Consider the following 62,050-nt stretch of genomic DNA (forward strand, 5'->3'; position numbering starts at 1 on the left):
TTTTTGGATGGTTTTCTTTGGCAACTCCTACTGCACACCCTGGATTGTTCTGAAGTTCACCAAACCGCACCCCACGTCAGCCAAGTATTTCTCTTGAAAACAATCATGTCACGTGTGTGCATTTGCTTGAGGGCTTGCTTAAGATGTTGTTTCAGTTACATAATCAATGTATTATGTTGCTCTCTCTCTTTCCTCCACAAAAATACTTTAAAACCTACAGGAGGTGCATTAACACGTTTAGTGTTACTTGCTTTCTATTATAGACTGTAAGTGATTTTTTTTTTTGTTGCAATATTTGTCAAAATTCTCCTTACATTAAGGCAGTGACTTGAATCTCTGTCAGTATTCTGGTTAAAAAATGACCTCCTCTATTCCAAACAACCAGATCAAGTACTTGCTTACTAATAATAATGTGTTCAAGTAAAGGCAGCACAAGTGTAGGGGGTTGAACTGTGGAAAGAGAGCATTGAAGGATAAGGGTGCATTTGCATTGATTTTGAAATAACCTCCTGTTACCCTTACCAACTTAATGTAAAGTTCAACTAAGCTGAGGAACTTAATCGGAGGGCCCTTCAATACAGGCTCCATGATCATCACTAAACAACACATTATCTAATGAAAATTAGATCTGTTTCCAGACAAGATGAGGGCAATGTCTGTGTGTGTGTGTGTCTGTGTGTGTGTGTGTGTGTGTGTGTGTGTGTGTGTGTGTGTGTGTGTGTGTGTGTGTGTGAACTGGGAAAGTCATTATCATAAAAATAATGGTATAGACGACTGCAGAACATTCAGACATAAAACATTAAGTGTGTGTGTGCGTCTGTGTATGTGTACGCACAAATGCATGTGTGATTGTGTGTGTTTGTGATATCACTCCTTTATTGCTATCTCCACTAACCCCCAGTAGAGTTCCTCCCCCTCATGACCCTTGCCTCTCTGGCCTCTGCATGTCACAACTGGCACTCGCCCTCTCCCCTTGCTCACTGTCCCACACGCACACACACACACACACACACACACACACACACACACACACACACACACACACACACACACACACACACACACACACACACACAAACACACACACACACACACACACACACTCACTTCACAGCACGCCAGGCTTACAAAACACTCCACCAGGGTGGCCCCCCTGCAAAGCCACCCACCAGGAGGAGAACAGCCCTCTGCACAGCAACCCCACTCACCCCCCTCACGGCCTGACCACCCGCCTCTCAGCCCCTCCAGTTCCATCCCTTCTGTTCTTTTCCCAGCCCAAATCAGCCCTCCTCCTCCCTGCCTCCCAGGCCCTCGGTTCCACAGGGGGTCCACTGGGTCGGCTCTCATTTCAGCACTGTCAGAGAGTGTCTTCCACACGTGGCCAAGTGGCTACAGCCAACAGAACTGTCCCTCGACAGAGAAGGTGGAGGTGTGTGTGTGCACATGTGTGTGTGTGTATGTGTGTGTGTGTGCTGGAACACCTCCATGCTGGCAAATGCTCTTGTCTGTTGAGGTTCAGCGTAACACTGGGGAGGTGTGCGTGAGTGTTTGGGGGTGGGGGTGTAGGGGTTCGAGAGTGGATGTGAAAGGTGTGATTGGGTGCGTAGGGGGAATGGAATGATTTGGTGTGTGCACCTCGGTTGCTGGTGTCCTGTCTGCCATGTGCTTGGTGATGTATTGGGTGTATGTGACAGATGTTCCTCCTTGGGCCATCGCCCCCTTACCATCTTCATCTCCGTCCCCACATGCACGTGTACACTGAGGTGAACTCAGTTATCTCTCACCCTGAAGCATATGTTTCACCTGACAGCTCCTGGCTCCCTAACTCCAGCCAGAAACCCGCACTTATTCATCCACTCTCATTGTTTTTGCAATCAGTAGGGGGGTGGTCTGCTTATTGTAAATGTTTCATGTAAGACAAGCTCCCTGCGAGCTCCCTTTGTGATCCTTTTGGAGGTGAACTCTCCATCTCTGAGGCAGCAAGCAACATTTCAGCTCCACTGGAAAAAACAGATGAAGCGAGGTTCATGGCCTTTTGAAGACCCAAACAGATCGTCTTTAGTCTTATTCAGCATTTAAAAGGCATGCATTATTTCAACGTGTCATGTCTAACGTGAAACTGTTTTTTATTTTAAAGCTCACCAACTGATTTTGACTTCTCAATATGTAATTTCCTAAGAGGAGCCAAAGGAATGAAAATAGCTAAACTGCTGTGGCCCTTGTCATGAAATCATCTCAGCAGACTATATATCTGAGCCAGCACGTGTTGCATTGCACTGTGGTCTGTTGTGATGTTTTTTATATAACCTCATTGTTACTGTGACAGTGCTTCAGTCTTATCGAGTGTTGGGGCAGCTGTTGCTGCAGTGGGAAAGTTCCCTGTACTGTACAGTGGGGATTGCTTGGATTATGTCCTTTCACACTTTGTTGGATTACACATTTCTCTAGTAAAACCAAAGCGTGTCTCAACACCGTCTCCACCCACAACCCGCTGAACTCAATACTCTCATCCACGGCCACTTCCAGCGCATAACTTTATTTAAAGAGAAATATGGTTCCAAAGAAGTTTGCAAAAAGAGAGGGGGAGGAAAAAAATCTCCCCCAAACCTCTCCTCATCAATGAGCTTGAGCCTCAGCAGTATCATTGTGTAAGTTAAAACAGGTGGTTTGAGCTGTGCCTAAGGCTTGTTTGACAAAGCCGCCTGGAAATGGATACTTGTGCCAGATCAAACAATGATCTACTACCACTGTAAGTGTGCAACAATACCCACACAGGGGGGACGAGGAAAGCAGGAGTTGGGACAAGATAAGAGTGAGAGAAAAAAAGAGAAAGAGAAATAGAAAACAAAGGATGGGGGTGTAACGGAGAAGGGAGAATGGTAAGTAATGAAATGATCACCAGTGATAGAATGATGAAGTAAGTATCATGCCTTTTGCAAAGTGTGTGCTTAAACTAGCCCTTACTGGTCGCGTAACATAATGTAAAGCAACACTCTCTCTTTCTCTCAATCTGCTTTGTTCCGTCTCTTTCTCTCTTTTCTCACCGCTTCTTTCTTTCTTTCTCTCTCACACAAACACATGAAACACAGGACCCTCTCTCACTCCCTATCAATCTCAAACACATCTCTGCTTATATAACATGTCGATCACAGAAGCATTACTACTAAAACGCTTACCGGTATGTATTCATATTCTTAAGTGTTTATGATCAAACATTCAGTTAATAAACATAAAGGTATAATCTTCAAAAACTGTAATGATCAGAAAGATGGAAAGGTTCCAATATGTCCATTAAAGGCTTTGTTTCATGAGTCTTTGAGGAAAACAGGAATGTGTGTAAGAGAGAGCCAGGCCAGAGAGGCCTTCTGACAGCTCTAATAAATGCTCTGAGTGTTGTATGACCACTAACATACCTCACTACAAATCAACTTGCTTTCATGGGGCAAGAGGAGGTGTTGTGTAATCAATTCTTTTTTTAAACGGCTGAGACCACCACTACGTATGTCCACAAACCTATTGTATATATTATGTATGTTGTAAGGGCATTCTTTTGCTCTCAAAAGCATTGATTACAATCAGCTATGTCCATGGCGTACAGTTCTTTGGTTTACATACTAACATTAGTATAATTAAAAAGGATTATGAATGTCTTACTAGCTGTCCCATTAGTTGGCTGTGTGCTGAGTGATCATATGACCCGAGGGAAGGGCAGACAAGGGTTAAACCTCACACCCATACTGTGAGAAGTTTTACTGGGGCAAAGTGGACAGGAAGTCTGCCAGCTTCGTATAGGAAGTGTGTTTATAGTTAAAGCTTATGTAATTTTCTCTGTGTGACCGGGGTCAGATGGGTATTCAGCATTCTGAGTGATTGATGGACTCACAAGAAAACTTTATGGAGGGAATACTGTAGGTGCCAGAATCAGTACGTTTTTATCGAGAATTTTAATGCTTATTTTGTGTGTCCATGTGTACTATATGTACACCCATACATTTTAAATGGCAGTTTGCTGTAATCCCTGTCAGCTGTCTTAAATCAGCAGATGATCCCTGTGTACAGACATGGGTTAACAGGATGGGTTTGTGATGGCCAAATGCTTTTCTGCACTGACACAGAGGATGATTGAGGGTACTTAGGCTGGATCAGTTTGCATCGTAATGGCCGCTGTTCTGCAGAATGATAGGTCTGGGTTTCTTAAATAAGTAGAATTCCCTCCACTAACTGTCATAATGGTTGTGTGTGTGTGTGTGTGTGTGTGTGTGTGTGTGTGTGTGTGTGTGTGTGTGTGTGTGTGTGTGTGTACGTGTATACGCACGCGAGTTTGCGTGTGTGTGTGTGTTTGTGTATATGTGTGTGTGTGTGTGTGTGTAGAACGGAAAAGAGAGAAATACAGAGAGATGCTTATCCTAAGAATCTGTCATATTTTTTATATCCAGTGTTTGCCCATTGCATTTTATTTTCTAAAGATAGAGCTAAAGAAAGAAAAAAAACTAAGCACAGCTTTCATTACAGTAATTACACCTAGCCTTCAGCGTTTGGAGATGGCTAATGTTAGACTGATGAAGTTGATGGGTAGGGTCTAGCAGTAACCCCTCCATTCTCCCTTTCAACACATGCAGAATCACTTCCCAATAAGCTACAGCCAATGACTGCAAGCCACCTAGCCATAACCAAAGAAGAACTAGCAGAGTTTGTAATCAGAGATTAGTATAAAATAAATGGTAATAAGCCACATCATCACAAGACACATCAATCCAGTCCTTTTGTAAACATGAAGAGCGATAAGCTCAGGATAATGATGTAAGGCCTGGATCTGACACTTGTGCAATGTCCCACAGCGGTTGCTCTACAGATTCAACATTGTGTATACATTCTGTAAGGCCTCTCTCTGATAAATGTGGGTATGTGCGTATGTGCATGTGTATATGTGTGTATGTGTATGTATGTGTGTGAGTGTGTGTGCATACACACAGAGCAGAAATCATGTGCCTATCCCATAATGATAAACAGGACAGGGAGATGTCCATGTGTGGAGTAAGATGTTCCTAATATTGCCTTTGGCCCTGTGTCCAAAACGAAAGCCATCCTCAGAATCTGACCATGGTTTTAAAACAAAGTGTTTCAGTGTTTTCATGCCAGCTAACACACTTACTCTCACACACGCACGCATGCAAACACACACATGGACAGACACACACACACACACACACACACACACACAACTCCCCTGGGCAGTCACTGGTCAAATAGACCCCATATGACATATCTGCTTCAGGTCTCACTTTTCAGCATGGTCCATCTGAGGCAAATATTTACATTCGATAATAGAGTAATCGCCTCCAGGACACATGGGGTTGTGTGCGTGAGCAAAAGCTGAAGGAGGCATACCTTCTTCTGAGTGTATCTTAGCCTATGTGTGTCTATGTTGAAGATAATGCTATCAGCACTGCCCTGAAACATCCCTGGCAACAGCAGCAATTGTTCTGCGTCAATGTCAGTATCAGAAGTCAAACTTGATACCTCCTGTTTGATGTGTGTGTGTGTGTGTAGTGTGTGAGTGGTGTGTTTGATGTGTAGCATCAAAGATAAAGACAAGTTTTGTTGGTTTTGTTTTGGTGGAGCAACTATTAGTTTCAGGTTTGAAATTTCATAACCCTCTCTCTCTCACCGTCCCCTAGAGACTATCTTTGGCACATGAATGGTAGGTGATTCAAGTTTACCATTTTCAGGTTTTGAAATATGGTGTTAATGAATGTGTTAACCTTTTAAGTGTAAGACCAACACTCTGAACTGCCAGAGAATCACATAACTAGACTAATAAGGAAACCTTGACTACTTTCCTTAAAACCGACCATACCTCATGCAAGGCCATTGTGTTGTACATCTTGAAAGTATTGTCCAGAAATACAAGTCAGACACACAATGTCAACGCTTTTTAGAGTTGGCACTTGTCTGAGCGTTCTCTCTGAGGGGGTCTTACAGCAAACAAACTTCTCCAAAGTAAACATTTTAGGCGTCCTCAAAACAGGCCTTCACCAACCCCATGTTTTATTTGTAAAGCAAAGAAAGATGATTTTCAGCTGAACTGCGTCTCATTGTCTCAAAGTCTGGCATGGGTTCTACAGCTCAAGAACGGCAGATCCTAGGTATGTGCTCCTTTTAGATGTCATCATGTCACTGGGCTTGTGTGTTTGCATGTTGACCCTGCACTTGTCTTGTCAAGAATAGTGCTTCCTGAAAAGGCCTGAAAGTGATGAATGACTCTCAGGCTGCTCCAAGCATTGCTTTTTAAAAGGTACGTTAACTGCAAGACTGATGGATACTTGCCTTCATTGTTGTCAGCCATGCCTTAAACATCCCAATAGGCCATGCTTCCAATAGACCGCTTCAGATATGGCTGAACAATCAGTTCCAGAAGGTTCTTTTACTCACAGCTGGAACTAGATTATGGTGGCAGTGTCATACACTAACAGTAATGGTTAATGCATCGTTGCACCACTACTGACAACATTGCAAGGTTCTATACATACACAAACCTCCAATAAGACAGTTAAAATACAATGCTGTCATAGACATTAAAGATAAGTTCATGACAAGAGAAGTCAAAATAAGGCCAAAGTTCATGACAGTGAAGGCTTGCTCCCACTAATATCGTAGAGTTTGACTACCACCTGCTGGCGATTTTCTCTCCCTTGCATACAGAGACACCCAGGTTATCATTTAGTTTTTAATTCATGTTAGTTTTACAATTGTTTTCATTTATTTTTAAAGCACCAAACAAAAACAGAAAAACAGTTCTGAAAAGGTAATTTGTCTGTGATCGTCCAATGTCCTAAAGGTTTCAAACCTTCTAATGTTAGTTGAATGTTATGCAAGCCTGCTATTTACATGTAATTTATTTGTACACAAAAGAAATAAGACCATGTAGAAAACAACAACGTTTAGGCCCAGTGTCACCAACTTTTGAAATCACTTACCAACAAGCAAAATAAAAGAGAGGCACATGAAATCCTGAATGCTAAATGTCTACAGGACCAGGAGATTTACTTTAAGGTGGACATCCCTCCAGACACAACTATCATCTTGGTTAGCAGGTGAACACCACTGCTCATTTATACTGGGTACAAAGCCCCACCTAAATTACAAGTTTCAAAAATGTGGTATATTAAAGCATGTCAAGCCCCTGGAACAGGGGATCCAAACAAGCTCAGGAGGGGATGTGCTTTCATGCAGGCTGAATGTATACAGCTTTGGAGCAGGAATACATCAAAGAGAGCCAAAGCTGTTAAGAGACACTGCCGATTTTCTCAGGACACGCATGTCAAGAAACGCAACCTATTTTCTTGCATAACTCTCAAGTGATTTTGTGGAATGCATATCCAACTTTAACAATGACACAGTTGGAAGATACTTAAGTTACATTTCACTTCCTTGACGAGATGCAGCATATTTGGACGTCTCCTTCCATAAGGGTAGTTGTGGGTGCAGAATCAGAGGACTGATATGGGCTTCATGATATAGGTTTCATCCCACACTCCTCATTGTTGAGGCATTCAGACAGAGTGCATTAATGGCAGAGAGAGAGAGGGAGGCAGGGTAAGCAATTCCCACGGCAAACCGATGTCCCTAGCTCTAGATGCAGGCTAACAGCAACAGACCCCACCCTACACTTGCTCATGGGGTTCTCATAGTCCAACAGAGCCCTCCATCCTCTTCTCAACGCTTCTCCAGCTTTTTGAACTTTGCCTCTGTAAGGACATTAAGACATTGTTAGTAAGCATGAGACACCTCTCAACATTTTTAAAAAGGTAAAAAAAAAAACTCTGGTGTATATATTGTATATCTGGTGTATATATTCTGAAGTAAAGGCACGGACAACTAAACAAAGAGGTCTTCCTGAAACTCATGGGTAACATCAAAACCACAGGGTTTAGAATACGAATGAGCTATCCACATTTTCAGGAAAGTGAAGTATCCAGGTAGTGGTCTTTTTGCATAACCTGTGAGCAAAAACCATCAGTGTACTTCACAGGTTTGCCTTCACACCCCCTACTTTGGAACCTCAAAACCCAACACTCTACAGAGCAACATCCTTGATATATGGGTGGACAGCACCACCTGGTGGTGGAGTTTCTGGAGGTAATCTGAGATGGGAAGAATGTCTAACTAATAATAGTACACATGAAATAGATACACATATAAATATCTGATATTTGTCAACTAAGCAAAATGAGATTACAAAGTACAGGCTGTCCTTGAAATCAGTAACTGCAACATACAGATATTGTGAAAAACGCTTAGGCTAACTGGTCTTATTAATTATTCACTACTGTTAAGCTCTTTGGGACCACCCTAGGAAACGGTGTGTGTAAATGTTTTTTTTTGGCATGCCTTTTCTGATGTAGGAATATAAAGAAAACAAGATGTAAATCTTCCAACATAGCATGACTAGAATCCTGACAATCCTGACTCATGCAAGGCCCTCACAGTATAGTGGAAAATGCTCACCTAGCTTTTTGGAGTAGGTGTCCATTTTGTAGGCTGCCTGTTCAAGCGCCGTCACTTGTTCCTCGATCTGGTTGATCTGGTCGAGATAGGGTTGCAGACTGGCATCTGAAAGAAAAAGAACAAGCTGTTATCAGGAGGGCTGAACAACCTCTTCATCCAGCCGCAAGCAATATGACCATTCCATTATCTCACAGCAGAGCAGGATTTTGTTAATAAACCGCACACAAATATTTAACCAATAACTATGCTAACTACTTAAGTGTCTCACATTTCTGATTGAGATCCTGCAGGTTGCGGCTGATGTTTATCGATATGTCCTTCATCTCCATGTACTTCAAGCTGGTGAGTTTGTTCATGTTTTCCAAGAGTTTGTAATCTTCACAGGTAGCTTTTGGATTTTCATATACAAACAATAGTGAATTAATATAAAACAACCAATAACACATCATACACCATGCAGCTTTAAGGGATTTGACTTGTGTGGCACTTCAAGCACCATATTTCATAACAAACCATTGATCTAAAAAACATGAAGAAAGTTGAGGTAAGAAGTCTCAATGAAAATTGATAAAATAATGTGAAAAGGAAAAAAAATGTGTGTGTAATGACAAGAAAGCTGCTGCAATGATCAGTGAGTTTGAATTGAAACCTCAATACAATTCAATTTCAGATCAATGCTGATCTTAGTGCAACATAAGTTTGTATTTTTGGAATCTAGATAATTTAAAATCAAATTTAAAACCACAGCAACACAAAACATTCAATGAAAAAATCTGAGAAATACATTATGCCTGTAGACCCAGCAGAGCAACTAAATCCACCATGGTATATTCTTCTTATTAAAAAGTTCTACTCCAGGTAGAGCTAAAGTAGACTATTTAAAGAATCAAAGCATCCCCACAAACGTTCAGCTAAAGACCACGCTGTTTATTTAAATCATGTTAAAACTAAGACAATGAGTACCTGTTAGCTCGCCTTGTAAAAAGACGGCCATTTTATCAAACATATCGGTGCAGAGCTCGTCGATGTCAGGCTCTGCTGGTTCAACAGCTTCCTCTGCAGTTTCCACACTCCCATCATCTGGAAGACATAATAAGTGCTGTCCTGTTCATTCAAGGAACGCATGTGTTCAAAGCGCATGATGCAGGGGAATTTACATAGATAGCGACTGACATCATAAATACCGAACAACTTAAACACCCCCAATAAACTGACAAACCCCACGGATCAAGACCCAATCATTTGCAATACGCACTCAACTTTTGATTTCAGTATGTTGTTAACACTTGATTGCTCAGGGTGAAATTGTAGCTTCCCATAAGCTAGCTAGCAAATTAATGTCTAACACAAGAAAAACAAGACTTTGGTGAAGCAGGGGTCCTGTCCAATAGACTGATGTATAGCAGCATGACTGTTACAGAATTACTTAACTGGATCCTGGATTGTATTGTGCTAATTAGCAATTATATTGTGCTAATTTCTAACTGCCTGGCTTTTACCTAACGCCTGGACTAGGCAATGAATCAAGAAGCAGGCATGACACTTACTGTTGCTGCTGCTCTTTTTGGAGACAGAAGACTGATTTTCAGTGACCCCTTCAACGTTTGCATTTTCTAAACGAGAATCTGTGTCCGTTTTTAAACTCAATGCAGTGGGAGGAATAGGGGCTGTGGATATGCTATCCATCGCAGCTGCCTCCTCTCCTGTGGCGGCCATTTTCCATGTAAACAATCACATGATCAGAAATTTCACGTGACGCATTTCTCCCTTTGTGGTCACATCTTATGGTATTTCCGGTTATTTCACGCCCGTTAAAGTGTGAATTTACTCACAGTTTCCAAATATTCACTTTAGCATATTTCATTTTTGGACTTACGAGTAGAATACATTATTTCAGTATCATAAATGCATTTTCCCGTAGAGAGTTTCTCTAAATTAATTAAATGCAAGTGTCCTCTCAGAAATGTAATTTAGGATTGTATCAAAGCGGTATTTGCAAAACTTTAAGACAAATGTGTGTTTGGTAGCTTGCGACTCTGTTGGATTGGTTACATGGGTGGGTCGAGGTGACGCTTTTTGAAGCCACGAATACGTCGCAAAGAGACCCGCCCGCTTTCTAGTCTGTTATGGGCATCCGTCGTGACAGAATACCATCGGACTGTAAACATGGCGGCGTGCACAGTTAGAAGTCTGTGCAATATACCACCCTACTAAGTCTATAGGATAAAACAATCAATTATGGAGACTGAAGAGGAGCAACATATGACAACGCTTCTCTGCATGGGCTTTCCGGACCCTGTTGCTATTAGGAAAGCCCTGCGTTTAGCCAAAAATGACATAAACGAAGCTGTTGCGCTCCTCACTAACGAAAGCCCCGGGCTCGGGTATGGATATGAGCCGATGGAAAGTGGGCCTGCGCCCGGGTCGGGGCCCAGTGGAGACAGCGAGACTACAGGTCGAACTGGGACTGGGGGATTTGATCCTCCACCTGCGTATCATGATGTCGTTGAGAGTGAGGTATGACAAAACTCGCTTGTTTTACATGTAGGATAACGTTAGATAGGTTAGAGAGTAGTTTTTTCACACGATAGTCAGCAAGCTAGCCGGCTAGGTTTCATACAGAGTGGAGTCGGGCTGTCATGGATAGGCGAATAGGGAGGGAGGGAAAACCACGGTATGTTGCAGCCAAGACAGCTGAACTACTTCACATGGCGGTTAAGCTTGCCGTATAACTTTAAGTGAGCGAAACATGTCCTGTCATACTAAAATGTGGTTGTGCACATTGTCTATATATTTGGTTTTAGCTTATGGCTTCTGTATAACGGTAGTTTATTAGCCTAGCAGGCATCCGCCTGGTTAGCTAGCTAGCCAACTAGCTCTCGGTTTGGGGGAGGGGAAATAGCTGGCTAGCGTTTAAATGTGTTAGCTGCAGCTTGCTAACTTAGCCACTGCTGAATGCACCTTTAATAGTATCTGGACCGTTTGTCTTCATCTTTTCCATACAGACAGCCACTGACGTGATTTAGCTCTGGCGATAACATAAAGCTAATTAAAGCACACCTAGTAGTATTGATGCTATCGCTAGTTATAGTCTATGCAGCTAGCTGGGTGGTGTTAACTAGCAGAGCACGGAAACTAGCCTATCACTAGGCTATCAAGCTAGCTTTAACTGTGACTTAACTACCTGCATCTGTCAACCGATAACCTGGCTTGATAGCTAGAAATACCAACCACTGTCATGACACACACCAGATTTATAAGTACTTGATTGCCGCATGCATGCGTTTGCTAAGTTAGCCAATGCATCATAGCTTGCCGCCTGTTTGACAACCGCAGCTAATAGTCCGCTAACCCTTTGCAGGTTATGCAAGGTGTACACTGATTTAGCAATTTTCCAGTCTGGTCACTATATACTCACCTACTGTGTAATATAGGTAACATTATCAGGGATCAATTGAACGCATGGCCTTCTATGTTAAACATGCACGTAAAGAGCAACGTTAGGATTCGTCTCTAGAAACCAGGGAAGACATTACTTAAACCATAATTGGTGACCATAATGATCTGAAATTAAATTGAATATTTAAGACATTTGTCACGGTTATTCCGATGTCTGATAAGTGTGTAACATACGTGCTGTAAACGTCATCTCCCCTCTCAATTTCTCAATCAGTTAATGTTCAGTCCTCACAATACTATCATTGCGTGTTCAGTCAGATATTTGAATATACACCCAAATCTGTCTTGTGTGGGAGAGTGCAGAAGGGAGTATCCAGTGCTGACCTGTCCTTCGTGTTGTCTTCGCTTCATATTCATGGGTTTGATTGGCATTTTATCACAGATTTGGTTTTTCATGCTAAAATGTCATGGCCATATAATTTGGCATGGCAAGGGGCATTGCCTACACGGCACAATGTGACGATACTGATCTTAACTTCAGGCCCATTCCTGGGATGCAGTATGAGTAGTTGTGCCCACTGTACCTTAAAGTATTTGAACCTGTTGATGATTTTTTTAATGACAGTATCCAGTGCTACTAATAATGTTCTGTGCACCTGTACAGCTGCAGAGATCAATTTGAGAGAACACCTTTTAAGGCCTTTTTGACTCAAATAGGCAACCCTTAACTGTTCAACCTTTCAGAACAGTGTTGTCTTTTATTCAGGAGCCACCCACTTGCACAAGCACTGGTTCGTTACTCCATTTACAGTTTGAGTGAAGTTGGTGTCATTCTGTGCTGGCTAATCATTTATATCAGTGTATTGCATGCCTAAGCCTTCTTCCCACTACTAGTTATGGACATAGGGTAGCTGATGTATACATGACGTAAAGTAACTCCAAAGATGCTCTTATGCTTTTGCGATGTTTACACATGACTGCTGCGTAATTTTTTACCTTATGGTCAGAATAAGACTTGTTTGGGCTTCCATTGTTTCCGAATACATTTCTGCTCTTCTTCCCTCTTGTCTGATATCCTGTCTCCACCCACAGCCACACACACGTACACACACACACACACACTAGATGCTACCTATCAATGGGTGTGGGCCTTCAAGCTCTTAACCAAAACCACATCTGTAGCACTGACACATGGGAATGTCATAGTGGAAGCCAAAACCAGCGTAGTCAAGGAACTGGCCAGGCTGGCTTTCTGTTTTTGCATGTCAGCACTGGGATGACTGCTTTTTCCCTCTAAATGAAAGCGAGTTGTGCCTGCGCTGAAAAACGAAATTGAAAGCATCCCCACACAGTTAAGATATCTCTCGTTGTGATTTTTTGCGTTGAGCAATGTTTGCTGCCGTAGATTTCTCTGTAATCGCGAGGGCCCCATGTGGTGACACTGGTTCACCAGTGACAGCCGGCGTGGCTGTTTTGTCAGCATCTGCTTCTGTTTGTGCCAGCGATGCATGTCACAGGTCGTCCAGCCGCATGTTCCTGCCCTAAATATAGCCCAAGGAGTCACAGTGAGCCTGCAGACTGGCCCTCGGGTGGGTAGGTATGCATGGTAACAGACTGGAGATCCTGTTACCGAACAGCACATCAGAGACACTGCACAGCACAGGGAACGGCCTTTAACACACACACACACACACACACACACACACACACACATGAACACACATTCCTACTAAGGTTTCATAAGCACGCACACAGCATACCTCAGAGACGGAAGCATTCCTGGAACCGTAGTCATTAAGACAGGGGTCGTCTCCCAAGGCATTGTTGTTTTGGTACACACAGTTGCTTTATTGCCAGTGCCTTTCAGGCCACTGTTTTGTCACTGTCTTTTAGAGTAGGCAACATAATGAGGATCCTAATATTTCATCTTTAATCCTAATATTGCACCATTTCCGAGCTACTTTTTATGTTATTATTTTTCTCTGTGATCTGTTAAGTAGCAAGATGGAATCCCAGTTACTGTTATCTCTTGGGCAACCTTTTGACCCTGCTTGGCCCTCTGATGGGCCTGAGGGGGCTCTTCCACATGTGTGGTGCAGAGGATCAGTTGAGGAATGTGCCACTGCCCTCAGAGCACCCTTTGGCGGCTTGTTGTTTTACCCTCTTCTTAGGAAAGGTGCTTTGGTACTCCGAGGCTTCCTCACATGACGGGGCACTTAAAAGTGAGCCGCCCAATACAAACAGTAGAGCATGCGGACTGCAGAGTCATGCGACTCGCTGTTTGGACAAGCCTCCCCAACCCTGATAGGCTCCTGGGTCACCAAACTCCGGCTGGCGGTACAGCCAATCCTGAACTTTGCTCCTAAGAAACGTGAGCACGGGGACTCGTCGTCCTCCTCCTTCGCTCGCCTTGCATCACATGTAGGAACGCAGAAACAGGACGCTGTTGACATCTCTCAAGACTAGTTTGAGTCACTCAAGTGCCAGAGTGACCTTTATGACTGCAGTCCTTCACTTTGATGATGCACACACTGCAATCTGTAATATTTCTAAGCTCTGTGGAAAGGGAAATGTATTCCACCCCTGTAGACTCGGTATGTAAAAAGTTCCCTGGCTTAATGCAGAGCTTTGTAATTTGTGTCAAAATAAACAAAAGTGTATTTAAAAGAATAGTAAAAGACTAGTCCACTCACCACATAAGCTATATATAACATAGAATAAGATAATTGGAAGATCTCAAGGCCTATATATGGTCCAAGTTAAACTTAAGTCATTACATGATTGGTTTGAGCTATAAATGTGGACATGCATTCATCTATTTTAGTTAAGGGACACCCACATAAGACAAGGTGTAATATAATATGTAAAACAAGCACCATTTTCGAGCCAGTGCGAGATGGGGCTTTCTTCAGGTTAACCAGGGCCTGGGGTCTCGAACTCTGAGAAAAACATTTGTGTTTCTCCTATCGGGCCCTGCTGTATTGTTCTGAAACCTGCCACTAACATGCCATCTTGGTGAGTACACGTCCTCCATTTCACCCATTTCACAAGTGAGTAGGAAGTTCAAGCTGAGGTATCATGCAACACAGTTCTGTGTGTACAAACCGTTATGGAACATACTGAACAAATTAGATTTTTCCTGCCCATCACTGCTGACAACAGTTCAGAGATGATGATGAGTGGTTTACCGGTCCTGACAGAGATCAAACTTGTTCATATTTGGCTAATCTCTTTCACCTCCGGTATCAAATCATGGGGGTGGAAAAGGGGGAACACCAACCCAAACCCAACTGCCACTGAAATATGTAAGGTTGCTTGATTCAAGATCTTTCAATCTATAAATGTTTATAACCATTTATTTTCAAGCCCCGGAAGTAACAGTGGAAACCCAACTGGCCTTGGCATGCACTAGCTCACCCGCATTGAGCCCGATAGTGGAAACGCAGCTTTAGGATTGTGCTCCATGTGATGCTCATTGTGTTCATGTGTACTCTGATTGTCACAACCCCCACCCCCAGAGTGGCATCAGAGGTCAGAATGTTGAGTCATACCACCAGTGTATGTGTGTGTGCTAATATGGAGGCTGGCGGGTCTCAAGGGAGATGTGTGAGGAAAGAGCACTGTATCGACACAATGACAGACATTACACAGATTGTGAATTAATTTCTTATTACTCACAAAAACACTTTTTTTCAAGTAGGTATGGTGGATGTTAAAGCCACAGTAGGACAAATGTGTATGAGAAATGCACTGCACTACGCTGAATTTCTAAGCCAAGGCTTGGGAAGATAGTGAGAAACTAACCTGCCATTAGATTTGATGCAGAGGGGTGACATGATTGTGAAAGAAGCCTGCTAATTAGACTGCCTAAGATGGTCCAGGAACAGACACCTCTGTGCATTGCCTCACATCCCTTTGGTCCGTTTGAGATGCTGAAATGCTGCAGAGAGATTCTTTGTGTTCCCAAGAAATGACTATGTTATGTTATGAGTCCAGGTCACGTTCACCTTGTAGTGCAGTCACTGTCTGTTAGTAGTGTGTCACTGGAAATCTGTGGCTTGATGGACAGGAAACGACTCCTCTACCACAGCGGTGAGCCTGCATGGACCAAAACGCCCTACACCTTCAAAAACCATCAGTCTTTTAACAGATATACTTTAACACACACTTTTGTAGGTGATATAAAAACTTGCCTTTTTCTATGAAAATTGTCACCTAGTATTGCTTTTCCTCATGTGACATTGTAAATCGTAGTCTTAATTTCTAATTAGTCAGACTATGGCAGATAAGGGGTACATGATGAGAGAGAGCAAGTGATTTAACAAGCACCATGAAATCTAGTGGTAGTTAATGAGTGTCACAGTTATGCACCTTACGCGTGAAATGCTGTCAGGTGGTTGCAGTGAGGAGGGTTGACTGTGAATGTGTGCATATACGTCTGTGCTGTGGGTTCCTCTGAAAAAGAGGGGGGAAAATCTGCCTTGCTTTCGCATGATTATGTAAATTATTGAGTGAGCTGCAAGCATGTATTTCTCCAGGGAGAATGTGTTGTTGTGCGCCACTTTGCTGTTTTTCTTTAGGGTGCGCGTGCATATGCGTGTGTGCTCGTGCATGTACGTGTGTGTGTGTGTGTGTGTGTGTGTGTGTGTGTGTTAGCGTGTGTGTGTGTGTGATTGGGCGTGTGTGTGTGTTGGGAAGGGAAGGGAAGCGAAGCAAAGCAAAGCGAAGGTGGGGAAGTGTGGGGGAGCTGCCAGCGATCAGTGATGAATCAGGCCCACATAGTGCAGGTGGTCCCTGCCACTGCTCCACAGCATACATAACAAGCCCAGCACAGAGCAGCTCCACTCTCCCACCGTCTTAAGGAGCACGCAGTGTTGGCAGCTCCACTTAGAATGAGCCATGGTCCCCCTTTTCCCATACATTCCAGACAAATTCCAGTTACACACACACATAGAGAGACAGAGGTAGGTAGGTAGTCGGTTGAGGAGACTTTTTCGTGCCCGTACTGTCATTTCTAACTTCAGACTGGTCGCATGGTTAGGAGTGAGCAGGTGCTGAATGGACAGAAAGAGGAAGATTGGAAGGAAGCGGAGGCTCCAGTATGGCCACCACTAATGCCACTAGGCCTGATAGCCTTTACATGGCAGGCATCATGCATTTTAATGGCCATGCATTATAGATCCACATGCTACATGCAGCTTCTATAGTGCGAGCACTTGTTGTGTACAGCTGTAACCGCAGGAGACGGGAGCTCCACTAGACCCTGGGCTAGAATACGCCATCATCTTCAAGACTGACCAGCACACCTCTGATCAGTGCAAAAGCTGTGGTCCAATCCTCGGCAGTCAGGAGTATTCAGCAGACACCTGATCCCAGATCAAAAGATTGCGGCTTGCTGCATGGTTTACAGTGTTGTTATGGCTTTAGATGCTGACGCCCAACACGTATACACACACCACCCTCCTGTCCTCTCCTGTCCCCACACACCTGGCGCTGTGCCTATCTGTGTAATCTCATTGTTAGTCTGTTGAGTCACAGTGACAGAGGGGAGAGCTCCCCTTCCCATGGTCCCCTGGGACGCAGCAGGACGTTTGTTGTTGTTATTGCTGTAGTGTTGTGGCCCTCCTTCCTGACAACTTTCAGCTGTGTGTAGTCGCTCGGTCCTTGACGTATGCATAATTACACACACACACACACACACACACACCTACCTTTGGAGCAGCGAGAGGACATGCTCATGTTTCTGTAGACTTTATTTTTCCCTTCACTTATAAGAACACACACACACACACACACACACACACACAGTTGTGCAATGGTTGTGCTGAAGGGATCTCGCTCCCTGTGCTCTGAATCCACCCTTCAGACTGTCATTGACCTCCAGGCCGTTTCTGGAAAAGAGTCCACCCAGCCAAGGAAAGCACTCAGTCACCCAGCAGTTCGATGGTGTCATTCTATCAGATGCGGCGCTGGAAAATTTGGTGTCGGAATTACATGGGGATAACAGATGCAGTGCTGGTTAAGACTGGAAAAATGTGGCTTTGCAGAAGCTGCTCAGCCTTTAGGTAGTGGTTAGGTCTTGAGTTGTGGAGTCTGCTGTTCTGGTAATGTTGCCTGCTGTTCCCTCTCACAGCCCTGCCATAACAGTCATAGGTGGAGTGCTAAGGCATCCATTGGCCCATTCAAGCAGATACTGGGCTAATGTTTGGCCAGCATCCCACTTCCTAGTTAAAGAAGGGTGATGCTAAGGTGATGCTAACCTTGTGTCTCACCGCCCTTTGTCACTGGTTTACTTCTTCCAAACGCTTCTGTCAAGCTAGGAGCTGTAGGGAATTGTTTTTGTTTTTGGTTATCTAGTAGTATTGCTTATGATTTCTCCAGATGGCTTTGTCATGCTAGTGTCTGTGAATAGTTATTCTTCTAAATGCTTACATCAACTCTGTTGCCTTTACCTCTGAAGGAGACAGCATATCTGCTCAAACAGACCTCTTCTCTGAGCACCTGTGTGTATGACATGGCTGCTAAGGCATGATGAGGTGTCCTTAAACAGTCACTGATGGCTTAGTTGTTTTAATGGCGTGCAGATCAGCCTGAGCACCTCTCTTGTGGTCTCTCTCATCCAAACCTGTGACGTCTGTCAGGATATGAGTAATAACTAATGCACCAATTTGGAGGAGATGGAATGATGCATGAGTGGATGTGAAACAGGAAGCTGAAATAATGCATCAAAACACTCCACTCTTCTTTGTAATGATTGAGGCTGCTGCTGAGGTAGTTGCAGCTCCCTATTTTTTTGTCCCTGACGACTACCTAATTTGTGTCTCTCTGTGTGTATGTGTGTGTGTGTATCTTGCAGAGGACAAGCGATGAGAATGGGAACTGCTCCGGAGGGAACATGGAGTTCCCCACCACCAACCTGTACGAGCTGGAAAGTCGAGTCTTCACTGACCACTGGTCCATCCCCTACAAGCGCGAGGAGTCGTTGGGCAAGTGCCTCGTCGCCTCCACGTGCCTGGCAAAACTCGGTAAGGCCTTACACGTGTGTGTGTGTGTGTGTGTGTGTGTGTGTGTGTGTGTGCGCGCATGCGTGCCTGTGGGTGTAGGAGGGAAGTGTTTCTCTGTTAGCAGCAGGAGGGAGTGTGTGTGTGTGTGTGTGTGTGTGTGTGTGTGTGTGTGTGTGTGTGTGTGTGTGTGTGTGTGTGTGTGTGTGTGTGTGTGTGTGTGTGTGTGTGTGTGTGTGTGTGTGTGTGTGTGTGTGTGTGTGTGTGTGTGTGTGTGTGTGTGTGTGTGTGTGTGTTATTATAAGCCAGACGTGACGTCACAGGCGTTTAGATGAATCTGTGTGGGTGCGGTCACATGAATTGGAATTGTGGCATACAGCCATACAGTGTCTACCATTAGGTCTGTCATGTCGCACACTTAGCATTGTTCTTTAGCCTGGTTCTGTTCAGTGTGTGTGTGAGAATACCTGCTTTTAATTGTGTGTGTGTGTGTAGGGCTTGCTGATGCAGATGAGAACTGCAAGAGGTTCATTGAGCGCTGCATGCCTGAGGCCTTTAAAAAGGTGAGGACCACAGGGAGCAGAGCTCTGGCACAACACTCATCAATACTGGCACAAGCAAACAGGACATGGCTCTAACACCAGATATGACCAATGTGCCTCAGTTTATCTCGCTCTCTCTCCCATACTCTCTCTCTCTCGCTTACGTGCTTTCTTTCTCTCTGTCCCTCCCCCCTCTCCATCCTCAATCTCTGCGTTCTCTCTCTCTTTTTCCCAAACTCTCTCTCTCTCTCTCTCTCTCTCTCGCTTGCGTGCTTTCTTTCTCTCTGTCCCTCCTCCTCCCTCCATCCTCAATATCTGTCTTCTCTCTCTCTCTCTCTATCTCTCTCTCACACACACTCACACACACTCTCTCTCTCTCGCTCTCTCTCACACTCTCTCTCTCTCTCTCTCTCTCTCTCTCTCTCTCTCTCACTCTCTCTCTCTCTCTCTCAATCTCTCTCTCAATCTCTCTCCTTGCCACATTGTAGTTGCTGACCTCCAGTGCGGTGCATAAGTGGGGGACAGAGATCCACGAGGGCATCTACAACATGCTGATGCTGCTGGTGGAGCTGGTGGCCGAGCGGGTCAAGCAGGACCCCATCCCCGTGGGCCTCATGGGGGTGCTCACCATGGTAACATCAACCTCAGCATCTCCATAACAACCCCCCTCCTCTTCAACACATACCCCCTGTCCTAACAGAGAATACAAATGCCTAGCGGAACCAGTAGATCATTCCATACTTCTGACGCTGTGCTGTGACTGATTGATCATGACGGCCTCTTACAAAAGGAAACCTTTTGGTTGTTTTTGAATATCCACAATGCTTTATTCCATAGATTATGAATTTTAATAGTTACCAGAGTTCACAGAGGTTATGTTTTTGTAAATGTCAAGGTATAACTTTGAGTCAGCAACATGATCAGGCAGTCAAAAACACTCCCTGTTCAGTGTATAAGCGGTGTATACAAGCATTAATGTGAGAGTAGGCAACGCAAATGCAGTCATGGCATTTTAAAATGAAATGATATTTAGTGCATTTATGGAAAGTTTTGTTGTATGCAGGTTGTATGAAATTAATTATGTTATTGTACTCTTCCGTGGATAATGTTTTGTTGTCTAAATGTCTGCGGTGTGAAATTGACCGAACTGGCCTAATAGAAAAAGAGTGTAAAGGTTGTTTGCTTTTCATTCAGTAATTAGACCTAACCTGTGGAGTAAAGTATGCACACGTAGGTTGTGAGAGGTCATGGAAAATGCATACAAAGTTTCTGAATATTGATAATGAATGCGAATGAGAGCTATGAGAGGTAACTATGTGGTGGATATGAGGACTTTAGCATTGGAGCTGAGTGGCAGGCCCAGCTGACCTCTTTCCCTGTTGGGTTCTGTCCCAGGCCTTTAACCCAGACAACGAGTACCACTTCAAGAACCGCATGAAGACCTGCCAGCGCAACTGGGCCGAGGTGTTCGGGGAGGAAAGCATGTTCGCCGTCTCTCCCACCTCCAGCTACCAGAAGGTAATCCAAGCCAAGCCGCCCCTCTCCTCTCCTCTCCCTCACTTCAAAGTTCCTTCTATCTTTCTCGCCCTTTCTCTCTCCTCCCTTCTTCAGAGACATGCTGCTTTAACACCTTTAACACACTACTTTTCTCATCCTCCTATCCGTTCCTTTTTTCCTCTCTTTGTTCCTGTCATCCTGTCCTTGTTTCATGCTTGTTTGTTCTCTGAGTGGCTTTTCTGTTCGGTTATTCTGCAGCATGGCCCCTTGTTCTGTCCTCCTCTTAACCCTCGATGCTGTTATTTATACAAAAGATGCTGTCTCCTCCCTCTCCGTTGTTGCCAAGCGCTCCTTCCCTTGTTCTCTCTCTCTCTCACCCTCTCCCACTCCCCCCTCTATTGTGCTGTCCCTCTAGATTGCTACGCTCCCTCTCTTCCTTGTCTTTTATAATCTTGTCTTTTTTTTCTGCAAATGTCACATTGTTGCACCCTGGCACACACATTCTGATACGAGTGTACACACACACACAAATGCGCGCACTGTCTTGCTTTATCAGCCTCTCGCACACATACACACTGAAATGTTCATTGGTGCAAAAAAATTTACTTCCTAGAAGGGCCGTAATCTTCACAGGAAGAACAGGCCTAATCCTTAAAATAATACACCGACCACATCCGTAACTAATGCTATTGAGGATCCACGTGTCTTTTTTGGATAATTAGCCAAAGCCTTGAATTGAGTGTACATTACTGTGTGTGTGTGTGTGTGTGTGTGTGTGTGTGGTTATGCGGGTGTGAGAAATGTGCTATCTGCTAGAACCCGTGACCGAATCGCTCTGGTCGGTCAGGGGGCAGGAAAAACTGGTCTGTCCATTCCAATCTTACACAACCACTGAATGTATTTGTCTGTAGGTAATGCACTGTAAACAGCTTATATGCCTCTCCTAGCCGTTCAATAGAAGGCCAAAGAATAGGCCTATTTATGTCTAAACAGCTAGAGTAAAGCAGCAGGCTGATGCTCTTGTATTGTCTCAAATATTACATGCGTTTGACATCTGCAAGGAGAAGCAAGTACATGGGTCTGAATTGGCAAAACCAGTGATTTGTATCAGGAAGTCCATTTTAATTGTGTGGTGGTTTGAGTGGATGGAATGATGTATTAAGGCGTTTGAGAATTTGAAATCTGCTTAGGCAGCAGTAAGTGTCCACCGCAGGGCGCTCCACTGTGATGAGAGGGGTAAAGCTCTGCAGAATGGAAATAGGACCTAATGGAGGGGAGATATGCAGACTTCAGAGCTCTGAGCCACAAGCTGAAAGAATATCATTTGTGTTTCAACAGGAGCCTCACGGCTGGCTGGTGGACCTTGTGAATCGGGTATGTATCCTCTCTCACTCTCTCACTCTCTCACTCTCTCTCTCTCTCTCACTCTCTCTCTCTCTCACTCTCCTTTCCCTCTTCCTGCATAGAGCTAATGATCTTAATCTGCTCCATGAAAGCTGTCGTCATCTGTGGGATAGACTCCCATGCTGATGTGACCTCTCGTTCTGTGTGTGTGTGTGTGTGTGTGTGTGTGTGTGTGTGTGTTGGCTCTGTGTGTAGTTTGGTGAGATGGAGGGATTCACTGCTATCCAGAGCAAGCTGAACATGGAGGAGATTGAGATCGGGGTAAGTACCCTCACTGTCAGCTTGGGTCAGGATGGGGTCAGCTTGTGTTTAATTGTAAAATTTAAATTAAGTTGTTGAATTAATTTTTTGTCCTCATTTCCTTTTTTCCTTTTCATATTGGTTCATTATTTGTATTTACTGTATTGTGTGTGTTTTTTTTCAAACTTATTTTATTCTTCTGTATTAGTGGGTCAATATATTTAGACGATTTTGATGTAGCAATGAGTGGCTTGTGCCTTTGGCTGGTATATCAACTCTGTAGAAGGCATGGCAGAGAATGATCAATAGGACGATGAGCGCTGGAAATGGAGGACCAGAAGAAAAGAGGGATCAGTGAGGCGAGAAAAAGAGGAGGGAGGGAGAAGGAGAGAGAGAGAGAGAGTGCGTGAGTGAGAAACAAGGGACTGCAGATGAGTTCAGAGAGGGCAGAGATTCAATTATGACTGCCGCACACAGGATGTGTGTTGATGGACAAAACCATCTTGTTTAATGTTACTCCACACCCCTGCAGCAGCTTTGCTGTACACACTCACTCATGCACACACATGCACACTTGTACACACACACACGCACACAGATGCACACAGTTGCCCACAGTTGCCCACAAACACTTTCTTTCTCTCGCTCACAGACAACCATACACACACATACACACACTTGCACAAACACACACACTCGCACACAGGCATGGAGAGTGATATTGAGACTCAGCTGTGCCACATTTCACAAGTCAGATAAACAAGTGCAGTTCAGCTGATGATTATCCTCCTGTCTGTGAGGGAGAGAGGAGCGAGGGATTCTCCCCTTAACCCCCAACCCAGCCTTTACATCGCCTCCAAAACACACTACTGAGCCTGCCGACTGTGTGTTGAGAAGAACCCCAATGTGCCGCACTACCTACTGAGATATTTATTCAGTATCTCAGTCATAGCCTCTGACTAGCTGAACAGGCACTCTTCTATTCTCTCCGATCCTCTCCTGTCCTCGTCCGTCCACTCCCCTTAAAGGCTCCCCCTTGTCTGCGTGCTCTAAAGTGGCCTTGTTTTTGGTTCCTCCTCGTGGACCTTTGATGGCGGCCATTAGCACTCCGCAGGCGTGCCAGGCCGGATGTGCAGCCTGGAGGACATGGAAAAGATGCTTTGATTTGTGTGTCCGTGTGTGTGTGTGTGTGTCTGTCCGTGTGTGTGTGTCCGTGTGTGTGTGTCCGTGTGTGTGTCTTTGTCCGTGTGTGTGTCCGTGTGTGTGTCCGTGTGTGTGTCCGTGTGTGTGTCCGTGTGTCCGTGTGTGTGTGTGTGTGTGTGTGTGGTACAGACAGATGGAGAGAGGGAGATGAGGTGGGATTTGCATGCCAATCAGGCGATCGAAACTAAGACAAGCCAGGGGCTGTCTCATGGTTGCACAAAAATGACAGGGGACAGATGTGTCTTCACACTGTGTGAGATGAGGTCTAGTAACGCCAGTGATGAGCCTGTGTGTGTCACAGTACTGTACTATAGTTTTAGGCACGTTAAAAACAATGCTGTGAAGTAGGGCTGTCAAAATTGCTCAAAAATTACATTCGAATGTTCGTTTGGAAAAAAATCACGAATTCGAACTATTCGAATATCTGGTTGCCTATTTTACGCAGTTGCCGTCAATACGTCAATAATGCGAAAAAAAAGCTGTCTCGGACTTTGCCGAGAACATTGCGTTACAGCAGCTTTCACCAACCAGACTACTAGCTCCCCTGCTCTACTTCGGATGCTTATTGAATGGCATAGCCTGTGTAAGTCCAGCTCAGAACAGTTGCGAATAAGAAAGAATAAATGTCCATGTCTGTTGTCTTGCACAGACAACCAATTGAAATCGCCAGGAACAAAAATGATGAACGTAGGCTATATGATTTTGTAATGTAGTGCAACCGTGGCTAAACTGCTGGGTTATTCTCAATGAAAAAAAAAACATTAGGCTATAAGAACGATCATCGCAAGCAGCACTGCTTCCTTACTTTAAAACGAGGGACATCGCGAACAGACAGAGGCTCATTCACAAAGCAGATAGGCGCTTGTACCACGGGAGTGTTTTTTCACATTCGAATATTATCCCACTTCTGACACCATGTATTGACTTGTACTTTATCATAGAAAGTATTACACATATAGGCTACTGCAAGTTCAGGAGTCTTTATTAAATCAACCGTCTTCCACTCTCACTCAGGTAGGCCTACGTTACACTAGTTTCCGGTTCACGCATCATTTCACAATAAGAGTCCTGATAAGATCAGTACTAAACATTACATGAGGGACATCGCGAACAGACAGAGGCTCATTCACAAAGCAGATAGAGGCGCTTGTACCGCGGGAGTGTTTTTGCACATTCGAATATTAATTTTCACGTTCGAATTCGCGTTTTTGGATACCATTCGAACGAATATTCGAACTTCGAATATTCGTTGACAGCCCTACTGTGAAGTAAGAATGCTTTTAAAGCCATGGAAGTTATGAAGTACAGATTATCTAACGACATGACAAGTTTTTATTTATCAATTAACAAACACGCAAAGTGCATATAAAAGAATGTTTAAAATCGAAATATATAGTACACTAATACAGAATAATACAATACAATAATACAGAAGAATAAAATAACTTCAAGACAAAGCCCAAAACCATTGCCCCGTACTGTATCTTTTCTGAATACAAGTACTGGATTTCTAGTGTTGAGATGACTATTTATTGTACATATAAATAGCACATGTATATATCAGACAAGGAATTAAAGGAAGGATGGCTAGATCTCTGATCTTACACTGTCAGTGAACACTCTCTCCTGCTTGCCTTTTTGAAGTCTTGCTGAAGTTCAACAGAACCAAACAGTGCAGTTCAGTAATTTCGTTCCCAGACACACCTCCACCATCCCTCTACCACCCTGCCTAGACAGGAAGAGAGAGAGAGAGAGAGAGAGAGAGAGAGAGAGAGAGAGGGAGAGGGAGAGAGAGAGAAAGAGGGAGAGAAAGAACTTCCACAGGAGAGAGCATGAAAAAGGGGGAAAAAGGAACAGGAGGAAACCTGGAGAGCGCCTGACTCCGGCTCCAGTGTGGGGGAGGTGGAGGGAAGTGTGTGGGGGTGGGGGGGGAAGCGAGAAAGGGAAACTGTGTGAGGAGGAGGAGGAGGAGGAGGAGGAGGAGGAGGAAAGGAGTGATTCATTCACTCTCTCCAGGCGGAAGCGAAGTCGTTTGATGGCGAACAGAGGGGTGATTCATCAGGGGCTCAGAGATGCCCTCTCTCACCACCAGCATGGACAGGACAAAAGGCCACTTGGCTCCCTCAGCTCATAGTCTCTGTCTGAGAGAGAGATGGGGATTGAGAGAGAGAGAAAGAGCAAGAGCAAGAGCAAGAGCAAGAGCAAGAGCAAGAGCAAGAGCAAGAGCAAGAGCAAGAGCAAGAGGAGAGGCTTTAGCATGCTCTGCTGCCTTTGCCTTTTCAGCTCCCTGGGTGACAAGTCAGTCACTCCCTGGTCCTACACAGCCATTCCCAGCCTGGCCCTCTCTCTATGAACTGGTCACAATATTTGGAGAGAGCACTAAAAGACTGAGAGTGGTGATATTAGGATGAGTGGAGCCATTAAGCCTTTGAGGTGATTAATGTCCACTGTCCAGATGCATGTCACGTCTGGTTTCCTGTGTCCGAGCAGTCGTGCTCCATCGTCTGCTGTGTTGACGGCAGTGCTGCGTTAGATGTTTGTAACTTGTGCCTGTCATTCACACACACGTACACTGGTTGTGTGTCCTCAGAGTGTTTCGGCCCTGGTCCAGCCCTTGAGTGTGTGTGCTGAGTATCTCAACTCCAGTCTCGTCCAGGTGAGCTAATCGCCAAATCTTTTTGGAAATATTGATATTGGGAAGAAGTAGTACTTTCTCCTCTTGATTTTTTCTGTGTTATTATTTTGCAATAAATTGGTAATATCCTCAAAGAAATAAATACTTTGAACATGTTGATACAGGCACAAATTATGAAGTGACAAAACAGAGAAAAAAGAGCCTCTTTTGTCAGGAAACAAAAGTCCATGCAGAATTAAGTCAGAGCGTGCCTGTGTTTCTTTTGTATCTTAAACCTGGACACATGATCTGGATCCTGTTTAATTAAAAGTAAATCCTCCTGGATTAGCTGAAATGTTATTCTAAATCAGGCTCACAGGTGTGTTGTCAAATCTGATCTGAGGTGAGGATTCTTGCGTGCGATTGCTACATTCATCGGTTCACCCTTAACTGGTCCCTTCCTGTTCCCATCAGCCAATGTTGGACCCTGTCATTCACAAGATGATCACGTACGTGCAGAATCTGGAGGAGAAAGACCTCAAGGATAAGGTAGGAACACACAACATGGGAGACTGTGATTGGGAATCTTAAAGCCAGTGCATATCCACCACGCCAGCGAGGCCCACTTACTAAAGCACATCCACTGCTCTGTTTGGTCTCGTGCTTCATTCCTACTGTACTTATTTGATGCCCTTACACATTTCCATGTCTTTCCATTTATGCTCTTTCTCTCTGTCCCTTCCCTCTCTGTCCCCCCTCTCTCTCTCTCTCTCTCTCTCTCTCTCTCTCTCTCGCGCTCTCTCTCGCTCTCGTTGTCGTTTGGCAGCGTCTGGTGAGCATCCCGGAGCTGCTGTCTGCGATCAAGCTGTTGTGCATGCGTTTCCAGCGGGAGCTGGTCACTGTGGTGGACGACCTAAGGCTGGACATCCTGCTGAGGATGCTCAAGACTCCACACTTTAGTGCCAAGATGAACTCCCTTAAAGAGGTCTGAGTCCTGGAGTTTCACACACACACACACACACACACACACACACACAATCACAGAGTTCCCCTCTATCGCAGTACCAGGTTTCTGTTTTCTACAGAACTGCTACAGTGATTTGCATTGTGTACAGTGTTGCACGTATACAGCACCTAAGGCATTACATTGACATACATTTCCGTCCATTATCAAGGACATTCTATATCCGTTAGCATCTTCACCTATGTTGCTATATTCTCCCCATGCAGTCTGATATTTATAGCCAATGCTTGTCACATACATTTTTGTGCTGGAGCCACAAGAAGCCTGTGCCAGGCAGCATTCTCATAGTTGTCTGGGGCTCCATGGGCTGCAAAGGTTGTGAATCCATGACCACCCACCTCATGCTGAAGTGTGTCTCCTAGGTGACCAAGCTGATTGAGGAGAGCACCGTGTCCAAGACGGTGAAGAACGCCATAGACACCGACCGGCTGTTGGACTGGCTGGTGGAGAACTCCGTTCTCTCAATAGCCCTGGAAGGTGAGGGTCACGGCTCGGACCGCTGGTGTTTTGTTTTTGTTTAGTTGTTTTTACAGATTTAGTCCACAACATCCAACATTAATGGAATTGCAGAGGCAGAGTAGGGTATATGAGGGATGTTTCTTCCTCAGCGTTCACAAGAAGGTGCCATGCTCCTTAATTGCTGTCAAATTTGCCAGCCCCGAAGCCACTACTCGTATTTAGGTCCCTCTTTCAACTGGTTTGTGTGGCTTTTTACCCTGAAGCCATTGTAACACACACACACACACACACACAAGCTCAAACTCTCCTCTCTATTTCTCTCGCACACTCACATCCTGCTGATTACCCTGGCGTCCCATAATTAGCTTCCTGTGTGTGTGTGTGTGTGTGTGTGTGTGTGTGTGTGACAATGGCCGCAGGAGTGTGTGAGCCTAGTCACTCTCAGGGGCTAATGAGTGCTCTGCCTGCTCCATCTGTCCCTGGCTCTGTAGTTTGTTCTCTCTTTCTCTTCTCCTCTCCTCCGCTACCTCTGTGGAGGGCAGAGGCGATCTCAGAGCACTGGGCCCTACTGCTGACAGGGGCTTCTTCGGCAGGCTCCTTCTCCACGCCTCTCCGCTCTGCTCTCCTTCTCCTGCCCTGGTGTTGGTCTGGGCCTCAGGCAGTCCTACTTTTCTTTTGCTTTTCTTTTCTCTTCTCTTTTCATTTCCTTTTTTCCTGTTCCTGTTTCCTGAGTTTGGAAGTCACACAGTCGTCTTTTGTGTTAGTTTGTTTGTTTGTTTGTTTGATTGTTTTGTCTTGTCTGGTCTGTTTCTTAGGTTTGTTGTTGTTTCCTTCTTTTCGCACTTCAATCCACTGACCTTTTCCGTCTCACTCCTCCTCCTCCAACTTGTTCGCTGTTTTTTACTTTATTGTTTTTGTACCCGCTGTCCAAACAATAATTTGGTCAGAGCAAGTGTTTACAGTATTTCTCTGTTCCTAAAACACATTTTTTCAAAACATGCCTCGGTTTCTCTGAACACTAAACCCAAGTGCCAACTCCCTAAACCAATTCTGCTAAACTTTAAGCACAATTCTCTGCTTTAAACACAGATTTCAATTGTTAACCGCACTTTCTTCAAACCACAACACACAATTCTCTGCTTTACACACAGTTTTCAATTGTTAACCACATTTTCTTCAAAACACTAAACACCATCCTCTCTACTTTGCATGCTTCATCAATGCCAAAACCTCATTGTGTTCAAACAGAAAACACTGCTAATCAAATGACAAAACTTCCATTTCCAAAGCTGTTGTGCAATTTGAAATCAAAACTTTAGCTCCTATTTTGGAGAACAATTTATGGCAACATTGAAGTGAGTGGTGATCAGAGGGGCAGAGGAGTGAGAGTAAGAGGAGGAGGAGGAGGAAAATGATGAAGAGGAAGAGCAAGACGGAGAGCCATTACTGTATCTCTGATGAGATTCAGGCCAATGTGTTCAACCATGTGGTCAACATGGGTTTGACCATGCAGGAGGCTAGCAAGGCTGGCCAGAGGGTTCAACCAAACATAAGCCGCTTCTCAGTTGCACCGATTCTCCGGACATTCAGAAGAGAGAATGGGTAAGAAACACTACTATGACAGTAAAACACTAGTTTGAATGCCTTACTGTATCAGGAGCATAGTATTCTTGTATTTGTATCTGTAGAATATTTTACATTGTACTGTATTTGTAAAATGACAGTATACGTAAACAAATACAAAGTGCAACCATTGATGACCAAGACATATTCCTAAACATCAATACAAAGAGCCTAGCCACAGTGGACCATGTTCTAAGGCAGAACATCTCGAGAATGAAGCAGGTGTACAGGGTGCCTTTTGACAGAAACTCTGATAGAGTCAAACAATTACAGTATGATATGACTATGTGCAAGTAGGTCATATACGTTTCCACAACTGATTACGTCCTATCAGCACAGAAACATTACTGTACTGTATTGTAATCCAATCAAATGTTCAAATCAAACTGTATTTTCAGATGTTTCAGATGTGTCTTGAGCAAGAACAGGATGCAGTCTAGTTTTTTTGTCCTTTTATTATTATACATTTTTCTTTCATTTTTGAGTTAAAACATTATACAGTTACAATATTTTACAACAGAAGAAAGCGTACAGTAACACTGGAGATGAAAAGGCATAATACTCCTGATAAGGCCTTCATACTAGTGTTTTCCCATTTCATAGTAGTGTTTTCCATTGAGCACATCAGTGTTCAATCAATGCTTAAAATGTCTACTCAAATAATGGTCTGTGTTTGTTGTTTGAAAACAAAATGCCCTTTTGAGGTGATATAATAGTGTTTTGAAACCAAAGTGTCATTTTGCAAGAGATATAAAGGGTTTTGCATTTTGTGTGAGTGGTTTTGGGATTTGTGTTTAGAGCTAAGAGAAACCGAGGCATGCTTTGAAAAAATGTGTTTTAGGAACAGAGAAATACTGTATTCTTTGTAGGTGACTCGTCTGTTTTAACTGCCCTCAGTCTCTGATCACTCCTCTCCCTCCAAACATACTCCTTCCCTCTTTCACATTGATTTGACTCACCTCTCCTTTCTCTCTCTCTCTTGTTGTTTCTCTTTCTGAATGGCAGGGAATATTGACCAGGCGCAGTACTGTGATCGGATAAAGGGAATCATTGAGCTGTTGGGCAGTAAGCTGTCTCTGGACGAGTTGTCAAAGATCTGGAGAATACAGGTGGGCACACGTCCTTGGCCTCCTCTTGAAGCCCCAGCCACTCCTGCACCCAAGGAACCTGTTCTCCATGACTCATGCATTTTTTCTGATGTAAAACCTTGGCAAGGAATTAGGGACCGATTAAGGATTCAACTTTAACATTTCCCTTACTCATTTCCACACCTAAGGACATATTGGAAGGTGTCGAAATGAGTGAGGGGAAACAGTTTTATAATTTGTATTATTTGACATGTATGATTTGACTGTGTATGACCCTCATGGTCCCTCTTTCTACTGGTTTGTGTGGCTTTTATCCTGCGGCCTTTGTAACATGTACACATACAAGCTCAAACTCTCTTCGTCGTTTGTGTATATGTGCAGTTCACATGTGCGGTGTCTATAAAAGCATTAAGCTCATGTTGAAAAACTGTTTTATAATTTGACTGTGTTAGACCTTCATAGTTTGTGTCTGTGTGCAGTTCACATGTGCGGTGTGTTTAAAAACGCCGCTTGTCTTGTTTCCTCTCCCCCAGGCTGGCCAGTCATCCACAGTCATTGAAAACATACACACCATCATCGCCGCAGCAGCTGTCAAGTTTAACTTTGACCAGCTCAGCCACCTTTTTGTTCTCATTCAGAAGGTAAGGTGTGGGTGTAGGTGTGTTTGTGTGTGTGTGTGTGTGCACATTTGTGTGGTTGCACGCACATGTGCGTGTGCGGTTGAGGTGCATATGTTTGTGAGAGTGGCCATGTGTGCAGTTGTGTCTTTTGTGGGATTTTTTTTCTCCTCCCTGTGTCAACTCCCCTTGGCTTTAATTAAGGTCTGGGCAGTTTGTAACTCCCATCCAGGCTTCTGGGGCTTAGCAGGCCTGAGGGCTACATGAACACAGCTTTTCCTCAGCTCAACTGTGTGTGTGTGTGTGTGTGTGTGTGTGTGTGTGTGTGTGTGTGTGTGTGTGTGTGTGTGTGTGTGTGTGTGTGTGTGTGTGTGTGTGTGTGTGTGTGTGTGTGTGTGTGTGTGTGTGTGTGTGTGTGTGTGTGTGTGTGTGTGTGTGTGTGTGTGTGTGTGTGTGTGTGTGTGTGTGTGTGTGTGTGTGTGTGTGTGTGTGTGTGTGTGAGATTCACAGAGCTGGGAGGTAGAGAGTGATCGTGTACGGCAGAAGCTGTTGAGTTTGATCGGGAGGATCGGTCGAGAGGCTCGCTCTGATGCCACGACTGGCAAGGTGAGTGACTTTTGCAGACTCTTCCATCCACTCCACGCGTGCATATGCATGTATGTGTGAATCATAGGAAAATAAAACAATTCATTTACGTTCAGTTTTATTTTAAATTATATGTGTGTGTGTGCACATACATACATACATATTCATTTGTGTGTGTGTGTGTCCTTGTGTGTGTGTGTCCTTGTGTGTGTCCGTGTGTGTGTAGGTGCTTGAGGTGCTCTGGGAGTTGGCCCATCTGCCCACTCTCCCCACCAGTCTGGTGCAGCAGGCCTTGGAGGAGCACCTGACCATCCTGAGCGACGCCTATGCAGTCAAGGAGACCGTCAAGAGGAACTACATCATCAAGTGCATCGAGGACATCAAGAAGGTGAGAAATCAGATCTATTCTCTATTCTGTTCTCTAAGTGCTGATTTAACCCTTTTAAGGTTACTAAGCACACTTTAAATATGAGTGTTTGATGTCATACAGTGTTAATATATTTTTTTTAATTTTAATTTTTTATTTATTTTGGTTTGTTTTGTGTTAAACTGACCTTCCTCTCTGCCCGTGAGCAACACTTGCAAAAGCAAAGGTGTATCTCCATCGTACATCACCTTTCAGTTTTCAGTCTCTTATCCTTCTGTCTATCTTTCTTTCTCTCTCGCTCTTTCAGACGCTCTTTTTTTGAGATCGCTCGCTCTTTTCTTTCCCGTCCTCTGTTCTTGTGCTTTGCTCCTGGTGGCATTTTTAGTGGTGGTGTTAAGCAGGAGAAAGCGCCCAACATAAGGATGCGCACCTGCTCACGTCATCTCTCATGTCCTGCAAACAGCCTCTTCCATTTAAAGCAACGCTCTCTCTCCTGGGTGTGAAGTAGAGGTGTGAGCATTGGTGTTAAAAGTTGTCGCTAGCTTTCTCTCTCCTTCTCTCTCTCTCCTTCTCTTTCTTTCCCTCTCCTTCTATTTCTCTCTTTCCCCCTCTCTCTCTCTCTCGCTTCTTCAACACAACGGGTTGGGTCTAGACTCAGTGCTTCAGCCTTCTGTCAACCTCCGTCGTCCAAGGAGGCATCTGAATGCAACTGTAGTTTATGTTTTTAGATACATTTGCTGGAGGAACCAAAGTCTTCCAACGAGACACAGGTCTCTTTTCTTACTGGCTCCTGGGGCAAGAAGAAACCCAGCTCACTGGCCAAAGTAAGAGACGCCCCCGCGGGCCACGCCTAACTCTCCTCCAATCAGAAATCACCTGGAACAGGGCTGACCACACCTGGGATTGTGATTTGGCGGTTTGCCATTTTGGTGATTCTGTCTGCTTCCTTTGGAAATGTAAAGGAGCCCACTGAGATTAAGAGATGGCTTTCCAAAGGCTTTTATCTAGAGACAGATTCCTGAGACTTAAATGATAAAATAACCATCATAAAATGTACTCGCAAAAGTCAGGTAGCAGCTAAATTATACACAATCTTGATTCCAATGTGTAACTAACATTTATAGGTTTTTGATCAGTGTAATACAGTTCCAAGTCATGTAATTCCTGTAGTATTTATGAAGGGTATCTGGTATGCTAATGGCCAGGTGACAGGGCTCCTCTTTCATACTAACACAGGCTTACTGTCTCTCCTGGGTCCTGAGAGGATCTCGCCAGCCATAACATCAAAATAACATGGGTGAAGATTTAATGAGACACTATATATAGCTCATGAAGATCACATTTGTTTGTGTGTGTGTGTGTGTGTGTGTGTGTGTGTGTGTGTGTGTGTGTGTGTGTGTGTGTGTGTGTGTGTGTGTGTGTGTGTGTGTGTGTGTGTGTGTGTGTGTGTGTGTGTGTGTGTGTGTGTGTGTGTGTGTGTGTGTGTGTGTGTGTGTGTGTGTGTGTGTGTGTGTGTGTGTGTGTGTGTGTGTGTGTGCGCATATTAGTCCTCCCAGCAGAGCAACCCTCAGGCCGTGTGGGTGGTGCCGGCTCTTCGTCAGCTCCATGAGATAACCCGCTCTTTTATCAAACAGACCTACCAGAAGCAGGACAAGGTGAGGCCCTCTCTTTTGCACGCAGCTCCCTCTCACGTTTACCTTTGTCCTCTTACACACATTAATGCAAACATACATATTCACACACATACACACACTTCAGATATAACACACATTGAAAGAAGTTGAACGTCTCTGTTCCTCCTGTAGAGCATCATCCAGGACCTGAAGAAGAACTTTGAGATTGTGAAGCTGATCACGAGCAGCCTTGTGTCATGCCATCGCCTGGCTGTGTCTGTCGCCGGCTCCAACGGCCTCTCGGGCTCCACGCTCGTAGATGGAAGATACTCCTACCAGGAGGTAACACACCCACAAACACAAAGTTACAGCTCACTTCAAATACTCCCCATATAAGGCAATCAAAAGATTTTCTAGCGTGAGGCCCTGCCATTAATTAGGTTCAAGTTCAACAGTGATTTAAGTGTTTGAGAGAGAGAGTGTGTGTGTGTGTGTGTGTGTGTGTGTGTGTGTGTGTGTGTGTTTATTTTGCCTTTGTTTTATTATCAATTACAATTATATTATGTGTTGATACAAGTATTCACATACGGTTGTCCAGGTGTCTATCTAGTGTCTGTTCCTCTGTAGTTGCAGTGTGCCCCAATGTTTCTTTTAACCGTTCAATCTGTTGACGACCTTCGTGTCGAATGTGAAGCTAAGCCTCTCTCTCTCTCCTGTATCCTCTCCGCAGTATCTGGAGGCCCACCTGAAGTTCCTAGCCTTTTTTCTGCAGGAGGCCAGCCTCTACCTGGTGTGGAACCGGGCCAAGGAGGTCTGGGAGTGCCTGGTCTCTGGCATGGACGTGTGTGAGATGGACCGGGAGGTACTGATCCCTGTAGGCCACTGGGTCCAACCCCTCTTGGAGTTGCCCAGAAGACAGCAGTTTATCCTATCTCTCATTCTTTTACATTTGAGATAAATGCAACATTTTAAAACATATTCTCTTAAACGTACAATTATCATGTATATCTAGTGAATGTGTCTGGTTGTTAATGTGCGATTCTGTGTTGTTAATGAGTGATTGTGTGTTGTTAATGAATGAATGTGTGTTGTTAATGTGTGATTGAGTGTTGCGTGATGTTAATGTGTGATGTAGTGTTGCGTGATGTTAATGTGTGATTGAGTGTTGCGTGATGTTAATGTGTGATTGAGTGTTGCGTGATGATAATGTGTGATTGTGTGTTGCGTGATGTTAATGTGTGATTGAGTGTTGCGTGATGTTAATGTGTGATTGTGTGTTGCGTGATGTTAATGTGTGATTGTGTGTTGCGTGTTGTTAATGTGTGATTGTGTGTTGCATGTTGTGTGCAGATGTGTTTCGAGTGGTTCACTAAGGGTCAGCATGACTTGGAGAGTGACGTCCAGCAGCAGCTGTTCAAGGAAAAGATCCTGAAACTGGAGCCTTATGAGATTACTATGAACGGTAAGACAATGGAATACCACAGCCTATGCTTGAAAAAAGTTGTTAATATATGGTTATTATTGATTGTAAATTGTTATCGTATGTTCAAATTCAACAGCACAAAAGCCGTTCATTGGCTGATCACCTTAACACACCACCTCTGTCTGGTTTTCACAGGTTTTAACCTCTTTAAGACCTTCTTTGAGAATGTTAACCTCTGCGACCATCGACTGAAACGGCAGGGAACCCAGCTGGTATGCTTCCACTCCTGAACACATCTCACATCTCATCCGTTTATTTGTCTGTTAATGTTCATTTGTATCATTAGCAACATTATATTTTATAATGCCCCCCTGCCTGTGCCTTTGTGATTCATAATGAGGAGTGCGGTGTGCCTGTTTCTGTCCTGACAGTGTGTGGAGCGGCTGGATTTGGCTGGTATGGACTTTATCTGGCGCATCGCCATGGAGTCTCCCGACGAGGAGATTGCCAACGAGGCCATCCAGCTCATCATCACGTACAGCTACAGCAACCTCAACCCCAAAATGAAGAAGGTGAGGCAGGGCGCCGGGGAGGGCAGCACCACGCTCACTGGACCTGGATGACTGAGGTTTCTAACCTGTGTTTTTCTGTCTGTCTCTATTTCTGTGTGTTTGTCTGTTCCCCTGTAGGACTCTGTGTCTTTGCATAAGAAGTTCATCGCAGATTGTTACAAAAGATTAGAGGTGAGTGGTTCTGTTTTTTCTTCTCTCTCTCTGTCGGTCTGTCTGTGTGCGTGTGCGTGCGTGCGTGTGTGTGTGTGTGTGTGTGCGCTACTTCACTACGCTTACACTTGATCATTTGCTTTTACAGGCTGCCAGCTCTGCCCTGGGGGGCCCCACCCTTACCCACGCTGTCACCAGGGCAACCAAGATGCTGACTGCCACCGCCATGCCAACTGTTGCCACATCTGTGCAATCCCCTTCCAGGTGCTAAGTCAGATTGTGTGTGTGTGTGTGTGTGTGTGTGTGTGAGAGAGATAAGGCGCTGATCACACTGACCATCTTCTCTATGTTTTGTTACGGCTTGGCAGCAGCACTTCACCAATATTGTCAGACTAGTGACGCACAAAAGCTTTAAAGCTGAGCTCAAGTTCCGCTCAAATCAGAGTGTAACGTAACACTCATCAAAACGTCAGCATTCTTAATTGGACGGGGCCTTGGAAATGACCACAAGAGCACTGTCAGTAAAACAGCAGAAATGACTCCTCACTTAGCGACCATACAGAGCTATTACGGTCTGAGCATTGCGTGACATGCTGCTGCTATTGCTACTGCCACTGGTTTATTATTCCCAGTGTGATGCCGTTTAAACATCTAATCACCTCATTCTGTTTTATACCAGGTCAACCAAGCTGGTGATTATAGAGAGGCTGTTGTTACTGGCGGAGAGATATGTCATTACTATAGAGGTAGGTTCCACACTTCACAAGTGCGGTTATTTGAAGTGGATGGATATGCTGTTGTGGCCTCACAGCTATTGAACATTATATTAACACAACACTGTGTTAGATATATCTGAATGCATTTCACTGACAAGAGAGCGACTACTGTTAGGAGCTTTTGGTCGATAATTGCAGAAGTATTTGGTTGAACAATCCTTTCCAGAGAAGCCCAAAAGTGTGAAGCAACATATTCAGGTTACCCAGAAAGCCCAGCTATGTTTCCGCGTGTTTTCCTCCCCTTCTGCTGAGTGAGTGGAGTGAGGTCAGCAGTACACGCCAGCCCCTAATGATTAAGCCTTCCCTTAAAAGACACTGATGACTAATGTCAATATAGAGATTACCCTTAGGTTGCTGTGTGTAGGAAAGCCTCTGTCCCTAACAGACAGGCAAAGAAACAGAGCTCTTGAGATGCGTTTAGGATGACCTCATCAGCCCGTTAATAATGCGAGGTTAATTCCTGCCGTGTTGATTAATATGCCTAAAGTAATAGGGCTCTAGGGTCCACTTGGGTTCCAAACCTTCCAGCCAATCCTGAGTGATGGTCTGCACTGTAAGGGACCTTACAGGGATTAGTTGCTAAGGCGATAAGCATGGCTCTAGTTTCATAGGAGCGTTGAGGATTATTTCATTAAAACAGTGATCCATTTCACATGATCCGTGAAGAGGTTGACCGCAGTCACTCTCTGGTGATAATCACTCTTGAGCGCGTGTGTGTGTGTGTGTGTGTGTGAGTTTGCTTGAGTAAGAGAGAGAGAGTCTCCCCCTCATGACCCAATTTCCTTGTTGATGAAAGGTATGCGGTTATCAAGTCCTGGCACATCTGCAGCTCTGTCCAGCTCCTGTGCAGCGGCGACTGTCAACATCAGATCCCCTGCCCAAGCCAGCCAAGACTCATGTGCTTGTGTTGATCTCTTCCAGGATTTGTACTCAGTTCCTCGGACCATTCTACCTCACGGTGCCTCCTTCCACGGCCACCCAGTGACCCTCCACGTTACCTACGAATCTACCAAAGACACCTTTACACTGGAGGTGACGCACATTGACGCAACCATACACCTTTTCTCGTCGTCGTATAGGGCTGTGAAGTTGTACAACTCATTCTAAGCTCTAGGCCCCTACAGATGGCCTTCATTTGCTGTTAGGCCACTGACATTATTATATGTTGATATGATTAAATAGAAAGAATTACTGCAGCAGTGAAGAGGCACATCTGCTCAGTCTTACATATAATTTTCCACCCGTAGGCATGCACACACATACATACATACACACATACACCCACATAGATATACATACACACACACACACACACACACACACACACACACACACACACTAGTGTGTTGGCTCTTGAGCTGGCGACAGAACAGACAGACAGAACATATACATGCAGTAAGCAAACAGAGATCTACTCGCTGGCCTGTAAACAACAACCGTCCCGTGTGTACATTTATGGATTTCAGGAACATCTTCCACTCCACCACACACACACACACACACAGGCAGACTTTCAAACACTTAAATCATTGTATTGTACTTGACCTGATTAATGGCAGAGTTTCACATTAGAGCGTCTTTGGTTTGCCTTATATGAAGAGTGCTTGAAGTGACCTGTGTGTGTGTGTGTGTGTGTGTGTGTGTGTGTGTGTGTGTGCATACATGTTTACATCTTTCAGGCTCATAGCAACGAGACCATTGGCAGCATCAGGTGGAAGATTGCAGAGCAGCTGAGCTGTCCGGTCGACAATGTCCAGATCTTTGCCAATGACAGCATGGTAAGTCAGACATATACACACACACTCACACACACACACTCATGTTCTCTCAACAAGCCACTCAGACATCCTCACAGTAACTGATTTATGGGAAATGCGATCTATGAGCAAAGCAGCTGTGTAGTTGCATCACGTTTGGTTCTTTGTCTGTACCGGTTAATCCTTCTAGAGAAGTAGAATTCATCATCATCAGGTTATCCAGCTGTCCATTTCCTACGATTAAATAAAGCCATAAAGCTATAATGTTTATGACGCACTCTCTCACACTCACTTGTGTGTTATAATTGGTTGACTCTTTGCTTGTGATTGTTCTTCTGAAGCTTGTGTCCTTACATAAGCTCAGGTTAGTTCAATAAAGATTGCCATGATGATAAAGGCCATTTGTGTTGACTGTGTGTGTGTTTGTTTGACACAGCTGACAATGAACCGGGACCAGAAGCTGCTGAACCAGCTGGGCTTCTCGGACGAGCAGAGTCTGACGGTGAAGAGTTCGGGCACGGGCACCCCCTCAGGCAGCTCCGCAGACAGCTCCGCTTCAGCCAGCAGCAGCAGCAGTGGCGTCTTCAACTCAGCCTACGCCCTCGAGCAGGTACACACAGACACACACAAAGACAGACACACACACACACACACACACAGACACACAGACACAGACACAGACACACAGGTCCACACTAAGGCACTCTTTATTAAGATGGCTACATACTCACACACATATAAGTTCAAAGGGGGGTGTAAACGTCCTTACCTGACACTAGCCCCCATGGCTGTCTGCATGTGTTGATGCCCTCATGAAAGCTCTGCCATGGTGGTGTGTGAGAGGCTGTAGTGCGCAGACACTGACGCCAACATGTCTGCCTGTTTGTGTGTGTTTGTCATCAGGAGAAGTCCCTGCCAGGGGTGGTGATGGCGCTGGTGTGTAACGTCTTTGAGATGCTCTACCAGCTGGCCAACTTGGAGGAGCCAAGGTGAGACTTCCTCTGACTTGGCGCCGTACAGATGCTGTAGAAATGCACTGCATCAAATGCCCTATGAATTAACTCAAAGCTCTAATACCTGTGGTCCCCATCACTGACTAGATACTTCTCTCTTTATTTATCTATTCTCGCTTGTCTGTCTCTCTCTCGGTCTCTGTGTCCGTCTCCCGGTCTCTGTCTCTCTCTCTCTCTCTCTCTCTCTCTTGCTTACTCTATGTCTCTCTCTTTTTTTCTCTCTCTCTCTGTCTCTCTCTCTCTCTCTCGCTTTTTCTCTCTCTCTGTCTCTGTGTGTTTCCCTGTCAGGATCACGCTGCGAGTGAGGAAGCTGCTCCTGCTCATCCCCACGGACCCTGAGGTGCAGGACGCCCTCGACAACTTTGTGCCAAAAGAGTCCAGCGTCTGGAGTCACCAGGTAACTCGCCAGACAGACAATGACTTCATTTAGTTCTCCTGATTTCTCAGAGGAGAGCAGAATAGAGTGTGATTGCTTAGCCCACTTGTGCACTGGCTCTCAAATCAGAGCAGCTGACACTGAAGAAGCCTTTGTAGTAACTACATTAACACAATCCAAAGATCTAAAGTTGTCATTAGATTGCCATATTTATTCTATTAATCAAACTTCATAATCAACCACAGTATCTTTGTGAATAAACTTTAATAAAGGCCTTTTATCTCCTCTCTCTGTAGAAAACCCTGTTCACACTGGGCTCTTTTAACGGCCTTTTATCTCCTCTCTCTGTAGAAAACCCTGTTCACACTGGGCTCGGGCTCCCAGGCCTCCAAGTCTCCGTCTCTGTCCAGTAAGCAGCAGCACCAGCAGAGCGCCGCCTCCATCCTGGAGTCCCTCTTCCGCTCCTCCGCCCCGGGCATGTCCACCTTCAGGGTGCTCTACAACCTGGAGGTAAACACACACACACACACACACACACACACACACACACACACACACACACACACTCTCTCTCTAACCAAACAACACACTCTCACCACACAACACTAACCAAACAACACACTCTCACCACACAACACTAACCACACTCACCACACTCACCACACACACACACACTCACACACTTCACACACTTCACACACTCACCACACACCAACACACTTGCCACACTCACACCACACAGATTCAACATTCAGCCTACACACCACAAATGTACTTCTTCCCTTCTCAAGAAAGCTGTCAAATCAGAAGTAATCTTTTTTCCCCTATGCAATTGACATTTGTGTCTTGCAAAGAGTGTGTGTCTTGCGTCTTGAATATCTCTCTGATCTTATTTTGCCCCATCTCTGTCTCAGGTGTTGAGCTCAAAGCTGATGCCCACGTCTGACGATGAGATGGCAAAGACCAGTGTGAAGTCTTTCTGTGAAAACTTCCTCAAAGCAGGAGGCCTGAGGTACTCACTCTAACTCAACAGAGATGTCATTCTTACAGTATATGACCTTGAACATGAGAACACATGGCTGACCTGTTTAATGTCTGTAATATTAATAAATGTTGGTGTGTGTGTGTTTGTGTTCCTATATCTAGCCTGGTGGTGAACGTCATGCAGAGAGACTCCATCCCCTCAGAGGTGGACTATGAGACCAGACAGGGCGTCTACTCCATCTGTCTGCAGTTGGCCAGGTACCCACATCTAGAAATCATCATGCTTATGTTTTCCGACACAGTCCTAAAGTTGTCATTAGAGCATTAGGCAGTTGTTTTCACTTCCACTTTCACCATTCTTACAGTTGAAAGCCACACTCCTGGGTTAAGTGTGTTTCTCTTCTCTTAAGTGGACTCTCTTGTGTGGCTCCCCCTGCAGGTTCCTGCTGGTAGGGCAGACCATGCCCAGCATCCTGGATGATGAGATGAGTAAGGACGGCCATGACACGCTTTCGTCACGACCCTTCCGTAACGCGGGGCGACAGGGCAACCGGCAGCTGTCTCTGTGCGGGACACCCGAGAAGTCGTCCTACCGGCAGATGAGTATGTCGGACCGCTCATCTATCCGCGTGGAGGAGATCATCCCCGCTGCCCGCGTGGCCATCCAGGTGGGCAGAAAGCTCTGTCTGTCTGTCTGTCTGTCTGTCTGTCTGTCTGTCTGTCTGTCTGTCTGTCTGTCTGTCTGTCTGTCTGTCTGTCTGTCTGTCTGTCTGTCTGTCTGTCTGCTATGCCATCTCAGTGAAATTGAATTAATTCAATATAATTAATCAGTTATGTAATTTGATGCAGCTCAGCGGTTATGTAATGTAAGCTTGTGTCTGTCTTTGTTTCCCCATCACCAGACTATGGAGGTGGGGGACTTCACCTCCACAGTGGCCTGCTTCATGCGCCTCACCTGGGCGGCTGCCGCCGGCCGATTGGACCTGGTGGGGAGCAGCCAGCCAATTAAAGAAAGCACCAGCTCCCTCTTCCCCATGGGAGTGCGCAGCAGGGTCAGCAGCACAGGTGAGATCGACCAACCCAAACACACACACACACACACACACTTATCTTTTGTTGTAGCCCCTGCCAGTTATCAGTCATACCCCAGTGTTTAGTCATTGTTTGGGACAGTGTTATGACCATGCTTATGTGGCACTTAAAAAGCTCATTGTATCTTTGTTATAAGCATCTTTTTTTTTTCTTTGCTTACATGTGTTAATATGCGTTAATAACACAGATCCCCATCTCTTATATTCCAGTGGTTGATTTACAAGAGTTGAAATGTCTCACTAATAAGAGTGTGTTCTGTGTGTGTTCTGTGTGTGTGTGTGTGTGTGTGTGTGTGTGTGTGTGTGTGTGTGTGTGTGTGTGTGTGTGTGTGTGTGTGTGTGTGTGTTCTCAGGCAGTAACTGCAGCTCTGGCAGCGAGGGCGAGGCCACCACGCTGCAGGCGGGCATCTGTGTAAAGCAGCTGTGTGTGTCCATCAAAGACACAATCATCGCCCGCGAGGCCCTCTCTCTGCTCGTCACCTGCCTCCAGCTGCGCTCCCAGCAACTCTGTAAGTGCCACACACACACACACACACGCACACAGATATGTCCCTCTCAGACACATAAAGCACGAACACACACACCGGTACATAATCGCACACATTTACTACATTCTGTACTGAGATTTAATCTCATTGAAAGTAAATGTCCTTTACAAAGCTGTAATCAAAGTGTTTTCTCTTTCTATTCCAGCCTCTTTTTATAACTTACTAAGTGTGACTGATTTCATCATAGACATCCTGCTTGGTTCTTCCAGTGGAGAGGTATGGATGAGCACCCAGGTTCAAGGGTACCAGCCTATGAATCTTGGTGGTGTTAGCATCAGTTAGCAGTTGAGCTACCGGAACACATAGATGAATGGACATGAGTGCAGGTTCCCCCTAACTGTCTGTCATGTGGTGTGCATTAGATCCGGCGTGTGGCCTGTGACCAGCTGTACACTCTGAGCCAGACGGACGCGTCGGCCTACCCTGAGCTGCAGAAGCCCAACCTGTTCCTGCTGAAGGTGGTGCTGACCGCCCAGCTGCCCCTCTGGTCCCCCACCAGCATCATGAGGGGCATCAACCAGAGGTGATCACACACACACACACACAAAGACACACACACACATGTTATAGACAAGAATACACACGCACACACATATAAGAGTCAAGCATGCACACCATCCACAAGCATACACACACACACACACACACACACACACACACACACACACACACACACACACACACACACACCCACCTACACCCATATGCTGTAGACAATCATACATGCGCATACACACACAGAGAGACACATACACACAACTAAATATCTTAGACAGGCATGTACATATTCAAGTGTACAAGCACTCATACATAACTACTTTCACATACATACCACATGTATATGTAAACACACAAACACACACACACACACGTGCATGCCTATGTTAATTATCAGGACGACATCTGGTTGTTTTCGTCAGCCCTAATCAGAGGTCATGAATTTGACTGCTTCATTTCCTCTGCTTCATTTATAGTATGGTGTCCTGCTCCTCCCCCTCCTCCTCCTGCTCCTCCTGCTCCCCCTCCTTCTCTTCCTCCTGCTCCCCCTCCTCCTCCTCCTGCTCTCCCCCTCCTCCTCCTGCTCCTCCTGCTCCCCCTCCTTCTCTTCCTCCTGCTCCCCCTCCTCCTCCTCCTGCTCTCCCCCTCCTCCTGCTGCTCACCCTCCTGCTCCTCCTCCTCCTGCTCCTCCTCCCCCTGCTCATCCCCCTCCTCCTCCTCCTGCTGCTCCTCCTCCTGCTTTAGAGAGGTTCATGACTGGCTCTGTGTCCTCTTGCAGGTTGCTGTCTCAGTGCACTGAGTATTTTGACCTGCGATGCCAACTCCTGGATGACCTGACCAGTAAGTGCCCTCTCCCGTCTGTGTTACTTAGAGGTTCCTCTTGCTCAGATAGACCCTAATGACCTCATACTGAAGGACAGATGCAGCCAGGGGTGGCTACCTCTTCCACTCACTTCCTAACATTTATCGGCATTTCAGTGTTTAGGTATTTATAATAAGTATAACAAACACATTTAAGAAGTGGACAGACTGGGATTTATGTCAGTTCTAAAACGTTGTTGGCATGTGACATGATGTATGGTGTGCGTGTGTTTGCGTGTGTGTCTCTGTGCGTGTGTGTGTGTGTGTGTGTGTCTGTCTGTCTGTCTGTCTGTCTGTGTGTGCTCAGCCACAGAGATGGAGCAGCTGCAGATCAGCCCGGCGGCCATGCTGGAGGATGAGATTAGCTGGCTGGACAACTTTGAGCCCACATGGACGGCGGAGCTGGAGACCAGCGAGGCCGACAACATCCTGCTGGCCGGACACCTCCGCCTCATTAAGACCCTGCTCTCACTCTGTGGCAACGAGAAGGAGCAGCTGGGTAAGATTGGAGGGGAGGGGAACACATGTGCTCAGACACACCTACTCACACACACACTTGCACACACACACTTCAACACACACACTTGCACACACATGTGCTCACACACATGTGCCCACATACACGTGCTAACACACACACATGTGCTCATACATACACTTGCACACACATGTGCTTACACACACACACACACACACATGCTTACTCACACCCTTTGCACTGACACTCTCTTGCACACACACAATTTCAGTCACTCACGGGCATTCATGACATTCATGAACCAATCACAGATGTGGGAGAAGCTGCTCTCCAGAGAGCGGCTCCTAATGGCTGGTGTGTTATATGTTCTCCATGTTACATCTCCAGGCTCCTCCCTCATCCAGCAGCTACTGGACGACTTCCTGTTCCGAGCGTCCCGCATCATCCTGAACAGCAACAACCCCACCAGTTCCTCCGCCCCCAGCCACGACTTCCACCCAAAGTGAGAAATGTGTACACACACACACACACACACACACACACACACACACACACACACACCTTTCTGGGTGTGTACACACAGGCGTCATCACTTCAGGAGAGTAAGTGATTGTTTGTGCAATGCAGTCTGTAAGGTTCTGATAAGCTCCTGATTTTTGTTTTGGATCTGTAATCCAGGACATGGAGTTGGCATGGAAACAAAACCGAACCCATACAATTTCAGTGCAAACTGTCAGCTCTGATTTAAGATCTGTCGACTGATTTACATCCAGTCTAGGTCGACACAGGAGGAATTAACGCTCAGATTGTACACTAACAACATCTGCTACCGCATACCCCAAACACATAACGGACTCCAACTGCATGTTTTTGTGATTTCTTAATGGACCCACCTTTCCTCTCTCTTTGCTCCTCCGCGCTCTCTCTCTCCTGTCTCCCAGGTGCAGCACGGTGAGCAGTCGCCTGGCAGCGTACGAGGTGCTGGTGATGCTGGCTGACAGCTCCATCACCAACCTGCAGCTCATCACCCGCGAGCTGCTCTCCATGCACCACCAGTCTGACCCCTCACTCACCAAGGAGTTCGATGTAAGTGGCCTTCTCTCTCGCTCTGTTTCTCGCTCTCTCGCTCTGTTTCTCGCTCTCTCGCTCTGTTTCTCTCTCTCTCTCTCTCTCTCTCTCTCTCTCTCTCTCTGGCTCTGGCTCTCTCTCTGGCTCTGGCTCTCTCTCTTTCTCGCTCTGTTTCCCTCTCTCTCTGTCTCTCTCTCTTTCGCTCTCTCTCTCTCTCGCTCTCTCTTTCTTGCTCTGTTTCTCTCTCTCTCTTCTCTCTCTCTCTGGCTCTCGCTCTCTCTTTCTTGCTCTGTTTCTCTCTCTCTCTCTCTCTCTCTCTCTGGCTCTCGCTCTCTCTTTTTCTCGCTCCGTTTCCCTCTCTTTCTCTCTCTCTCTCACTTGCTATGTTTTTTTTTTGCTTCTGTTCGGTATTTCCCCATCTGTTTCAGTTGTACAAAGCCTGTCGTTTTCCTTTGAGTATTGCTGGTGGGGTTCTTAATTGTCTGTGTGTGTCTTCAGTACCTGCCTCCTGTGGAGAGTCGCTCTGTGTCCGGCTTTGTGGGCCTGAAGAACGGCGGGGCCACCTGCTACATGAATGCAGTTTTCCAGCAACTCTACATGCAGCCTGGCCTGCCAGAGGTACCCCTGCCACCTAAAGCCTTATTCACACTCACCACACCACAGAACTCTCCCCTCAAACGTAAAAGCAAACGGTCTTGCCTTTTGTGCTCAAATATTTTACAAATGAAGATTTATTACAGCCTATATGCCCTCGGTTTAGCATGGCACTGGTGACTGTTTGACTGGTCTGGGCTGCCCGAGTCAACATTATCTTAATTGTGTGGAAAAGGGTGACATCACAAAGCTGAACACCTTGAAATGTACCGAAAGAAAGCTTAAATCGATAAATTAGCCTTATCCCACTCCACCAAGCTTCACTACATTGACGTGACTGAATGTGTGAAGATTAGCAAAAACTAGCCAGTTGCTACCTACACTGCATGTTTGTGCTGAGCACAGTGTGAGTCTCTCTCCAGTAGAGGGGGACAGACACAATGAAGCTGAGCATATATAAGTGTGTCTTAGGTTTGACTGTGTGTTTTTGGATGGTGCAGTCTGTTGATTTACAACGGTGTAATGTTGCCTCTTTTCGTGTGTGTCTGTGTGTCTGTGTGTCTGCGTCTGCAGGCTTTCCTGTCAATCGAGGACGACACAGAGAACCCGGAGGAGAGTGTGTTCTGTCAGGTCCAGTCTCTCTTTGGACACCTGATGGAGAGCAAACTGCAGTACTACGTTCCTGAAAACTTCTGGAAGGTAATGTGTGAATAACACGTCACATAAATGATCCCATAGGCCAGCTTTCACAACAAACAGCCATGGAAGCTGCAGTCTGCCTGTGCAGGTACTGCTTGTCTGTATTCAATCCTAATTTGAGTCTTGTGTTGCTTTGTTGCAGATCTTTAAAATGTGGAATAAGGAGCTCTATGTGCGAGAACAGCAGGACGCCTACGAGTTCTTCACCAGTCTGGTGGACCAGCTGGATGAGCACCTGAAGGTAACACACACACACACACACACCAACACACACACCAACACACACACTAACACACACACTAACACACACACTAACACACACACTAACACACACACTAACACACACACATACACACACACACCCCTGTCCTCAGTCACCCACCAACTGAGCTACTGATTGGCTTTAGTGGCCTGCATCCCTTGTCCATCTGTGAACAGTTATGTTAATGTCCATGTTACCATGATCTTATGATAACACTCTGCATTTCGCCTTTATTATACAGAGACCAATACAAGTACAAATGAAGCTAAAGCTTGCGTCTATCTACAGTGGATCCTGTCAAAACCCTTTTATTTCTCTTTTTTTTTCAGAAAATTGGACGAGAGCAGATCTTCAAGAACACCTTCCAGGGCATTTTCTCGGACCAAAAGATATGCAAAGACTGCCCACACAGGTGAGGAAAAGATTGGGCACTTTGGTGCTTAATGGTCTCAGAGTATTTATCATTCAATGTTTTTACATAGTTTAGATATTAGATATTCTGTAGAATAGATAGTCCAGTATTGTAAGGGTTGTAATATCTGTTCAGATATAATGACTGATAATGACGTATCTAGCAGTCTTTGTCCTTCATCATAAAGTAGATGAGTGTGTATCTGGGACTGAAGTTGTGCCGATGCTGTGGATATTATGTACTGGTTGACCCTGCTGACGCCTGGGTGCTCTCCTTGGCAGGTATGAGCGTGAGGAGACGTTCATGGCGCTGAACCTGGGGGTGACGTCCTGCCAAAGCCTGGAGATCTCTCTGGACCAGTTTGTCAGGGGGGAGGTGCTGGAGGGCAGCAACGCCTACTACTGCGAGAAGTGCAAAGAGAAGGTACTGCACCTCCGCTTAGGTGTCTGTGTGTGTCTGTGTGTCTGTGTTGGTATTTGTGTCTGTGTTTGTGTTTTTATGTACGTGTGTGAGCAATTAGAGTGGGTGACTAGGTGCAAACCGAACAAATGTGGGACGAGTTGTAAGTTTGTGTGGGACAGTGTTGGACTGGGAACCAAGCACTTGTATTCTGCCTTTTGGCTCGTAAACACCTCCACTTGTTCTCACGTGTTCTCTAGAGTAAGGCCATAAAAGATGCAGGCTACAGCTGAAAGATATGATGAGCCGTGATGCCACCTTGTGGCTTTTATCTGCCATATGTGTGTAAAGTTCACCTGCCCCACTTCGGCATTTGCATTTCTATGAGCCAGGTTGCTGCTTTTGACGTAGCGCTATTAAGTGAAGTAGAAAGTATAGCACAACAACATAAGCGGCTCATATGCCAGCAGGTAAGAGAACGCATCCGTGTGTTCTTATATCTGACCATTGAAATCCAAATGACCAATATAAATGCGAGACATTATCATGGATGTCAGGATGAAGGACAAAAGGTCAAACTTTTGTGCAAGACAACACAAAGCGGGACACCTGGTCATCCTAGCAAGCATGAGTGTCTGTCTGTCTGTCTGTCTGTCTGTGTGTGTCTGTCTGTCTGTCTGTTTGTTTGTCTTGTTATGTATGGGTCTATGCCTGCAGGCCTGGTGTGGATAGCATTACTGACAGTATATTTCCTGTCCCAGAGAACCACGGTGAAGCGCACCTGCATTAAATCCCTGCCCAATGTGCTGGTCATCCACTTGATGCGCTTTGGTTTCGACTGGGAGAGTGGGCGCTCCATCAAATACGACGAGCAGATCCGGGTAAGGAGGGGAGGTCCTGTACTACACCACACTCATGACAAACACAAGAGCTCGCCTTCAGGCCTTGGCCTTAATGTGGAGAATGTGGCTGTGTATGCTGCTGACATCCTTGAGGATTTCCACAGCGCTGTGACCTAGTTTCTAAAAAAACAGGAATTCCCTTCAATTATTCAAAATGATTCAAATAACTTCAAAGGCTTCTAGCAACTTCTGTGTTGTTGATAGTAGTAAGAGTTGTTCTAATTGTGGGTGTCCCTCTTTCTCTCTCTGTTTCTGCCTCCAGTTCCCTTGGGTTTTGAACATGGAGCCATACACAGTGTCCGGCATGGCCCGGCAGGACTCCAGTGCGGACCACGGCGAGAACGGGCGCGGTGGCGAGGCCTCCGGCGGCTCGTCTCCGCGGAAGAAGGTCACCATCTCAGAGAACTACGAGCTGGTGGGCGTGGTGGTGCACAGCGGTCAGGCCCACGCCGGCCACTACTACTCCTTCATCAAGGACCGCCGGTGAGCCTCACACTGGTCTCTTAGCTCGACACGCGGCACACTACTGACTGGCTCATGGCGAGATTTGTGTTTTAGAATCTGTGAATGACCACGATGAGTGGTTCTGTACTGTACACAGGCCAATGCTCAACCAGTTACTAGCTTACCAGTTACTAGCCATGACTTGCCATGGGACATTGTTATGGTCGTCAAACAGCAGGATTTATCGTACCATACTGCTTTCTTCAAACGCAGGCAGATCTTCTGGTGACGTTAAATTAAAATGAAAGTATTTTCAGTTTGTCTGTCACTGAACTGTTATTATATATTTAACTTGACTAAGAATACAATCTATCAGTTAAGGTAAAGAAAGGATGGGGGAGGGAGTGGAACGCTGGTGTGAGGTGTTTTTATTTATTTATTTATTTTATACCCCTGCTTGGCATGCATCTTTATGTAGGCCGTGTGTGTTAAGGGGTACCAACTCTAATTTTGGCATCAGTTTTTATGGAAGGTCTGCAACACCTAAACCATCAAACCAACTCCAGATGTCTAGCACGCCACACCACTCTTTAAAAAAAAAAGAAGGAAAAAAATCCTAAAAGAGGGAGAAAAACCAAGCAGGCATCTTATGAATGCAGGAATGTGGATGGAAACTCTCTGCAAGCCTGAGCTCCACTTTTGGGCCTATCCCCACTACCAAATACTGCTCCACTACTTCTTATGGTACTTTCACCTCCTCTGTCTCCTGATCTGTTTCTCTCTCTTTTCTCCCCTGCTCTCTTTGTCGACTGTTAGGGGCTGTGCTCGAGGACGCTGGTACAAGTTCAACGATAACGTAGTGGAGGAGTTTGACATGAATGACGAGACCCTGGAGTACGAGTGCTTTGGAGGAGAGTACCGGCCCAAAGTGTATGACCAGTGTAAGTCTGCCTTCTCTCTCTTTCTCCCTTCATCTTAAAACAGTGAGGCATAACCAAGAGCCTTGACATCTGCCAAAGCCTTTCCCTGTGTAGTTATTGCCATTCCTTGCTGTAAGAGCAACATACCTCCTCAACCATGAACCCTTTATAGCAGTTCTAATTGACCGTCCTCTATTCTAGATAGGTGAGTGTTTGTTTGTGAAGAAGGCATCAGGCCTGTCCTAACTCCAGCGCTGTGCTTCTCCCATGCAGCTAACCCGTACCCGGACGTGCGGAGGCGATACTGGAATGCCTACATGCTCTTCTACCAGCGCATCTCGGACCAGAACTCCCCGGTTCTACCCAAGAAGAGCCGAGTCAGCGTCATGAGACAGGAAGCCGAGGACCTCTCCCTGTAAGTGCCTTGCATCACTTCCTGTTGTGGTGCATGGATTACAACTTCCACCTACCTCCAGTGTCCGGTTCAGATGATCAATCATAACAACATAAATACCGATTGTGTTTAGCTGATAATGAACTTTAGGCAATACGTTGGATGAATTGAGGCTTTCCTATAGTTTTTTTATAACAACATGAATGCTATCTTTCTCCCAGGTCGGCCCCCTCGTCCCCTGAGATCTCCCCCCAGTCCTCCCCACGGCCCCCCAGGGCCAACAACGACCGCCTGACCCTCCTGACTCGCCTGGTGAGGAAGGGAGAGAAGAAGGGACTGTTTGTGGAGAAGATGCCCGCTTGGATCTACCAGGTACTTCACCGCTCACCACAGTCACCCTGGTATCACTCATATTAATACTCCAGGAACGATTGTGCAGCTAATTAGCTTATTCGCAGCTATTTATTTCAGTCTGAGAATGCAAGAGAATTCGGTGGCATTAATCTCACGCTTCACAGTGGCTTTATTGTCTGCAAGACTAAGCCTGTGTTCTGTGTCTGCCGCTTACAGATGGTGAGGGATGAGAACCTGAGGTTCATGAAGAACAGAGACGTCTACAACCCCGACTACTTCAACTTCACCCTGTCCCTGGCCTCCGTCAACGCCGTAAGAAACCGCCGCTTAGTGACTTCTTTATTATCGTGTGTTCTCAGCGCAGAATCACTGTTAACGTCACACTTTCACGCCCGCAGACCAAGCTGAAACACCCTTCATACCAGGCCATGGCGACTGGCAGCCTGCAGCTGGCTGTCCAGTTCCTCCTCCACACCTACCTGCGCACCAAAAAGAAACTCAGGTAGCTACAGCATCCAAACAAACATTGATGGCAGCACTGTGGAGTGTTGCGATGAAGATCTGTGTGCTGCTGGCTGGCAGAGAGGGACTGACCCATACTTCTCCTCTTGCCTGCCCCCAGGTCTGACACTGAGGAGTGGATCGCCACAGTGGAGGTGCTGCTGTCCAAGAGCAGCGAGGCGTGCCAGTGGATGGTGCAGTACCTGGTGGGGCCAGAGGGCCGGGAGATCATCAAGTGAGTGGTGCTTTCTGGAACATTCCTCCGTGCTGCTGGCGTCACAGCCGACTCGCTTCAGTTCAGTTCTGTGTTACATAAAAGCCATTGTTGTGACATGACACTATGGGCAACGTTTATCACACTTTTGTCTCTGTTACAAGATGTCAAGATATGGTTGTCGTTGAGAGCAGTCTTATAGAAGCACACCCACACACACACACACACAACCATCAAACACACACTCATGCACACATCTGAACCCACGACCCTACGAAACCCACAATCATCCCACTGTAGTAATGTGGGGGCAACTGCCCCTCCCCTTGAGTTGAGGTGAGCTGTCTTGCCCAGCCACAAAGCGTTAAATCGTTAGGGCCTGTGTGGGGTGTGGGTGTGGCGGCGCTCCTGAGCTCCCATTGGCTGAAGCTTCTGTAAGTGGGCCTTGGCCCTTGAATGTAAACATCTAGAGCCAGGGATGGCAGCACAACCTGAAAATTAAATCCCAACCAGCCAACACCTCACCAAGGACACATGCAGGCGAGAGGCGGGTGGAGGTGGTGGGGGGCTGGTGGGGGTCTGTTGCTCCTTGTTTTCTGATTGGCTTATGGAGATCGAACGTTGGGGCTGCCCTCCGATCACGCCATGCCTGTGTCAAGGCCAGGGAATGTGGAGGAGGGATTTTTACGAGCCTGACACCCCCCCACACACTCACTTACAGACACACACACACACACACACACAGACTCACATGCACACAAACACACTCCTGCTGTCTTTCTGGGTGGCCTTCGCAACAGCAGCAGCAATCCCACCCGGAGGAATGAAACAATAGTAGCAGAAGTGGTTTTCCACTCTGGAGCTGGCGACTGCAGATGATCTCTCTGCACGCTCACTGTAGTGCTTCTGTTACTGCCATGGGCATTCCTAGTAACAGTTCAGTTCAGTCCTTGCTTAGATAAAATTAAAACAATTGTGTCAGCTTGAATGTACAAATGATGTAGTTTTTGTTTGGTTTTATTATTAACATTTCACCAACTTCATTCTTTCTATCCAGTGCAACTTACAGAACTGTAATGTGTACACATACATACTTCTCTAAATTAGTTCTATGGGAATGGAACCCATGACCTTGCTCTACCTGCTGGAAAGACCAGGTGTGCCACAGCCTCGATGAATGTATTAACGTTAACGTGTGTGTGTGTGTGTGTGTGTGTGTGTGTGTGTGTGTGTGTGTGTGTGTGTGTGTGATCCTCCCAGGATCTGCCTGCTGGAGAGCAGTGTGCGGGAGGTGCGGGTGGTGGTGGCCAACCTCCTGGAGAAGACGCTGGAGAGCGCCCTGCACTTCAAGGACCCGGGCCTGGACTGCCTTCTGGACATGCTGCTCTCCCTCCTGGACAAGGATGTGCCGGAGAACTGCAAGAACTGCTCCCAGTACTTCTCCCTTTTCAGCACCTTTGCCCAAAGGGTAAGACTTCTGCTAACTTACCATACTGTTTGGATGACGCAACTACCTTAATAGAAAGTGCTAGAACAAAACAATGTTGAGGTTTTTCTTCATTCAACTAAAGATCAAATGTAAATTCTGTAAAACTGGTGTTGACTTATTTGGGACTGAATACCCTAGTTTGATTGTTGGTCCTAGTTTGGTTAATTAGATATGTGTGTTTATGTGTGCAGGGCTGTGAACCCTGTCAGCTGCTGCTAAAACATGCTGCCTACCGGCGTGTGCTCATCTTCCTGCTGGGACCCAACCGCCAGAACAACCAGGTACAGCAGGGGGCGCTACAGAGACAAGAAGCACGCCACACAGTTATCTCCCAATGTAGCCTCTCAGCAGTACATGCAGGGATGGACAGTTCTTCTGATGCATTTATTTAAGATATGGATCTAAAACACAACAAAGTATTTTGTCATACTTGATGGGTTGTGTAATATGTGCCAATGTCGTGTAGTGTTCAGTATTGTTCTTAAAGACACTTAAAGATGTTTTTTTTTTGTTTTCTCTGGTTCAGTGTAAAGGCCCATTTATAGTCCAGGCGACAAGTGCTGCTCCACAAAAACTGACATAAAAGTGACTCATTTGTGTCTGTTATTTGCCTAATATCAAACTACATTTTGATGTAACAGTTACTTACAGTAAAATAGTGTAGTCCAATGTAGTGTGTATCTTTGTACTGTCTGTCTCACCAAGTGAAGGGTAGCAATAAGAGTCGGGTGAATTGTAACCTTGTTTCGTCTGGCAGAACCGGCGCTGGAGCTCGGCCCAGGCCCGCGAGTTCCTGCACCTTCACAACACACTGGCCCTGGTGGTGCTACACACGGACCTGGACTCTCACAGAACCGACGGTGAGTGCTGAGGCGCTCCAGGGGGGCAGGGGAGGTGAAGCAGGCCTCAGTGCTGAGGTTGACCCAGTGCTTGGTTCAGCTGTGTGTGTGTGTGTGTGTGTGTGTGTGTGTGTGTGTGTGTGTGTGTGTGTGTGTGTGTGTGTGTGTGTGTGTGTGTGTGTGTGTGTGTGTGTGTGTGTGTGTGTGTGTGTGTGTGTGTGTGTGTGTGTGTGTGTGTGTGTGTGAATTTCACTGCGTTGTTTCCTTATTTCTGTTGTTTTAAACCATCATGTGATGAATGCCATAATATCATTTACAAAGACGTGCGTGTGTGTGTGCAGCCATGTGGTTGGGAAAGTGTGTGTGTTTGTCTGTGCGCAGTCATGTGGTGGGGAAAGTTTATGTGTGTGTGCGTGCAGTCATGCGGTGGAGAAAGTGTATGTGTGTGTCTGTGTTTGTTTTAACACGGTCTCTCTTAACTTTCAGCGCCAGGTGTGTTTAAGTATACCTCGCCCAATTGCCCCAGTTCTTCCACCCTCCTCCCCCTCCACCCAGACATCAACACTCTACTCTTCAAACCTGAGGGACAACCGTACCTGTTGGAGGTAACCTCACCTGCCTCTCACACCAACACACCCAAACCCATATTAAAGAGAAAAATATGTAGTGTAGAGGTTGAATCAAATTATAAACTGAGCATTTCTGTCTTTCATTGTGTGTGTGTGTGTGTGCGTGTGTGTGTGTGTCTAGGTGATGTTTGCCATGCGGGAGCTGTCCGGTCCCCTGTCCTCCCTCATTGACATGATCACATATTGCTGCTTCTGTAATGAGCCTTTCTCTCTGGGAGTGCTGCAGCTTCTCAAGGTACGCTGGCCACTGACTACAACTCATCTCTTGCCGTTCGTTCAGAGAGTGTTATGTTACCAGTCATTACCCGATTGATTGGCCGTGCCTGAGTGCAGTGTTTTTTGTCTGTGATTCCAGAACCAGCTGGAGACGGCCCCTCCTCACGAGCTCAAGAATGTCTTTCAAATGCTTCTGGAGATTCTGGTCAGTGCTGCTACATTTTAACACTCAGCTATAAGGTGCTATGTCTGCACCGTATAATACACACAACGATGATAAACAGCGATAAAACCTACATGAATATTTATATGTACATGTTTATAATCGTAATTTATTTTTTGGGTGTTTTTGGTGTACTATGACATTTTGCGCATGTATGATCTGATAAACTCAGTGTTCTATATTTGATGTGTTTCTCAGATGGTGGAGGATCCCTTACAGGCCCGAAGACTGAAGTTTGCATTTGAATCTGAGAAAGGGCTGCTGGGTACGTAGAAGGACTTGTATCTTTACATGTCTTGCCTTCTCTCTGAGATGCTTTTCACCTCTGAGTTTGTAGAATACAACTCTAACACATTTCATAAGCTAGGGAAAAAAAGCTCCAAATAGCTTTGGCTTTTAACAAAAGCTACCTGGCCTCCTTCAACGTGTATGTAGTAGTCGACCAAGTTTGACTGATGTCCCAGCATGCCCGTTTCCCTGTTTTCTCCTCTCAGCACTGATGCATCAGAGCAACAATGTGGACAGCAGCCGCTGCTACCAGTGTGTCAAGTTCCTGATTACTCTGGCCCAGAAGTAAGCAGTATGATCCACTTCATCGGATACACCATTGCAGTAGACTATTTCACAGTATCGGCAGTGTTTTACTGTGTGTGCATGTGCTTTTAACTGTGTGTGTTTGTGTTTTACTGTGAGTTTGTTTGCGTTTTACTGTGAGTTTGTTTGTGTTTTACTGTGTGTGTTTGTGTGCGTTTTAATGTGTGCGCGTGCTTGTGTTTTAGGTGTGCTCCTGCAAAAGAATATTTCAAGGAGCTGTCTGGTCACTGGAGCTGGGCGGTACAGTGGCTGCAGAAAAAGGTCAGACAAGGAACCTTCCCCGCTGTCTCTTGCTTTACATGCCAACATGCACCAATGGCTACGCAGATTCCATTCTTCTGTAGTGATGGCCATCGCTAGTCCTGACTGTTTTCTCTTTCTCCTGTTGTTCTGCAGATGTCTGAGCATTACTGGACCCCTCAGAGTAACGTCTCCAATGAGACATCCACTGCCAAAACCTTCCAGCGCACCATTTCTGCACAGGTCAGTCTTGGAACTCATTACTGTCCCCTCTGCATGCAAATTAACTTTCCATCCACAAATGAGTCTGAAATGTTTGTAAATATATTTTGTTACTTATTTACACTCTTTATTAATGTGTGCGTGTGTGTGTGTGTGTGTGTGTGTGTGTGTGTGCGCGCAGGACACGCTGGCCTACGCCACGGCACTCCTGAATGAGAAGGAGCAGTCAGGCAGCAGTAACGGCTCCGATGGCAGCCCAGCCAATGAGAACCCAGACCGAAGCCTCAGACAGGTACATCTGCAGGGGGTTTCACACAGTTTGGCCCACAGTAATGCTATAAGAGCATGATTAGAAGTACTACAAATGTTTATGATGCCTTTATTCACTGTTGGTTGATTAATCAAAATAACAGACACAATTAAGTTGGACTCGGTTCATAACCAAGTGATCTTTATTTCTGCAGGGCTCAGAGTCTCCTATGATGTTGGGTGACTCGAAGAGTGATTTAGAGGACGTCGACCCCTAACTGTTTTCCTGAGTGTTTGGGGGTGTGTTGATTTTTTCAAAAGCAAAGAGGTAAAGAAAAGAAACATAAACAATCCCTCCAATGGAGAGACATTGTGGCTTCAAGTAGCCAATCAAAAGACTGCGCTTGAGCACCAGCAGCAGGCGGAAAAAAAAAAAAGATTAAAAAAAGGAGAAAGCAGACAAAGCAACACAGCCAATCAGAACACTGAAATTCTGTTTCCCTGGTGATGCTGGAGATTTCGACCCAGTGATGCTGGAGATTTCGACCCAGTGATGCTGGAGATTTTGACCCAGTGATGCTGGAGATTTCGACCCAAAGCGGTCAACACCAACAGACACAATGCTGTGCTGGATCAGACTAATCACCAATCACTATACCTGGCCATTTGTGGACTACAAGTTTTTTTTTTTTTTTTTTCCAAGCAAAAAGCATTCAGTAGAACACCAATGAAATCAGCTCTAGTTCCTTCTTCTGTCCTTTTAAATCTCACACTAGAACTACTGGATGAAACCATGCTGTTGAGGGGCTTCTTTTTAAAAACGGCAAGTCTGCGCACATTCGCCAATGTAATTAAGCAGATCCTATTCACGATAATGTAAAGATATTACACAGGGGTAATTTCCGATGTAAAAAAAAAAATATATCATATTTTATAAAGTAACCTAACGCTCCTTTGAGTGTCTGTTCAAAAGTCATGAGGTGCTGCTTAGTCCCTTTCTATAGGGGGGAACTTAACTGGTGTCTTGCAAAAGTACAACAATATAGCAAAGCTTTTTGTTTTGTTTATTTAGTTGTTTTTTTTATGTTTTTTTCCTTTTTTCAACCTGGTATTTGTTTAATGCACTTTATTGTCAAAAGAAAGGCAGCAAATAGGAATGGGTGGCCACACACATATATCTTTTTCTTCTTCTTTAATGATCCCAGTGTGGTTTTGAAGCCCTTTCCAGTTGCTCTCTGCTTAGTTTGGTTTCAACCCCTCTTAGACTGGCCTTGTAGCTCTTGCGCTCACCAGAGTACCCAAGCAAAGCCACCAACACAACTACACGCGTCACATAGGAAAACAATGGGCCACCAATGGTTGGTGGCTGAAAGCAATGCAAGAAGTCCCCATTACAGTTAGGTCAGGGGTAGAAATAAGCAAAAAAAAATGAAATATCCCAACAAACTATTAAAAAAATCCTGAGACTGATTGAACTATGCCGTTATGGTCCCTTTCCCCCATATTTCCCACCAGTGCTGGAGCTCGAAGTGTTGGAGAAAACCTTCCAGAAATACGAGCAGTGACATGGACTTCTGTGGACTGACTTTTTTTTTTTTCCTCAAGTTTGAGTTATTTTTTTTTTTCACATTGATGGAATGGCTTGATTCAGTCATCGAAAGGTTTTCTTTTTCTGTTTTCATGCCTTGCACTGTCGGTGGAACAACAGAGGGAGGTTTTGCATCTCTCATGCCTTGCATTGGCTTGGCAAAGGGAGTAGAGTTGGTCAGAGTGCTTCTATTAGGAGAGCAGAAACATGGATGTCAGTTTAGGTACCCTTCATCCCACCCACTTCACTTCTCACAGCAACAAAACCACATGTTCGAGTCGCTCTGGATGGATTTATTTTGTTTTTAGTCTTATCACAGAAGACCCTCTACATGCAGCAAACCACACACACACACTTCCACGTACATACACAAAGAAGGAGCTGCGTTTCATGCTGTGCTTCATGACTTTATGTTGTGACTTCATCTTAAACATCAACAAGCCTCTTACTCCAGTTCTCATCGCACAGGGCATTCCCTGGCACACACACACACACTCATTGCACAGGGCATTCTCTGGCCAATGCAGAGATGACATTTTGTACTGAGAAGGACAAGTGGTAATCATATCAGAGTTCACAAGTGTGCATGTGCACACACACTCTCACACACACACACACACACACACATACTGCCATGAGCTTTAACTTTTGTGTATTATTCAGGGGTGGTGGATTTGCCAATTGATTTGCTTTTTACAGCTTACTTGACGTTTATTTTTTATTTTAGTTATTTATTTGTTTTCTGCCTTATAATGCGCAGTATGGAGAGGGAGAGGGTAGACAAGGCCTCAGCATCCACCCCGAGTGCTATCCACCGAGCCCTCAAGTGCCTTTACCCCAGAACACCACCGCGCCACAGCTCCACCTGAGTTCTTGGGCCTCCCTAACCTACACATACTCTAAACACACACACCCCACCACCACCACCTAGCTCGTCACACTTTGTAAAAACATGATTACCTATTACAAGATTAGCGTTAGAAGAACATTGCCACAGACTGTTGAGTGCCAACGATCGTGAGTCATTAGCACTTGCTGATAGAAACGAGTTACCTTTTCCTTCTCTCCAGGAAAGGGTGACTCATGTTGTTGTTGATTTGGCAAACAGAAGGCTAGTACCTCGCTTTATCTCCATCACTTTCAAGTGTTAAGTGCAAGGACATACAATAAAATATGTATGAGCTCTCCCCAGAATGAACAACATTGAACAGGTTTTGTCTTGACTAATCGAACTCATGAATCCTCTGGAAGGAGTAGCTGTTGAAGGAGAAAAGTAGAATTGATCTTGTGCTGTAATGAACCTCGTTTGAAAAGCGTGTTTGTGTGTCTGCCTCTTACCAGTGAATGTGTTTTTGTTTGTTGTCCCCTTCTCTTGCTGCCTCGCTGTCGCATGTGTATCAGTGAATGTATGTGTGAGTTACCTCGTATTCAGGGTATCATACAGTGGCGTTATACTGACACACGAAATCACCTACCCTTGAAACAATCACGATGAGTGTACATAGCTCCTGGACAAACAGCTATTTGGCAGGACTCACCATTTAAGAAAGTCGGAATGGTTTCTGATTTGTATTGGACAAGCTTAAGAGGACGGTTACCTTGGCCTGTAGGCTATTGCCTTTCGAGCTATATGGAGGCCTATAGCTCTATACAACCTCCACCGAGTCGCAAAAACAGTTGTGTGTTGACTGCAACCAAGATGCTTGTCCCTTCACCCTCCCTGACAGAAAGCACTTTCTTGTACTTCATCCTACACTGCAAAAACATTATTAATATTGCTTCCTGTGACCTTCGGCACGTTAGATGGGAGATCTTTTTTTATATATATATATATCCACCTATGAAAATCGTCAGACTTTATTTTTGTATTTTCCTTTCGTTGCCCATCCGTGGCTTTCTGATAGCTGACAGTAGCCTACATTTAGTTTCAAAGCTCAGAGTTCACTACTGCTGTGCCTTGACAAAAAGGCACATTATCGTTTTCATTTTTTCCTCTGACACACACGCACATAACATTTCCCCTTTTTCACACTCAGAGAGACACCCCTAACCTGCTGCGTTCTTATCGCGTGGTCAGAGTCTAGCCTGCGTCGACTGCAGCGCCGAAGCTCTCGTCTGTCTGAGCCAAGTTCAAAAAGTGTGCCAAGGACTAGGTGTTCCTCCCCGACCTGCCGTGCCCAGTTAGGCTCGGTGGAGACTCTGGACAAGCCGAAACTGCTGACCCACTGATCTGTGGTGAGACGGAAGACGGTCACAACAAAAGCGCTAAAGCCCTAAATCGGTTGCCTCTCTACTGCTTGCTTTATTGTTTTTTGTTCTTCTTGTATGACCCTTTTGCGCCTGTAGTTCTCCCAAGGGTTCCGGTGGGTCCTGGATTTTTTTTTTAAATTCGGGTGAAGGGTTAGGGGAGGGGGTGGAGGCCGATACGGGTTTTTATTCAATGCTTTAGTTCTTCAGCTTTGAGCATCCTCGTGTATGCTGGAAGTCTGTAGGTTCTGAAGTGTCAATTCTGTTAATGCATGTTAAAACCGCGTTTTAATTTGTACATCAGAGTTTGATTATGGGAATATTTGATATAAAAAGAAATAAAACTGGAATGCACAACCTTTTACACATGGAGTTTTTGTCAACGCTGAAATGTGTTCTTTTGGACATTAAAAAAAGGGCAGAGACCATTTAAGAACAACGTTTTAATGTACGGAGGTAGGAAGTAGGCCTACAGTTACAACAAATATACATATTATTAATTTAAGCATTCCCTTGCATGCATATATGACACAAAAACGTCATCATGTTCATAAAGCAGCATTCATATATGACACAGGAATCTTTACCAAGCTCTTTCTTCAAAGTGCAACGTTTCAGAATATGTTTCACGTTAATGGAATGGTGAGTAATATTCTGCCACTGAACCACAAGCAATGGGAAGTATTTAAAGGTCTGGTAAATCTGCCAGTTCTGTATGCAAAAAAAAAAAGTTCCAAAGAATATGCTGCATATCCCTTTCCTTGGAAATTAAATGAACATAAGTACCCAGCATTAGGAGAATCAGTCCAGAAAAGAAACAGAGAAAGTCTGTATGGGGTTTCTGCGTATGTAATGGCACATTTTATTTTTGTTTCAAAACTTGGTACAAAGCAAATCCTGGGAGAACCTGGTGGACTACAACAGTTACAGGTGTGTTGTAAGTGAACTTCACCAGCCCAGAACCCCAAACTAGGAAGAAGGGAAGCAGTGAATGTGAACAGGTTTGGAGATTCCTTCATGGATCCTAAGGATATATTCACTTATACTTCTCCTTCTTGATTCATCATCATTTCAAGTCTACAGTGGGGAAAATAAGTATTTGAACCCCTTGCGATTTCACAAGTTTGGCCACTTGCAAAGAAATGTGTGATCTATAATTGTAATGGTAGGTGTATATTAACAGTGAGAAACAGAATATCAACAAAAAAATCCAGAAAAATGCATTTTATAACATTTATGACTTTATTTGCATTTGATGCAAAAAATAAGTATTTGAACCCCCAAAACTGACTGACAAAAATGACTTAGTACTTGGTGGAATAACCCTTATTGGCAAGCACAGACGTCAGACGTTTCTTGTAGTTGGTCACCAGGTTTACAAACATCTCAGGAGGGATTTTGGTCCACTCCTCTTTCCAGATCCTCTCCAAATCTTTAAGGTTGTGTTTTCAATGGGAGGGAATGAGGGAATGAGGTTCAAGCCCAATATTCCACGTTACATGGCCCCATCCATAGTCCCCTTGATGCGGTGGAGTCGTCCTGTACCCTTGGCAGAGAAACAGCCCCAAAGCATAATGTTTCCACCGCCATGCTTGATGGTGGGTATGATGTACTCTTGGGGTCATATTCAGCATTCCCCCCCCTGTCAAACACGGCAAGTCGAGTTGATGCCAAAGAGCTTGATTTTGGTATCATCTGACCACATTCTGTCTCCCAATCCTCCCTAGAATCATTCAAGTGTGCAATGGTAAACTTCAGATGGCCCTGTACATGCGCTTCCTTGAGCAGGGGGACCTTGCGAGTGCTGCAGTACTTCAAAAAATGACGGCGTGGTGTGTTGCCAATGGTTTTCTTGGTGACTCTGGTCCCAGCTGCCTTGAGATCATTCACAAGCTCCCCCTGTGTAGTTCTGGGGTTATTCTGCACCTTCCGAATGATCACTGATTCCGCACGAGGGGATATCTTGCATGGAGCCCCAGACCTAGAGCGGTGACAGTTGTTTGGTGTTGCTTCCATTTATGAATAATCGCACCAATAGTT

General features: G+C 45.3%; 2 protein-coding genes across 2 annotated transcripts; one reads left to right on the forward strand and one right to left on the reverse strand.

Moving 5' to 3' along the window:
* Positions 1-6,731: 6,731 nt before the first annotated feature.
* On the reverse strand, positions 6,732-10,521 carry bloc1s2 (biogenesis of lysosomal organelles complex-1, subunit 2). The gene is made up of 5 exons (XM_080860818.1): positions 10,056-10,521; positions 9,472-9,588; positions 8,777-8,896; positions 8,509-8,613; positions 6,732-7,748 (listed from the first exon to the last, which is right to left on the reverse strand). Exons 1-5 carry the CDS (start codon positions 10,222-10,224, stop codon positions 7,717-7,719), a joined length of 543 nt encoding a protein of 180 aa, XP_080716944.1. The 5' UTR covers positions 10,225-10,521; the 3' UTR covers positions 6,732-7,716.
* A 155-nt stretch (positions 10,522-10,676) lies between these two features.
* usp24 (ubiquitin specific peptidase 24) lies at positions 10,677-60,372 on the forward strand. Its single transcript, XM_080832120.1, has 66 exons — positions 10,677-11,025; positions 18,764-18,932; positions 19,404-19,471; positions 19,939-20,082; positions 20,846-20,968; positions 22,286-22,321; positions 22,547-22,612; positions 26,385-26,450; positions 26,883-26,957; positions 27,235-27,393; positions 27,795-27,909; positions 30,520-30,623; positions 31,136-31,243; positions 31,730-31,825; positions 32,031-32,192; positions 33,719-33,826; positions 33,977-34,126; positions 34,515-34,646; positions 35,135-35,246; positions 35,403-35,479; positions 35,639-35,779; positions 35,897-35,950; positions 36,078-36,193; positions 36,609-36,675; positions 37,627-37,737; positions 38,385-38,483; positions 38,899-39,072; positions 39,366-39,451; positions 39,764-39,872; positions 40,203-40,361; positions 40,766-40,863; positions 40,998-41,093; positions 41,275-41,503; positions 41,738-41,900; positions 42,280-42,435; positions 42,620-42,690; positions 42,837-42,997; positions 43,751-43,812; positions 44,141-44,332; positions 44,699-44,813; positions 45,253-45,397; positions 45,878-45,997; positions 46,547-46,672; positions 46,815-46,913; positions 47,264-47,346; positions 47,628-47,769; positions 48,507-48,626; positions 48,910-49,130; positions 49,908-50,032; positions 50,285-50,426; positions 50,627-50,777; positions 50,976-51,071; positions 51,158-51,261; positions 51,382-51,495; positions 52,735-52,942; positions 53,155-53,244; positions 53,721-53,823; positions 54,289-54,407; positions 54,553-54,666; positions 54,787-54,852; positions 55,069-55,135; positions 55,365-55,443; positions 55,650-55,725; positions 55,861-55,947; positions 56,108-56,218; positions 56,391-60,372. Exons 1-66 carry the CDS (start codon positions 10,747-10,749, stop codon positions 56,451-56,453), a joined length of 7,779 nt encoding a protein of 2,592 aa, XP_080688246.1. The 5' UTR covers positions 10,677-10,746; the 3' UTR covers positions 56,454-60,372.
* Positions 60,373-62,050: the final 1,678 nt, after the last annotated feature.

Source organism: Sprattus sprattus (assembly GCF_963457725.1).
Source record: "Sprattus sprattus genome assembly, chromosome: 2".
Taxonomy (NCBI): domain Eukaryota; kingdom Metazoa; phylum Chordata; class Actinopteri; order Clupeiformes; family Clupeidae; genus Sprattus; species Sprattus sprattus.

Bases quoted from the DNA above. Each gene is read 5' to 3' on its own strand.
- usp24 (XM_080832120.1), top strand. From the start codon at position 10,747: ATGGAGACTGAAGAGGAGCAACATATGACAACGCTTCTCTGCATGGGC. The intron at 50,427-50,626 runs GTAAGTGCCTTG...TCTTTCTCCCAG, and splicing joins GAAGCCGAGGACCTCTCCCT to GTCGGCCCCCTCGTCCCCTG. The intron at 55,444-55,649 runs GTAAGCAGTATG...CTTGTGTTTTAG, and splicing joins CTGATTACTCTGGCCCAGAA to GTGTGCTCCTGCAAAAGAAT.
- bloc1s2 (XM_080860818.1), bottom strand. From the start codon at position 10,224: ATGGCCGCCACAGGAGAGGAGGCAGCTGCGATGGATAGCATATCCACA. The intron at 8,614-8,776 runs GTGAGACACTTA...TTTTTCTTTCAG, and splicing joins GCAGGATCTCAATCAGAAAT to ATGCCAGTCTGCAACCCTAT. The intron at 7,749-8,508 runs GTGAGCATTTTC...ATGTCCTTACAG, and splicing joins CACCTACTCCAAAAAGCTAG to AGGCAAAGTTCAAAAAGCTG.